At 40.1% G+C, this 72,089-nt stretch overlaps 1 protein-coding gene across 1 annotated transcript; it reads left to right on the forward strand.

Moving 5' to 3' along the window:
- The first annotated feature begins 31,673 nt into the window (after positions 1-31,673).
- Positions 31,674-50,783, forward strand: ANKEF1 (ankyrin repeat and EF-hand domain containing 1). Its single transcript, XM_080814414.1, has 9 exons — positions 31,674-32,037; positions 36,967-37,166; positions 37,919-38,068; positions 39,100-39,223; positions 43,900-44,722; positions 46,430-46,656; positions 48,074-48,237; positions 49,485-49,622; positions 50,464-50,783. The coding sequence occupies exons 1-9, from the start codon at positions 31,692-31,694 to the stop codon at positions 50,620-50,622; spliced, it is 2,331 nt and encodes a 776-aa protein (XP_080670540.1). The 5' UTR covers positions 31,674-31,691; the 3' UTR covers positions 50,623-50,783.
- Positions 50,784-72,089: the final 21,306 nt, after the last annotated feature.

Below are 72,089 nucleotides of genomic sequence, written 5' to 3' on the forward strand. Positions count from 1 at the left end.
TAATTATTCCAGAGTGCTAGAGTGGCTCAGTTTGCTCAGTTGGTTAAGCATCTGACTTTGGCTCAGGTCACGATCCTGGGGTTCTGGGATCTAGCCCTGCATGGGGCTTCTTGCTCAGCGGGGAGGCTGCTTCTCCCTCTTCCTCTGCCCTTCCCTGCCTTTTGTACTATCTCTCTCTCTCTCTCTCAAATAAATAAATAAAATCTTTTTAAAAATTTAAGAAATAAAGAAACTAGGATACTAAAAAAGAGAGAAATGAATAAAAGCATCTCTCAAATAATCTTTTAAAAAACAAATAAAATGTTATTTATTTTATTTTTAAAGATTTTATTTATTTATTTGACAGAGAGAGAGAGAGAGATCACAAGTAGGCAGAGAAGCAGGCAGAGATAGAGGGGGAAGCAGGCTTCCCGCTAAGCAGAGAGCCCGATGCGGGGCTCGACCCCAGGACCCTGAGATCATGACCTGAGCCGAAGGCAGAGGCTTAACCTACTGAGCCACTCAGGCGCCCCTGTTATTTTAAATATAGTATATTTGGCAAGGTATTTCCTATTCCTCTTGGATGTCAAGGAAAGCTGCATTAGTTATGAGGGCAGACAAACAGATCACCTTGGGGTGGTATGATTCATTCTTTTCAAACACCAAACGCTTATCTTCCTCTCATTACATATTTAGAATCCAAATGTAGTCATATATATTCACATGTTAGATAAAATGAAGAATGAACCGGCATATTTAAAACAATGGCTCTCTTCAATCAAACCTAGCTAGAAAATCTAATTAATAATCCTAAAAGAGAACAATTATTCCCTCTGGAAAGATAACCACTTTGCCACATTAAAATTATTTTAGTTGACTAAAATTTGGAGTAGACAAAGCAAAGCTAAGTACCATTACCATTACTGCAATGCAAAATCGAACCTGCGGACCGAAGTTCATAATGTGAATACATTTCAGTTTGCTTTAAAAACATTTAAGTGTTTTATTTCCAATGCATTTACCTTGACATTTAGAAAAAAAATCTAACATTTCAAGGGCTGCTGATTCCTGCTCTGGACCTATGAAGAACTTGGGGTTTAGAAGGAGAAGATAGGACTACACATACAGTCACAATATAAAATTAGTGCTATGCTTACAGATGTGAGCCATTGCAGTTTATTTTGCCTGAGGAAAACCTGCACCAAAATGGAAGTATTTAGTTTAAACTTTAAACTGTTTTTTAGTTTGAACCAGGTTTGGAGCTTACCAAATAAAGAAGAGGGGAAATGAACAAGTATATGCCCTGCTCATGAGAAGCCACAAAAGCAAAGGCAGGAAGAAATTAACACTCACTGTGGGAAACTGGAAATAAGATACAAATCGTGTATTGTATTTCAGTGTCAAGTGACTGACAGGCCATATGGTATCTATGTCACTTGTTTAAAATGCACTGTCACATGGAGGAAACAAAACATTGTAATTCAACTAACCTGCTTCTTTTATGAATGAGGAACCTGTGCTTACTAATTTCCCATTTTTGATGTGGAGGGAACAAAGAGGTTTGCATCAGGGACCGTCCTGTTGGTATAATAAGCAAGTCCCCAAACAGGAGCACCAAATCCAATCACGCTGACACTCAGTTATGTTAAATAGAGCTCATTCAGGGATTTGCTACAAAATGTAAGCAAATATTGACAAACAAACAAATACACATAGTGCATTTTACAACTATGAGAGATACTGAGAGATGGTCACCGGGGTACCAAAAGATGATGCTGCAAAGAGAAGCCTAATGCAGGCTCACCTGGGGGCTCTAAGGGGGTCTCTGCCCAGCGCTGGGCCCACTTTCATGCAGGGGCTCTGTTAAGGGCTCTCTCTGTCTTGGCTTGGCTCTGACCCCTAGCTAGCTACCTCCTCTTTCAGCCCCTTCCTTGCGTCCAGACGAACCTTGCCCAGAATCTGTTCTCTGGGTCATTTTCCTCCAATCTCCACCACCCTGCCTCCCTAACCACCCCACCCGACTTCTTGATCTCCAACCCCTGTGCCCAACCACAGAACTCAGAAGATTAAAAACAATAGTATATAGGCATGACTCAAAAGGAGATGAAATGGAAAGTGCAAAGCTGTCTCTCCCCTATAGGTTTCTTTCTCCAAAGGATAAATGTTGTTACTAATTTTTTATGTTTCCTTCCAGGAAAACTAATGGGTAAATGCGTTATATTCTCTGACGGGGGTCCATCTTGTGAATTCTGCTTTTCAAGACAATCCTCAATGTCACTAAAATTTTCAAGTTTAAAGCAGTTTGCAAAATACTTCCTTTGGGTAGTTTTAAGTCCTTCTGTGTTTTTTATTCTCCATTTTGAAATGTTAATATTGCATTTTCTCCTTTGTTAATTAGGTTTGTTGGTACGTTACCTGTTGTATTACTCTTTAACCCCTAGTTACTTGCTTTTCAATTTCTTTATCCACCTTTTTTTTTCTGTTTTCTAGTTCTTTCTTTTTTTTTTTAAGATTTTATTTATTTATTTGACAGAGAAAGAGATCACAAGTAGGCAGAGAGGCAGGCAGAGACAGAGGGGGAAGCAGTCTCTCCGCTGAGCAGTGAGCCCGATGTAGGGCTCGAGCCCAGGACCCTGGGATCATGACCTGAGCCGAAGGCAGAAGCTTAACCCACTGAGTCACCCAGGCGCCCCTAGTTGTCTCTTTTTATACTTATTATTTTCTTTCTTAAGTTTATGTTGTTATCCTTTCTACCTTTAGGCCTTCCATAGTTCATTCTTTTGCTTTTACTCTTTCTTGTTAGTTACTTAGATACATAAAGCTATGTATTTTTCTCTGCTTTTAAGTTTCAATGTTAATTGTTTTAATCATAATAACCTTGTAAATACTCTGCGATTGCAATTTCAATTACTTCTTTGATCCCAGACAATTCATGGGAGAAAAATTTTAAAATTCTAGATAGTTGCAGTTTTTCTCTTTAATTTTGGTTATTTTTTTTAGTTTTGTTTTGTTTCTATTTCTACTTTTCTATTTCTATTTTTGTTTCTTTTTTATTTTTTATTTTTTATAAATAAAAATTTATTTTTTATTATATTTTCATTTTTCTATTTCTATTTTCTATTTCTATTTCTACTTTTGTTTCTATTTCTACTATTTCTACTTTTTGTTCTAATTCCTGGAAATTATTTTGTAAATATGATTATTTAAATAAAGTATATTCTTTGTTATTAGGATATAGCATTTAACATACTTTGATTACTGTAGCCTTAATTATTTTGTTGAGAACTTCCAATTCTTACATATCTATAGTCTGTTTTGTTTCTAGCATTTCTTACCATTTGTGGTTCATTTTTTTTATGATATTTATTGGTTAATATTTTTTGAGACTTATTACTTAGTAATTTTAACTGTGAATTAGACATTTTGTCTTTCTCTGTTTTGTCTCTTTCCAACTTCTCTTTCTTAAATTTGAACTTCTCCAATATTAATACCACACCCTCAACTTTTTATTAATTTTTTTTGGTCTGGATTTGTTCATCCCTTAAAAGTTTGCCCTTTCTGTATTCCCTTATATTATCTGTATTTTATAAAACATGTATCTTTTGCTTGATCTGTCATAATTTTTTATTTGTTTTAATATATATGTTGGCATTTTGAAAGAAAAGTTGTTTTCAGACTTAATTCTGTCTTCATGACATCTTTTCTGATTTCACTACTGTGACCTCAACTGAACCAGCCTTTAAATCTGCAAACTAATATCCATTTTACTAAGCTTTTTTATTTTGGAGGGGAGGGGGAATTTGGACTCTTCACTTTTTGAAATTATTTAGTTACTTCTTTGCCAGTGGCATGATCAGGCTTCTTGTAGCCTAAGATACAGGACAAAATGATATCAGACAGGAGTTTCTGTGAAAATAGGCTTAAGCCAAAGAATTCTCCTGAAAAGTACAAAGCCAATGTGAGCTTGAGCAAGTCTAGCACGAAAATAGTTTCTGCTGAAAAAAAAATAAAAATGAAAACAAAAGCAAAAACATTTAGATCTTTTAAGAAGCTACATTCTTAATAAGTTAGAGCATCCCCAAAACAGTGCCTAAAGAATAATGAGTAGGTATTTACTGCTCAAAGGTTTATAAGCCATTAGGGTGGGTCTTCTGGTCTCACGGGACTCTCTTACATATCTGTGGTCGGGTGGGGGTGAGACAGGTGGGCTCTCTCCCATGTTTGGGGGTCGCTGGCTATCGACTGGTCTAGTGTGGCCTCCGCCAGGACAAATGGGCTCTGCTGTATGTGCAAGCTCATCTTCTAGCAGCCTGGCAGGGGACTTTTCCCAAGGTGCTGGAATACTCCCAAGAAAGAGCATGTACTTGGGAGGTCCCTGACACCCAGACCAGGACTGGCTCCTTCTCACTTCTGACACGTTCGGTTAGCCGAACCACATCCAAAGGCCAGACCAGATTCAAGAGGTGGGAAAACAGACCTAGCCACTTTCTAATGGCGATTGTAAAGTCACAGGGCAAAGAGGACAAAGGATGGAAGAATTGAAACACAGTAGCCAGAGATAGGTTACTTCTTGGAATTAAAAGCCTTTTGCATTCATCTCTTCTATTTCATGCACCTGAGGCTTTCTTAGAGGCTTAAGCATTCTTCATTAAAAGGAAGACAAAATAAAATAAAAGAAAATTAAATAAATGAAAGGAAGATTTTTCATCATGTTTTAAAAATGGAAAGAAGCCTATCATGCAGCAATTCATTTCGAGGCTCTTAAAATGTATTATTTTACGTCCTGATGTCAGCATTTCCACTTTGAAGTTGTGCAATTTTCTTAACTCTGGGAATATCAGAAACGTTTGCCGAGCAACTTACGAACTTTGCAAGCATCTGTATTTTTCAGAATAAAGAAATTGGAGAAAATTAATATTTATTCATATATTGGTGTTTATAAACACTAATATAACTTAAGCAAGATGAATTTTACGTAGCTACTGATGGGTTTTATTATAGTCATGTCCATTTTCAGGAGTTGTTTTTTGTTCCTGAATGATTAACTTACATAACTGAGATTTGAAAGCATATAAATTATCCCCTGATTCCACAAAAGTTATGCTGTTTTTTTAATAATACTTTATTTTTTTATAAACATATAATGTATTATTAGCCCCAGGGGTACAGGTCTGTGAATCGCCTGGTTTACATATTTCACAGCACTCACCATAGCACATACCCTCCCCAATGTCCATAACCCCACCACCCTCTCCCTACCCCCCTCCCCCTGGCAACCCTCAGTTTGTTTTGTGAGATTGAGAGTCTCATGGTTTGTCTCCCTCCCAATCCCATCTATTTCATTTATTCTTTTCTTACCCCCCAAACCCCCCACGTTGCATCTCCACTCCTCATATCAGGGAGATCATATGATAGCTGTCTTTCTCCAATTGACTTATGTCGCTAAGCATAATACCCTCTAGTTCCATCCACGTTGTCGCAAATGGCAAGATTTCATTTCTTTTGATGGCTGCATAGTATTCCATTGTATACATATACCACATCTTCTTTATTCATTCATCTGTTGATGGACATCTAGGTTCTTTCCATAGTTTGGCTATTGTGGACACTGCTGCTATGAACATTCAGGTGCACATGCCCCTTCAGATCACTACGTTTGTATTTTTAGTGTAAATACCCAGTAGTGCGATTGCTGGGTCATAGGGTAGCTCTATTTTCAACTTTTTGAGGAACCTCCATGCTGTTTTCCAGAGTGGCTGCACCAGCTTGCATTCCCACCAACAGTGTAGGAGGGTTCGCCTTTCTCTGCATCCTTGCCAGCATCTGTCATTTCCTGACTTGTTAATTTTAGCCATTGTGACTGGTGTGAGGTGGTATCTCATTGTGGTTTTGATTTGTATTTCCCTGATGCCGAGTGATGTGGAGCACCTTTTCATGAGTCTGTTGGCCACCTGGATGTCTTCTTTGCAGAAATGTCTGTTCATGTCTTCTGCCCATTTCTTGATTGGATTATTTGTTCTTTGGGTGTTGAGTTTGATAAGCTCTTTATGGATTTTGGATACTAGCCCTTTATCTGATATGTCATTTGCAAATATCTTTTCCCATTCTGTCAGCTGTCTTTTGGTTTTGTTGACTATTTTCTTTGCTGTGCAAAAGCTTTTGATCTTGATGAAGTCCCAATAGTTCATTTTTGCCCTTGCTTCCCTTGCCTTTGGCGATGTTCCTAGGAAGAAGTTGCTGCAGCTGAGGTCGAAGAGGTGCTGCCTGTGTTCTCCTCAAGGATTTTGATGGATTCTTTTCTCACATTGAGGTCCTTCATCCATTTGGAGTCTATTTTTGTGTGTGGTGTAAGGAAATAAATGGCCCAGTTTCATTTTTCTGCATGTGGCTGTCCAATTTTCCCAACACTATTTGTTGAAGAGGCTGTCTTTTTTCCATTGGATATTCTTTCCTGCTTTGTTGAAGATTAGTTGACCATAGAGTTGAGGGTCTATTTCTGGGTTCTCTATTCTGTTCCATTGATCTATGTGTCTGTTTTTGTGCCGGAACCATACTGTCTTGATGATGACAGCTTTGTAATAGAGCTTGAAGTCTGGAATTGTGATGCCACCAACTTTGGCTTTCTTTTTCAATATTCCTCTGGCTGTTTGAGGTCTTTTCTGGTTCCATATAAATTTTAGGGTTATTTGTTCCATTTCTTTGAAAAAAATGGATGGGATTTTGATAGGGATTGCATTAAATGTATAGATTGCTTTAGGTAGCATAGACATTTTCACAATATGTGTTCATCCAACCCATGAGCATGGAACATCACACAAGTTATATTTATATTATTTTTCTCATTCATACTATAAGCAGTTAAATAAACCTGGTTGGGAGACACATAACCTTTCGGAATAAAGAACCTTTCCAGACATATTTGTCTAAATTGGACAGGCTGTTTCAGGTACATGAATCTTCTTCTAAAAGAAATCTGTGATTTGCTCCTTTTGAACTTGTCAAGAACCAACAATGACTTGAAATCATAGTGTTTCATAGAGATATTAGAGATATCAAACTAGAGATCAAAACTAGAGATGAAAAGAAAATATCCAGAATGTATGCATCAAACATTTTCTTGTTGAACAAACCATTCACATGAAAAAAAAAAAACAAAAACAAAACCATTCACATGTAAAGTGAAATGGGGAATTCTGACTATTCTTAAATACTTTAAGAATGCTATTTGATTAGGTTTTAATAAGGCTTGAGTTATATATTAGGATAATTATCATTTTTTATAAAGATTTTTTATTTATTTGGGAGAGGGAGAAGAAGAGGGCATGAGCAGGAGGCAGAGGGAGAAGCAAAAAAAATTTTAAAAAAAGGTGAAAATATTCTAGAACTCTTTCAATCTCTAAAAGACCCTACTTTACAATAAAAATTATTTGAATCATGACTCTGGTTCAGCATTCTCATTGCCTCTTTCCCTTCAGTTCTCTGTACCTTCTTAAAAATCAAAGCGCTTAGAAAAATAAGCTAATGCATAGAACTCTCCAATGTGTCCCTCAAAGGAGTGCCATAAAACAATTTAAGATAGTATTTTTTTTACTTAAAATTTATGCCCCCTGAGTCATGGAAAACACACAATTATATCCCTTCTCTCAATATATGTATTTTTTTTACCTTTCATATGCCATTAAGATGAAATGAGAATATGGGATAGAATTCCACACCCTACTTTGTTCCCAGTTTGGAAGGTGCCTTATATAAACATCCCCTTCCAAATTCACCCCTTATGTCTTTTCACAAGCCTAATTACAGGAGAATTTTTTTTTTAATTTGAGTTCTTTTATTCTCAAAGGGAGATTGAAACTCTGGAGGAGTTATAACTATAAAGATGTGGAGTATGTTTTTTAAAAAATGAATTTCACTGGTTCTCTTTACACTTTTTAAAATTTGAAAATATTTGGGGGTACCTGGGTGGCTCAGTTGGTTAAGCATCTGACTTCGGCTCAGGTCATGATCTTAGGGTCCTCGGATCAAACCCCATGTCAGGGTCCCCACTCTGCTTGTCCTTTTCTCCTTCCCCTACTCATGTTGGCTCTCTCTCTCTCTCAAATAAATAAATAAAATAGTATCTTTCAAATTTTAAAATATTTGGGGATAAAAAAGCTTACCATACCATATTCTCACATTAAAAACAAAATTCTAGGGGCACCTGGGTGGCTCAGTGGGTTAAAGCCTCTGCCTTCAGCTCAGGTCATGATCCCAGAGTCCTGGGATCGAGCCCCGCATCGGGCTCTCTGCTCAGCAGGGATCCTGCTTCCCCCTCTCTCTCTGCCTGCCTCTCTGCCTACTTATAATCTCTGTCTATCAAATAAATAAATAAAATCTTAAAAAAAAAGTAATAAAAAACCACAAACAAACAAAAAAACAACAAAATTCTATGAAAGGAAAAAGTCAAAAGTTTATTCTCAAATCTCCTGCCCTTGCAATAGCCATTGTTAAGAGCTTGATATTTATTCTTCCCAACTTTCTCTTATGCTTATTCTGACATGTATTATGTACTTACAAAATGGGATCAGGCTACCCATATCAAACTTGGTTTTTCCGTTTAAAAATATGTATCTTCCCATCATTATGTGTATACCTACTTATGATTGCTGAATATTAGCAACCTTTTTAATATTGGCAAATGTTTTGCTAGCTTGATAAGTGGAGAATGATGTCATTTTACTTGCATTTTGAAAAATCAACATCACTCATCATCCAGGGAAACACAAATCAAAACCACAATGAGACACTACCTCATACCTGTCAGAATGGCTAAAATGAACAACACAAGAAACAGGTGTTGGCGAGGATGTGGAGAAAGGGAAACACTCTCGTGCTGTTGGTGGGAATGCAAGCTGGTACAGCCACTCTGGAGAATAATGTGGAGGTTCCTCAAAAAGTGAAAAATAGAATTACCCTACAACCCAGCAATTGCACTATTGGGTATTTAAACAAAGGATACAGATTTGAAGGGATACATGCACCCTGATGTTTATAGCAGCATTATCAACAATAGCCATACTATGGAAAGAGTCCACACACAATGGACTATTACTTGGCCATCAAAAAGCATGAAATCTTGCTATTTGCAACAATGTGGATAGAGCTAGAGTGTATGCTGTTAAGCAAAATGAGTCAGTCAGAGAAAGACAAATATCATATGACTTTACTCATATGTGGAATTTAAGAAACAAAACAGATGAACATATGGGAGGGGGGAAAAAGACAAACAGAGAGAGATAAAGAGAGAGAGAAACCACAAGAGAATCTTGAGAACAAACTGAAGGTTGATGAGGGGAGTTGGTTGGGGGATGGGCTAGATGGGGGATGGAGATTAAGGAGGGCACTTGTTAGGACAAGCACTAGGTGTTGTATGTAAGTAATGAATCACTGAATTCTATTCCTGAAACAAATATTACACTGTATGTTAACTAACTAGAATTTAAAAACAAATGTGAAGAAACAAAATAAAGTAATAAAAACTGAGTATCTGGGGAAAAAAGTTACCTGTGAGTTTAGTGTTGCTTATTTTACCACATATCTTAGTCTAGTAATGGAAAACATATTAATTTAGAAATCAGATATTTCTCAGAAACCCTATCGCTGAGAATGGCTAAGAAGTATTTCTTGAGCAACTCTTGAATTTTTTTCTATTTTTAATTTCTTTGGATTGCACACAGATTCTGAGATTTATAAGCCTATCTTCTCCATCTAACAGTGCATAATTTTGGGGGGGGCTAAGAGGAAGACATTCAAAATAAAAATATTTCTAAGTTATACATTTATTTTGATTTAAAAAAATCAAACAGTAGATAAACTGCAAAATAAAAAATCTTTTATCCTCCCGCATACCACTTCCCAGCAGCAGCCACTGTGAACAGCTTGGTGTTTATTCTTATGAACATTTTCTATGCATAGACCTATATCTATGGCTCATCTAATCTGTGTCTGTAATCTCCATATGTATCTGAATCTAATTATATATGTCTTAGACACTAGCTTATCTCTTCCTCTTTAATAGCTACATAATATTTCACTGTATTAACTTGCTACAATTTATTAAATAATTTCTTAGTGTTGATAGACATTTAGGTAATTCCAGCTTTCATGTTTATATAAATGGTTCGGGACACATTCCTGTACGTATTTCTTTGCAAACATATGGGAATATCTCTGTAGAGTAAATCTACTTTGTGGAACATTTTGGTCAGAATGTAGGCCCACTGAAAAGTTGATAAATGTGTCCTCCTCCACAAAGTTTATGTCAATTCAGATCCTTGCCAGTTGTACATCAGGTTGGTTTCCCTTCCTAAATCCTGGAATAATGATGTCATTCATTACTCAATCTGATAGGTAGGAAAAGATCCTATCTTAAAAAAAAAAAAAGTTTAAAAAATGCTAAATATGGTTGAGCATCATTAAATATACTATTGGGCATTTATCATTTGAAAAATGTTCTTCTACTCTCCAAGAGCTATACCAAATATGTGACCATTAAAGTGGTTTTAAGTTTCTAAAACCTAAAACATTTCCCTGGGAATCAGTACACAAATGATTAGCACCATGGAAAATGGGCCATAGTAATGAAAGATCCTTTAACCTGTATGCTGGTTTGTTTTAGAAGGAGCAAAAATAAGGGGACCTGGGTGATTCAGCCCGTTAACCCTCTGACTCTTGGTTTCAGCTCAGGTCATCATCTCAGGGTGGTGGGATGGAACCCCCACATCAGGCTCTGCGCTCAGCAGGGAGTCTGCTTCTCTCTCTCTCTCTCTCTCTTCCTTTCCCTTTGCCCCTCCCCCAGCTCACACTTTCTTACTCTAAATTAAATATATATTTTTCTAAAAAGGAGTAAAGGTATTTTTACTAGAAGTTAATATTTCAAAATACATTGATACATTTTAGAACCCAAGTACCATGATTGTCAGGTGTCTTGAGAGTATCTCATGTGTCATATATAGTTGCAATTAAGACCAAAGTTAGTTCTTAAAACTTGTTCTAGAAAACAGATCAGGGATTTTCCAATTTTAAAGTGCTCATAAATCATCGGACATCTTGTTCAAATTCAGATTTTGAGTCAGTAGTTGTGGGGTGGGGACAGGATTCTGCATTTCTAAAAACCCATGGGTGATGCTGCTGCTACTGGTCTAAAGGCCATGCTCTGAGTCCAGAAGGTTCTAGACTTCAACTAGTTTTGCTCCTCATTTTGTAGACCCAAAAAATTACAGTTAATATACCCTGGTACTTGCTTTTTTTAGCTTCAAGAAACACACAGAATTTACTTGTTTTAAGCTAACAGACATCCTATTTGTGTGACATAAATAATATGTGAACAGACTTATGAATAATACAACATCTGTAGCTCTTAGAAAATAAAACATAGTTAATTAGAGATCACATGAATTATGTAATCATTATTTTAATGTTTTGTTCTTTCTAGGTCATTCAAACTGCCATCCACACATGAATAACAAAGAAAGTCTCATAAACAAGCACAAATACCCAAGAGGCATGAAGAGTTTTAATACTTCAAAGATGCGGGTCTTATGATAGTACAGATGCAGAGAAGATAGATTTTAGAACTCTAAAAACTCAAGTACTGAAACTTGTCAAAATGCCTTTGGAGCTTGAAATACCTAGAGCCACCAAAACGTTCAAGAGTGAAATTGAAAAATGTTTCTTCAGCATGCCTAAGCCAACCAAATGTGAGCATATTTGCCTTCATGGCCAAATGGCTAATTGCTTTTGTGGGTCTCAGCCTGGGCCAAGTGGGACATCCTTCATGACCAGACTGAAGACCAGTGTCAAGTCCACGCTTCCTTCTACTTTGCCCAGGTGGGATTTCTCTCTCCACCATGACCCCCTATCAGCACTGTACTTGTCACACTAGTGCAAAACATTCTCTGCTTTACGTGCTTTGGTTATTTGTTGTTTTTCCGGTTTCATCCTTAGATTATCCTTAAACTGTAACAGCTGTCTCTTAGCTGTTCTGTATGGTCAACAGTGTCAATCCAAGTGCTGTGAATATTAAGAAACACGTTTCTTTTTTTTTTAAGATTTTATATATTTATTTGACAGAGATCACAAGTAGGCAGAAAGGCAGGCAGAAAGAGAGGAAGAGAAGCAGGCTCCCCGCTGAGCAGAGAGCCCAGTGCAGGGCTCGATCCCAGGACCCTGGGATTATGAGCCCAGCCGAAGGCAGAGGCTTTAACCCACTGAGCCACCCAGGCGCCCCGAAACACGTTTCTGAATCAATTCCCTCATGAAATCTACAGCTATAGGAATAAATGCTGTATATTGCAAAGAAAGGTGAAGATGAATGGAGGAGGATCATCAGCTGAAGAAAGGGCTTATCAGAAGTCCCCAAAAATTCAGTAGGAAGGAGCAGAAGTTAGAGTCTTAAAAATACGTTCATGTCTTACTAACAGTCAATTCCTTAAGAATAGTTAGTAAGCAGCAGAATTCTAGATTTTAGAACTCTAGTTCCTACCTTTGCTACCCTAGAAGTGAACACAAAACTGTGACAGTGTCAGAAAAACAGCTGGGCTGGAAATGTGTCTGAGGAGTCACTGGGAAAGGAGACAGGGGACGCTTGGCATCCTACAATGTGGACCTAACCAGCACTGGATTCTCCAGGAAGCTGAGCTGGACACGAGTGTGTATCCAGGAAGTTTACTTAGGGAAGTTTCATCCCAAGGAACAGGATTGGGATCAGGCTCAACAGTACCATGGGCAATTGGGTCTCCATCCTCCAGGGGGCGCTCTGAGAAGGTGCGGAGAACGCACTCAAAGCTGTCCACCAGTTGGTCACGTTATGGGGGCAGGAGGGCACTGTTCGTGACCTTGCAATTCCAGGATTGCACCTGCTTCAGAATAGCTGAATGATTTCCCGAAGGTTTCTTAAGACATGGCAAAGGAGAAGGTGCAGAGCAGAAAGCAAGAGATAGGAACTGTCACTGATGCAAGGTGCAGGCTGGTGACATCTTCACCAAGCTGGTGGTTGCAAAAAGGTGCGCAAAGAGGATGTGATCGAGGGCACAAGAGGGGGCTGTTTCCAGCTCTCAGAAGCACATGAGTTTCATGCAAATCTGTCTGCGCTGGCAATCATGAGCAAAGGATCACACCCATCCTTTCTGAACAAAAATTAGAGAGGGGAGCATGAAAACCAAGGATTAGCTAGAGAGAGAAACTAATTGGGGAATGGAAGAAGCCAGGGCATCTGGGACAGTGCCCTTACCTAGAACCAGAGTCCACCTTCTCTATGCTTCAAACACAGACCAACACCTAGGTGGGAGTTTTTCTTTCTCCTGATTTACAATTTCCATACTTGGTTGCTACTTGTCTCAGCTGGCAACTCTGATACAGCTGTGCCATCTGCCAGCTTTTTTAACCTGCTCATTAGGTTACTTTATTGCTTCTGGTGCTCTGAGTTTTAGGGAACGCTGTCAGCTTTTTCTGCTCATACCCTGTCTTAGTTTGAGTTGCTCCAAAAGCTGACCCTGAGGAAAGAATGTGGGAACAAGTAGTCTCTTCCTGGGGTACGAGTGACCCCAGGAAGTGCTGTGAGTGGGGAGGAAGGCAGCCAGTAAGGCTGTGTGCCTGAGCAGGCTATTGGCATCCAGTTTTTCTGGGAATTTGCTGCACTGAGGGACAGGGAAGCTGGGGTGTCTATGCATGGGCTCCAATTCCTCACGAGCCCACTGAAGTTCCCAGCTGCCCTGCACACGGGCAGAGCAAGCTTCCCTAGTCCTAAGAAAGCCTCCGGGCAGAGAAACTGGGCAGAGACGTGTGGATAATTGGGGGGAGGGAACGGGTGTATACGACAGCTGCAAGGAATCCAGAAGATGGCAGAACAGATCTAGCTTGCAGCATCCGTAGTGTCTACTATACACTAAGATGATGTTGCAAAGGGCCAAATATCCAAACATGGAGAAAACCAAGAGCAACACCCCCCCCCCCCGGCGGCATCTAGATGGAAAGAATAGTTCATTAGTACAGGATCTGAATGAATGAAAATTAGCTTTGAAATTGACATTATTTATCAGACTTTGCAGACAAGAACTTCAGAACGGCATTGAAAAGAGACTCAATCTCACGAAACAAACTGAGGGTTGCTGGGGGATGGGAGGGTTAGGGAGAGGGTGGCTGGGTGATGGACATTGGGGAGGGTATGTGCTATGGTGAGTGCTGTGAAATGAGTAAGCCTGATGATTCACAGACCTGTACCCCTGGGGCTAATAATACATCATATGTTAATTTAAAAAAAGAGAGAGAGAGAGAGAGAAAAAGAAAAAGGAAAAGAAAAAGAAAAATCCCCTTTGTTATTACTGAAAAACGAATTGGGAAAGAAACCAACATATTTTTGCTTAGGCAGAAAAACAAAGGACCTCACCCCTGTTAAATACCCACTGCTTGGCTCTGTTTCTACGTGAACACATGAAAACCTGGTGTGTGGGGGGGAGGGGTGGGGGGTTGATTCTCTTATAGTAGTCATTGCTCTGGAACACCACCAACATGGAGCCTCTCAAAGATCAGATGGAGTTTCACTTTTTTTTTCTCCACCCCATGCTTTCTGTTGAAAAAGCTCGATGACAATGTATGCAATTTGCCAAGGGTTCAGTGGATTTCACTGCGGACGGAAGACTGCACAGAGCACAAAAGAGAGGCTACAAAGGAAGTACTTTCAGTGGCTTCGTAGATTAAAAATTCTTCCTGATTCTTCTTCATTCTCTTTACACCCCTCTGCCATAGCCTTAGAGTGAGCTGAGACAGCTGTTTCTTCTGTCCTGGGCTTGGCCACATAGCAGACATGACATAAACCTGAATGTTGAGCTTGTCTTCTTGCCATTGTGATTCCCCATGAGAAGAACATGCCCCCATTAACTGCCACTCCTCCTTCAGCCTCAGAGCCAACTGGCCCCCCAGTCCCAGCTGGGAGCTTCCATCATGAAACACAACAGCTGTAGTAAAGCTGCCCAGCCAAGACTATTCTAGATGAAACAGAAGCAGTCAACCTACAGTCTCAAGCATGCCGATGGATGCTTACCGTTGTAAACCTCTGAATTTGGGGGTGAATTTATCATGCAGCATTATGGCGGCTTTATAAAAGTTCTCAATAAATACCAAAGGTTTCATTATACAATTCCCATTTGTTTTTATTTATATATACAGAGTGTTTATTATACCAAAGTATTTATTATCCACAGAGAAGAGAGACTGAGGGAGAAGAGTGGAGAATGAAGATGGTTTTTTACTTGTATTTCATCAATTTCAATAGTCTTTTTTTAATAACTATGTACTACTTGGTATAATTTATGAAGGAAAATAAATCTGACAAAATCTGTTTCCATAAATGAAGAAGAAACAAAATATTATCTTATTGTAATATATCTGGTCAACATTTAATTACTAAATTATCATTTATGTAATGAATTCAAATCTTGCTACTCAAAGTGGGATCCTGGGACCCGCAGCAATGGCATTACCTGGGAGCTAGTTAGAAAGCCAGAATCTTGGGGCATCTGGGTGGCTCAGTTGGTTGAGTGTCTGCCTTTGGCTCAGGTCGTGATCCCAGGGTCCTGCTTTTCCCAAGCCCCACATCGCATCAAGCTCCCGGGGAGCTTGTTTTTTTCTCCCCCTCCGCTGCTCCCCCTACTTCTGCTCTCCTTGTCAAATAAATAAAACCTTTAAAAAAAGAAAAGAAAAAGAAGAGAAATCTAGAATCTTAGGCCTCACCTAGACCAGCAAAATCTGTAACAAGATCCCCAAGTGATTCTTGTGTACAGGCAAATTTGAGAACCAGTGTTCTAAAAAATGAAACATTTTCATTATTGCTTTAATCACTGAAAGAGAAGTGGTTTAACAAGTAAAATATCTTATTTAAATTTATTTCCTATTATGTGAAAAGTATTCGGAGGTATTTTCCAATAGCAAAGATAATTTGTGAAGATAATCCTTTCACAACAGTAAAAAAAAAAACAACAAAAGTTGAAATGTTAAATGCAAAACTTGTTTTTTTTTTTAAAGTAACTAGGGAAAGCAGGACAACAGAATGAAAACAAAACAAAAAAATGGGTCTTTATGTATTTCAAGAGGAACAGGGTGAATTTGGAAATCGCGCTTTTTCTTTCCACATTAAAAATCAATGCTTTGGGGGGCCTGGGTGGCTCAGTGGGTTAAAGCCTCTGCCTTCGGCCCAGGTCATGATCCCAGGGTTCTGGGATCGAGCCCCACATCGGGCTCTCTGCTCAGTGGGGAGCCTGCTTCCTCCTCTCTCTCTCTCTCTCTCTCTCTCTGACTGCCTCTCTGCCTACTTGTGACCTGTCAAAAAAAAAAAAAAAAAATCAATGCTTCCCCTTTCTGAGTCGAGAGTCAGCCAAACCCAGGCCGTCTGGATTCTGCATTCCCAGGTGAACTTGCACAGCGTAGCATGGGGACAACGGAAGATAGCCACCTGGTTAATTCTCCAGTCCCAGACACCCCAGAGGGGCTTCAAGTACCTGATTTCATCTGCAAGTCAAATCCATCTCCTTCACAACCTCTCACATCAATCCTACCCTAATTTCTGCCTTGCCCAGAGGAATTTCCCGGGACCTGGTGTGGCTCCGCCTCTAATTATTCATAAATTATTTGCATGCACATTTCCTCATTATATGTCATTAGGGTCATTAACAAAAGGAGATGGTTCCTATTGCCTGGGCAAGCACAAGTAACACATCGATTATGCCTATTGATTGGACCCTACTTCTAGTTCTTCTGTTATGCTCGTACCTTTTTTTTTTTTTTTAATATTCATTTATTTTAGAGAGAGAGAAAATGTGCACACTCAAGCGGTAGGGGGAAGGGGGAAGAGAATCCAAAGCAGACTCCCTGCTGACCCTGACTTGAAGCTAGATCTCATGACCCAGACAGAGATCATGGCTGGAGTGGAAATCAAGAGTTAGTTGCCTGACTGAGCCACAAAGGGGCCCCTGTTATGCTATTACTTTTAAGATAAAAAAATGTAATTTATCCCTCAGTCCTGCCTCTTGTTTGTGGTGCTCCCTGAAGTATCCAGGTGATCTGTCTAATTTCTCTTGGATTTATTACCTTAACTCCTCTCATTTCCACTAGATAATGCTGCTGAGCTTTTTTCCATGGACTTCTTGGCCACTTGTAGATCTTCTTTGGATGAGAAAATTCAAATCCTTTGGCCATTTTTAAATTGGTTCACTTGTCTTTTGTTGTTGAGTTGGAGTTCTTTATATATTGCGGGTTCTATAATATTATCAGACATATTATTTGCAAATATTTTCTCCTATTGCATGGGCTGCTGTTTCACTTTCTTGATAGTGTTCTTTGGTGCATGAATTCTTATTGTATTAAAACAAATTTGGGATTCCTGGGTGGCTTAGCCGGTTAAATCAAGTCAAGATCCCAGGGTCCTGGACAAGGTAGTGGGCAATAGGACTGAAAGTATGCAAAACTGATCAGACTGTCTCTAGAGTATTTCTTATCTCAAGTGTAGTTAACAAACTCTCAGTACATGGTTATAACTAGATGACCCATGTACTCATACACATCTGAGCTTATGAATAGCATGAAATGAATTCAAAATAAAATCTTCTTATAGTACAAGACATGGCAGTCATTAAACTAAGATGATGCAAATGTCATGAAGTATGAAAACATGGTACTTGAGTTCTATTTATTCAAAAGTCTTCACTGAGCTGAGCATGTTCTTTTAGTAAATTCAATTACTAATTTGAATATGTATTATATTCTAATTATTGCAGCCATGAAAAGAAGCAGTGAATAAGGATGCATTTAATAAAAATATCTAATCAGTTTGAGTTAGTCAATCATTTAAGGTTTTTTTTTTATGAAGATCTAATTTCTAGAACATTTGTGCCTGTATTTTCTATAGGTATATCCCTATACTCTGGTCTGTTGAGTACACAAATTATTTTAGAATTATACTGGTTATCTCAACTGCTTTTCTAGAGAAGTGTTAAATGAAAGAGAAAGGTTTTGGGTTTTTCCGTAATTGTTATGCAAGTACAATGAAGAGTAACTTCCTGATATCACTGATTTGTTTTGTTTAATTAACATAACAATGCAGATTTACTTTGCCCATATATGGCATAGTAAAAGAACTTTGAGAAGGAATAACTATCAATTAATATAGGTCCTATAGTAATTATGTATTTCAAACCAGCTTTAATTTCTGGATAGATATTCAGATCATATGTATATTACGTAGAAGAGACAGACATCAAAATATTTTTTTAATGAACCTATCAAATATCGATGAGCATTTCATTGGGTACCAAGAGGATGCTGTGTCATGACGTCTTTGTCTGTAAGAAGACGCTCATCTCAAGATGGCTTAAAAATATGACAATTTTTATCTCACATAGTATGAAGTCAGAGAGAGAGCTGGTCCAAGTTAATTCAAGTTAATTAAAGCTGACACTTTCTTGGAATTCGCTCTCCTAGTCTTAGCTGGTTGGCTATTATCCTCAGGCTTGTCCCCTCATGTTCTAATGGTTGCAGTTCCTCCTAATAAGAAAGCCTGAGTACAAGGTGTAAACCAGCTTGTCCTCGTCAAACCATTTACACAGGGTTAACCTGTCCTTAACCAATCATATCATCCATTGCAAAGCCCTCATTCTCACTTGGTGATGGGAAAATTAAATGCTTTCTTATTTAATAATCTAATCTAATCTAGAGTTTTCTGTCTAATCCTGTTATAACAGTCATAATTAATTAGGGAGTGACATCCATGTACTATCAGACTTAGCATGTTGTCCCTCACCGGTGTGTTTTGGTGGGAGGGAGTTGGGAGGGGGAGGGGAGGAAAGGGAGCAAAGAGAATCTGCTTGGATGAGTGATGGTGACCTTCCGTGGACACAGCTGGGCTCTGCTGTTTTCTACTGCTGGGCTCATCAGCTGGTCCTGCCCAGGGGCTCAACAGATAGGGGTGTCTGACTTTTGTACTTTTAAGTAGGCTCCATACCCAGAATAGAGCCCATGTGGGGCTTGAATTCAGGACTCTGAGATCAAAACCAGAGCTGATATCAAGAGTCAGGCACTTAACCGACTGAGCCACCCTGGGTGTCTCAGGGTGATTACTGACATGCTGGTTTCAACAGAGCGGTGGACATGCTTTTCTAGACCTCCATTTAACCTTATCCTGGCTGCATTTTTCTTTCGAACTCCTAAAGCATGCAGACTCCTGTTTCGGGGTGTGTCCCATTGTTCCTTGGTGATACCATCAGGGGTAGCCCACAGCTCCCGCTCCTCAGCTAAGCTCAGCAAGCTCTTGTTTGGGAAGGTGGAAACTTGTGGGGTCAAATTTGCTGCCCTCCAAGAGTTTAGGAGAGTGAAGAGCGGGGTGGGCGACTGTTTACTCTGAGATCCCAGCCTGTCCTATTGGTTCGGACCCTTCATGAAACATCTTGCCTTCTGTAATCTCCAGGTGAGAAGCAGGTACCATCTCTAGGGTCCGGCATACATACACACTTCAAAAGATTGACATTTAGGCCTCTGTCTACTCTGCCTGATCCACTTGGATTAGGACGTGTTCAGGTGCCAAATGAACTTCCCTAAACTCTGCCTCCTCCAGAATATTTCTCTCTCCCGTATCTGCTGTTTATACCTCCTGTGTCATGGTTAGGAACAGGATAGGAACAAATCAGTCATCTTGTGGCAGTCCCCACTCATCCTAGCCACAAGTCATCTAAGCTGGGGGACGAGCTTGAGAGAGAAAAAAGCCCGATGTCTCCCACGTATATCGTAAGTAACTTTACGCACATACATTTTATTACTGACTTATCTTCGGCCACAGAGTGCCAGATTCCCTTAGTTGACAGGTACTTGCCTTCCACATACTCTAAATCAGAATCTGCATTTTAACAAGATCCCCAGGTAACGCTTATGCATTTTAAAGTTTTAGAAACCCTGTCTTACCAGTTCTGGGGCTTTCTGGGTCCAGAGAAACTAAAAGCAATAATTAAGCAATCGATAAAAAAATACTTATTCTGAACTGAAGATTTAAGTTCGTATATTGAAAGAGGCTCCTGACTTCTATGCAGAATTGATAAGAAAAGATAGCAGCCTAAACACATCCTGATTATATTCCAGAATTTAAATAACAAAGGGAAATATAAAAAAAAAAACTTGAAGAAAAAATAACAACTGATATACAAAGCAAAAAGGAAATACTATCTGGTGACAGGTATCATCCACTAGGCAGGAGTAGAATAATTACCCAGTAGAGGAAAATGAGAGCAGCTAGAAGGTAGGAGGATAACATTACAGAGTGCTGAGGGAAAAGGCCTTTCTCTGGAAATTCAATACACGACTAAGGTGCCATTTACCTGTCAAGGTAAAATAAAAATATTTGCAAAGATATGCAATGGTTCAGAAAAATCTAGCATTTATGTACCCAGCTTGTGGAAAATTCTGGAGGCACAACTCTAACTGAAAACAAATGACCCAGACAGAAATGTCAAGAGGGAGAGATGAAAAGGAGAGAGTGATCAGGAGAAAATCTTTCAACATAACTTGCTGGGTCAAATAATAATACTAGCCAAGTTCCTTACCTGCTCTATCTTGCTCATTCCTCATCACGCTTCTGGAAAGTGGATACATTAGTTATCTTTTGTTATTTAACAAACTACCCTCGCATTTAGCAGTTTAACACAACAAACAGTCATCATTTCACATTTTCTGCAGGTCAAGAATCTGTCTCAAGAGCTTTCTTGCGGATGCAGTCAGAATGTCAGCCAGGGCTGTAGGCATCTGCAGGTTTGACTGTAGCTGAAGGGTCTGCTTCCTAGAGGACTTCACTCACATGACTGTGCTGGAGACTCCATGGGCCTCTCCACTGGGCTCCCTGAGTGTCCTTGGGACACGACAGCTGACTTCCCCCTGAGCGAACATTGTGTTTGAAAGAGAGAGATTCAGAAGTCACAGTGTCTTTTATGATCTCATCTCTGATGTTACACACTGTCATTTCCACTTTATTCTAGTCACTAGAAGCAAGAGACGAAATCCATCACCCATTAGAGCCGGGGAGAGCAGAATTAGGCTCCACTTCTTTGAGGGGAAGGTCAAAGAACGTGTGGACCTTTTAACCGACCACAATGGTATTATTTTCTATACTGAGGCACAAACAAGTTATTTAACTTGCTCAAATTTACAGGGTTAGTAGACAGAGGAGCTGAGACACAAAGCCCAGGGATTCTGACTCAGGTGCCCAAGGTCATAACTGCACTGTGAAACTGCTTTTCAATGAAAAAGTTTAAATTTCCTGGAAATATGTCGTATGCATTGATATGGAAGATGGATACTGCCAGAGATAACATAATAAATACCTGAAATTAAAAGTACTAATTTAGGGGCACCTGGGTGGCTCAGTGGGTTAAAGCCTCTGCCTTCGGCTCAGGTCATGATCTCAGGGTCCTGGGATCGAGCCCCACATCGGACTCTCTGCTCCGCAGGGAGCCTGCTTCCTCCTCTCTCTCTGCCTGCCTCTTTGCCTACTTGTGATCTCTGTCTGTCAAATAAATAAATAAAATCTTAAAAAAAAAAAAGTACTAATTTATTTTGGCCAAACTCAACAATTGGTATCAACTCTTGAGAGAGATGTGGAGAAATGTGACATCCCAAACATCTAAGAGTATATGAGTATTTGGGGAAAGGACAGTGGGGAAAGCATTGAGAGAACAGAGCTTCTGGAAGTAAGTGGAGAAGAGTTATCTTATTTTTATAAAATAAATAGTAGAATATTAGTGCCTGAAAATGCAAGGTGATTATTAATGGGATGGAAAAATTCACCAGATTTCCCAAGTTAACAAAGAGGAATTTGAGAAACCAGAAAAATGAGGGGAAAAAAGAGGTGACAACAGAGAAAATGAAATAATAAACAATAGGATTAAGAGACTAAAATCAAGTATATCCCTTGTTACACTAAATGTCAATATATTCCATGCTCTCATCAAAAGATGGAGATAGATTGGACATAATAATAGAAAAAGCTAGTTATTTAGTATTTACAGAAACATACCTGTAAATTGATAATGAAAGTTTAAAAATAAGACATTGGATGGAAGACACACAAAAAGATTATTAGACCACAAGGAATGAAAGGTTATGGACACTCCCTAAGAAAAGGAGAGACATTACATAACAGTAAAAAAGCATAAGCAATAACCAGATATGTCATAAATCAGTGTGCATGAACAGTATGGCACTGAAAATGACTAGAAATGGAAGAAGAACTTGATAAAAGTATACTGACTGTGAGACATTTAATATAGTGTTAGAATTAGATTGATACAGTACAGTTAAGCAAGTACTTGGGAAATCTGAATAATACAGCAATGGCCTACAAATATTATTAGCGTTTAGGGACAAGATAATTTTTGAGGTGTTTATTTCAGATTTACAAACATTTTTCTCCTTGATCTTCGAAGGCCTTACTCCAGGACAGAGAAAAGCACAGATCCTGATGTGAATACATTTATCCATTTATCCAGACTTGTCTATGCCAGCTCAACATTCATTCCTTCAAGAGGTGTTCCATAATTGCTAAGATATAAATGAAGTGTGTAAGTCCTTAATGAAAGTAGTAAGCAGTGCTCTATGTTGTCAATGAATTTATTTTCCATTGCAAAGCTTTTTGACATGTTTTTATTTCCCTTTTGGAAAGAAACAACTAAATATGTTAGGAATCCATCATTTACTTGTACAATACATGAGGCTTTAAATCAGTGTGCAGTGCAACATAGCCAACAGCCTCCCCCATAATTCTCTGGCACCCTGAAAGATTGATTTTTAGAGGGAAAAAAAACATAAACACACGGGCAATATCAAAGATGAATTTTGTAAGTATTTTTGGAAAGGTGGCAATAATAAACTCTACAAACTCTGCCCCAATCTTATGAAAAGATCCATAACAACTTAACAGATTTTCTTTCCAGTCTCCCCCCACTGGAATGTCACACCAGTTACTAACTCATATTTCAATTACTTCCACATTTAAATTAATATTGTATTGCTAAGGAACAGCTAGTCTGTGGCCAGCCTTTCAGGCCGGTAAATATGAATTTAAGGGCTCTGGTAGCTAATGCAATTTATTATTCGATTTTAATGACAACTTTTATAAAGATGTGGGAAGTAATTCAATAGAATCACTTTATTTACCAAGCATTTTGCAGAATGCCTGGGACTGCATAAGAAGTACTAAATGTATAATCCCTTTGCGTAGTTGTAACTTAAAGATAAAATTTTATTGAATACCAGATAAAGACGGAAGCACAAATTTGATCACTGGTAGGGAACATCGCCCATGATTCAGTCTGTCTCTTAGTCTGTACTGGTAAGAACTACACAAACTTTTCTGCCACTTTTCGATTAGCTTTATTTCAAGCAGTAGGACTATTAGCACCCTTTCTTCCCATTCTTCCTTTGTGTTGCCCAAGTTTGGATGACTTAACTGCCAAATGGCTAAGAGCAAAAATATAAACAAAGTTCAAGTTAAGAACTTTAGTGTTTTGGGGCGGCTGGGTGGCTCAGAGGGTTAAGCTTCTGCCTTTGGTTCAGGTCATGATCTCAGGGTCCTGGTATCGAGCCCCGCATCGGGCTCCCCCCTCTCTCTCTGCCTGCCTCTCTGCCTACTTGTGATCTCTCTCTCTGTCAAATAAAGAAATAACATCTTAAAAAAAAAAAAAAAGAACTTCAGTGTTTTGAAGACTTTTGGTGAAAGAGGGGAAAGGTTGTGTCTATTTACTAATCTGTGGGGTTGCCAACCTTTCCCCCATGTTCTGCCCGCCCCCTCACTGACAGGAAGCTACTGTGTAAGTAAGTCAGCATACCTAGTTTCCTTAGACTGCAAAGTTTGAAATCAAATAGGATTATCACAGAAAAGCTACTTTCCAGCTACTTGCTCCTAAAAACAAAGAGCATTTTTCTGAAACTCAGAGAGTATCCTTTCAGGGGGAAAAAAAATGTCCCAGGAACCAAGTGAGGACAGTGAGTCAGACTGGTTATCTCCGAGATTTCATTCAACTCTCAGATGTCTACTCCACGGTTACTCAATATTTGCCACAAGAGTTGTACTAAATTCAAGTGCAATTCACATTGATCCTGTTAAAATATCGAAGAGAGTTATGGGGTATGTAGGTGAGGGTGAATAGTGCAACTTGCCCGTAAAGTCACACTCAAGTATTTCCCCCCAAAATCGAACTCTTAGACTAACAGTCATTAATCATAGCACGTCAAGTGAAATCATGAAATACCAATTTATACTCACTAGATTGGCAAAAAGTTTAGTGTGACAAAACCAAGTGTTGGCTAAGACACACTGCTGATGGGGCATCTAAATCGCTATATATACTTGGAAAACAAGTCGACATTATCTTAATGTTATAAATAACCTATGATCCAGAAACTTCACTCCTAGGCATACACCCTAGAAAAACTCCTGAACGCGTGCATCTATCTATAGACAGGTACAAACATGATCATAGCAGCATTCCCTATAATACCAATTACTGAAGATATCTCTACTGTCCATCAGTAGTAGAGTTGATTCAAAAGGGGTATGGAATGGTAATATAATGGAACAGTATATAGCTCTTAAGAGAGCTATTATTAAACATATAGAAGGTATATTTCAAAAACAAGACATCGGAAGGAAAAAATGTCAAAACACTACACACCGTTCTACTCCATTTTTTATAAATTCTCAAAATATGCGATACTAAATACACATTTTTTTTAGGGATGCATTCCTATGAAGCAACACATTTTTAAAAGGCAAGGGGGATGCTAAATGCAAAATTCAGAATAGTGGTTACCTATGGGGACAGGAGGGGGAGGATGGAGTTCCGGGAAGAAGTATACAGGGAGTCTGGCAGTAGAAGCAAACTTTTTTTTTTTTTTAAGATTTTATTTATTCACCAGAGAGAGAGAGACAGCGCACACACAAACAGGCAGAGGCGGAGAGAGAAGCAGGCTCCCTGCTGAGCAAGGAGCCCAATGTGGGACTTGATCCCAGAATCCTGGGATCATGACCTGAGCCGAGGACAGCGGCTTAACCAACTGAGCCACCCAGGCGTCCCAGAAGCAAACTTCTTTAGCCATGGTGTGCTTTGTGCCTTCATCCTTTCCACATGTTAAATAGTATATTCTCTTGTGTTCCTGAAATAGTCCTTAATCATATTTTCAGAGTCTCTGGGTAAAAAATAGAATAGATTGGGATGGGAGAACTATTGTCTTTAATCAGAAGCCATTGCATACTATTCTGAAAAGCATACATGTTTTGCACTCACACAAACAAAAGATTTCAGAATCTGCCTGCAAAAAAGTGTTGGGGGTTGGGATGTTAGGGCACCCTTGTAGGTCCTGAAATAAAATGATCTCCTTGATAGATTTGCTGCCATTTGTGTATAAATATTTTTAAGCCTATATGCATCCTAGAGTATGCAAAGAAAAATTCTAGGAAGATTTACAAGAATCTACAGCAGTTGTCTCTAACAAGTAGATTTTTTCATTCTATTGTACAGTGTATTTTTTATTTAACTTTGCTTTTTCTTTTTTAAGATTTTATTTATTTGACAGGCAGAGATCAGAAGTAGGCAGAGGAGCAGGCAGAGAGGAGGAAGCAGGCTCCCTGCAGAGCAGAGAGCCCGCTGCGGGGCTCGATCCCATGATGCTGGGATCATGACCTGAGCCGAAGGCAGAGTCTTTAACCCACTGAGCCACCCAGGCGCCCCTACTTAACTTTACTTTTAAAATCATTTTATTCTATATTCTAACCGATTGGTTGGTTGGTTGGTTGTACTATAGGAGCTTTACGTCTCGAATTAGCATTTTAAAGTAAGGGCAGGGCGCGGGAGAAGAGGAAGAAAGAAGGCAGGACTGTGCGGAAGCCGGCGTGGGGCGCAAGACTTCCTCCACCCGCTGTGCTGGGAGTGCAGAGCCTTCCTCTAGCATCCGGGCCGAGCCGGCCACCTGGCGTGGACCTCGCCACCTGGCGGGGCCGCGCAGCTGGCGGACCGCCCCGCCGCGCCCCCGAGCCGTTGCCCTGGCAGCGGGGCGGTGCGTGGCTGAAGCTCACAATCGGCCCTGTCTTGGCTGCTCCCACCCCGCCCCCTGCGCTCACCTGACCCCGGGCTTGCCCGCGGCGGACCAGGGGCCCATGGACACACGCACCCCCTCCCTGCTGCCCCGCGCGCCGCGTCGCCTGCTCTGCCCACGAAGACACCATTCACGGCTGGGAGCCCAAGCCGCGCTCCGGGAGCCCAAGGTCGCGGCCGGGGCCCCAGCCAGGTGGCAGAGAACAAGGGCTGGGGCCGCAGAGCGCCCCCGCAGGCCGAGGCCCGTCGGTGCCTGGTCATCCCCTGCTTCTGCTCACCCCTAGGATTAAGAGGTGAGTTTGGCACCTTGCTTCCTGCCACCTGGCCTTTCCCTTGAAATTACTTCTTAACCGCCCCACTCCCCTCCGGATTTTTTTGAGACTTAAAACTGAAAGGGACAGGGGTGTCTGGGTGCCTCGGTGGGTTTTAGCATCTGCCTTGGGCTCGGGCCCTGATCTCAGGGTCTTGGGATCGAGACCTGCATGGGGCTCCCTGCTCAGGGGGAAGTTTGCTTGTCCCTCTCCCTCTGCCTTTCACCCCCGGTGGTACTCTCTCTCTCTCTCTGCCCTCTCTCTCTCAAATAAATGAGTAAAATCTTAAAAAAAAAAAAAAAAAAAAAGGCTGAAAGGGACAGTAAAACACACACACACACACACACACACACACACACACACACAACAAAAGTACACCATGGTTTATGGGGGAGTTGAAACCCAGGGAAATTTGATTATAAATCAAATAGCAAGGCTGCATTGAGGGAATTTGCTAAATATTTTACTAGGATTGCCTCATTTTTTCTTCACACTGGTCATCCCTATTTCACAGATAAAGAGGCTGAGGCACAAACCAGGTAGATAATATGTCCAGGTTTATGTAACCAGTTTGTCTAAATGATACAGAGTAGTATCACAAAACAACGATAGATTTCCCCGCCTGCAATCCTATACTCTTTCCACTGTTCCAAGCATGTCTCCTGCCATTCCTCTTTCTAGCAAATCACCCTGGTGTCACAGACTCCTTGGAGAAGTTGATAAGTTCTATGGATCATCCCTGTACCAGGACCCACACGCAGACACACACACACTGCAGATTGTCATATAATTTCAGAGGGTTCAGACCCAAACATGGACCTTGGGTCAAGAAATCCTGTTCTATTCCCCATCTTTTGAGACTGTCCATATAGATGATGAGATGGGGGTACACCAAGGTGGCTCCAGGGCCATACAGAGGTAATGTATACATGTTGGGGCATGTGTATATATGATGACCCCCCCCCCCAAAGATCAGGGATGCTACACAAGTTTTTGCAGAACCCAGAACTAGAGCATATTATGCTAAGTGAAATAAGCTTTTCAGAGAAAGACAAATACCCTATGACTTCACTCATGTAAGGAATTTAAGAAACAAAACAGGTGAATGTAAGGGAAGGGAAGGAAAAATAAAATAAGATTAAAACAGAGAGGGAGGCAAACCATAAGAGACTCTTACCTATAGGGAACAAACTGAGGGTTGCTGGGTGGGTGGGGAGATGGGGTAACTGGCTGATGGGCATTAAGGAGAGCACTTGTTGTAATGAGCATTGGGTGTTATATGCAAGTGATGAATCTCTAAATTCTACCACTGAACCTAATTAAAAAAAAAATAATGAAACTGAAGAACCCAGTACTAGAGGGCAGGACTTTTGTTGTTTCCTCCAGAGGGGGCGAGGCTCTTGGTCAATCTTGGCAGCAGGTCGTGAAGGACCGCACAGTGTGTGGCTCTCCCCACCCCCAGCCCTTCAGGGCTTCAGCTGGAAGGGTGCAAGCTGTAGAACCCGCCCATGGACTCTAGAATTCACCCATGTAGCTCGATGGGCGGACACCTCATGCTGCTAAGTCTTTGTCAGGGGTGGGTACCTCAGAGACAGCCCTGAAGTCATTGATGAGGATGTCCCTGTTCGCACAAATGAGGGGACGGAGATTCGGGAGAGTCAACGAGCTATTTGGAAGCACCCAATCCTATTCCGTGTACCTTGTACCTCCATAGGCAGTATGACACGGCCCCTAACTAGACTATGGCTGGCCATAGCAGGAGAAACCATAAACAGCTGCTAAAGTAAACATGACAGCGACACGCAGCAGAGGCCAAGTGGGTGACTTGTGGGGCAACTCAGGACCGAGTGGGAACCTAGTTACACACATGGCTCTAAGCAGCTGCGTTATCTGGTTTCCTAGTCCACCACATGTTATAAACAGATTAGAGGGGAAGAGAGGGGCCACAGCAAACAGGACATTAAAGCCACAGCCATGTGATGACTGATGTCTCAGTGGCAAAGGAGGAAGCACAACGAAAAAACAACAGCCAGAAGAGTGGGAGGAAAAGGACGTGGCAGCAGCATGAATTTGACAGTGGTGGTCACTCTCCACCCTTGACATGCTCTCTTCCTTGAGCTCTCTTCCTCTTCCTCTTCCTCTCTTCTCTCTCTCGAATTGTGTACCCGATTGCCTTGTGGATGCTGACTCAGCATGCCCAAAGCATAACTGTCTACACTCTCTGACCAATCTGGACCACACCTTGAGCTCCCCATCTCAGACACAGGTAGCCAGTGGCTCAAGCCAGGAATCTGAGCATTTTCTTGGGTTTCTTCCACGACTCAATCTTAAAACTTTCAGTCATCCTTTATCAAGCAACCACTGCTTGAATGCCTCACGCGAGTTAAGTTCTGGGTGATGGAGAAATAAAGGTCATTACAATATAAAACTTCTGTTCCATGAAGGCTCTAGACTAGTGGGGAAGTCACATGACACATAAATTGGATATATCTGTACCTATAGATCTATAGAAATGTAATATACAGAGATGTTTCATTATGAGGAAAAGAAAGGGATGAAGTGACATGGTGGCAGCAGTCTGAATGGTGAGAAGGACCAACTGACCAATTCTGAGCCAAGGAAACCCCAGGCAGAGGGAACAAGAAGTTGCAGAGGCAGATGTGTGCTTTTGTTCCATATATAGAAAGGGGGCCAGTGTGGCTGGAGATCTCCTTATCAAGGGAGGCTGGAGTGAAGTAAGATCAGAAGGGCAGAGGAAATGTTCTTCAAAGATCATCATGAGGTATTTGGATTTATTCTGATGATGATGAAAAGCAATTGAACTGCTTTTAAAAGATAATTTGGAGAGAACTTTCTGACATGAATATCATGTCCTATATCCTAACAGGAGTTTGGGTTACATAGATGTGTGCGTTTGTCAAAACCCATGGAATGGTACACTTAAGACTTGTACATTTCATTACATATTCAAAAGACAAAGAGAAAAAAAAAAGCTGTAAGCAAATACTGAAATCCAGATGTTATATGCTGGAATTCCAGCATATAATATCTGCAATTTACTTTGAAAAAAAAGATCCATCAAAAAAGATGGATGAGTGGATAGACAGAGGGATGGATAGATGTGTGATAAAGCGAGTAAGGCATTCATGGTAGGATTTCAGTGGTAGATAGATATATGAGTGTTCAAGTTTTCTTTATGTTCAGAAATAGTTATGCTAAAATGCTGGGGGTGGAAGCTTGTCTGATCTACATTTTAGAAAGGTTTTTCTGGGGACTGAATAAAGAAGGGGCTCTGGAGGGCTGCTGAAGAAGCAGTGAGACAACCTAGAGTCTGGGGCAAGGATTTGACCAAGGAGGACCACTGGAAGCTGGTGTTGGGGTTATATTCTGGAGGTAGAAATATGGGGTTTGCTGATGGATTTAAAGAGTAGGGGATCTGCGGGGAAAGAAGGAATGAAGAATAATTTCTGGTATCTTCCTCCGAGTAGACTCATGGATGGTGATGGCATCATTGGAAGTGGGGAGAATTGGAGAAGGTCAGGGTTACATTTTACATGCCTAGTAGAGGTCCACGTGAGAATGAAGAGTCAACAGGTAGAGATCTCACTTTGGACTCTGGGGAGAGCCAGAGATGGCTGTATAAAGTTGAGAATGAACAATCAGAAGCCTCAAATTGGGATGAAGTTCATGAGATGGGATGAGACCATCAGGGCATTGTGTGGGAATATAGAAGGGTCCCGAGGGCCAAGCCCTGGGCACCCCAACCCCTAGGCTTCTGACAGAAGAGGGGAGCCAGCAAAGGGGGGGGATGAAGAGTGGGTGGTGATGTAGGAGGGGAGCAGGCAATGGAGATGGGTTTGCCTAGACAGACACAGCTAAAGAGGAGCAGGTGGGGCTCGCTCCTTACCAGTGCTCCCCAGGGATGGTAGGTGAGGGAGCAGGGTTGTGGAGAAAAGGTGACACAGTTTCAGATTTTGCAGTAAGATGGAATCGTTTCCATTGCAAACAACAGAAGCTCGGCTAACTAGCTTATGCTAAGTTAAGAGTCGTGGGGAGGGCATATTTACTCCTGCAACCCCGAGCTCATGTTGCCCTAACATGTCGTGTGGACTCACTTAAGTGGTAGGTGAATTCTGGCACAACTGAGTCCCAAGTTGTGGGACTTGAGACATTCATGGTACCCTGGGAGAGTGTTCACTCACACCGGCTAAGCCTCCGTCTCAGACCCATTCCTATCACAGGGGATAGAAGAGGCAGCCCCATCCAGAATTTGGGGGTGGGAGCTTGCTTGACCTCATCTGAGATATACTTTTAAATTTTTTTCTGAGGACTGACCAGAGAAGAGGAGTTAGGGGCCCACTGTGGAAGCAGGAAATCAAATTAGAAGTCTGGGCAATGATTTGTCATCAGATAGCAGAAATGGATGATCTGGAATGGATCCCCAGTATGACAGTGGGGTTCTTTTTCCAGAAAAATTGAGGAAAGGAAAGCAATCTGGGTATACCCAGCACCACCTATGACTCAATTCAAAAGATTGTTTTTCCATAAACAGTAAAGGAGAGATAAAATTACATATCAGAATGCTCATCACAATTTAACAGTGGGATTATTTATGAAAATTACCGTCGCCTCTCAGCCATTTACCTATCTCATTCCCATGTGAGGTCACACGAATCATCCATCACATTTGGTATCTCACCAAGCCCAGTAGATTCCTGCTTGTAATGAGCACCTCAAGATTCTACACATTCTTTGTAACATTTGTTAACTGCTAAAACCTGTATGGTTTCTAGGTTAGGAAGGCATGCTGGTATGGTGCCATAGAGTGGGGAGCTCAAATTCTTACCTTGGCACTTTTGTTAACCTTACCTCCTTCATGGATAAAATAGGGAGGCTGTGTCGAGCAAAGAGGGGTAAGTGAAACAAATTAGATTGACAAGAAAGCTGCATTAGCAAGGCTGTTATTAATTATGATGGAAGATTTGTTTTGAAATATTTTAGCTTTGTGCTAGCTGAATATTCTCTGTATTTATGTGTAATTTATACTTTTTGTGACATCAATTGCAATAAATTGTGGTAATAACATTTCGTGAGAAACAGCATCTCATCTTAGGGAAGACTTAAAATATTATTATTTATACCAGAATAAAGATGACCAAATTAACTTGGAGTTGTATGTTTCTGTTTTTGTGCTATAGTTTTTGTTTGGTCCAGTGAAGCATTTCCAAGAAGGTGGTCGAGTATGGCTTTAGCCGATAGGAGACTTGAGAACTTGCAGATCTACAAAGTTCTTCAGTGTGTTCGGAACAAAGACACGAAGCAGATAGAAAAGCTGATCAGGCTTGGATACCCTGAACTGATCAATTTCACAGACCCCCTCAATGGAAACAGCGCTTTGCACTTGGCCTCGGTTTCCAATGATGCTGATATGGTCAGCTTTCTCCTTAGCCTTGGTGCTCACCCTGATGTGCAAGACAAGATGGGTTGTACTCCGACAATGAGGGCTGCAGAGCTGGGGCATGAACTGTCCATGGAAGTATTAGCCAAGGCAAAGGCTGACATGACTATAGTTGATAATGAAGGAAAAGGTAAAAATCCCGACATCTTATCCACTAGATGTAATCCACTCTATAGCCAGAAATCCATAAAATTTACTGTTTTGCTTTCCAACTGTGGAAGTGAATTACTCCTAAGTTTAAGTGAAAAGCCATGTTCACTCCTGTACCTAAGGACACTGTGTCCCTATAATTTGAAAATGGTATTAAGGTATATCTTAGAGAAACAAGTTCTGAGAGATGTCTCCCTTAAAAAGAAGATTAAAGTTAGATTAATCTGTGTTTGGTGATTTTTTTCTAAATGGGGAGAGTTTTTAATGATATACACTGATATTAACATAGTCATAATTATCAATTATAAAATGTAAAAATCTTGTTTAGAACAAAAGGGGAGTATTTCTTATTCTTTTTTATACTTTAGAACCTCAAATAGTACTTGACTTGAATTCCAAAAGGATTTTGTCCCCTTCCAGTAACAGTCTGATGTAGAAAGGGGCTGCAGTGGGATCTAGAAAGGCTAAGGTGGATTCTAGCATAAAATCTGATTTTCTAGGGTCAGTTTAAATGTAGAAATATGACTTGAGAGTTGAGACATGGCATTTCCATGCTTTTTCAGGTGAGACAGCCCTACTTCTCCACTCTATTCTCCCCAATCTCATCTTGACACCATGTCTGGGAGCTTTTTGCCCAAATAATTCAAGGTTCCGGAAGGACTTGACACAGCCCCATGAAAATCACCAAGAAAATTACCACCAGGCTTAATATAAATTGGTAGATTTAATCAGTTGTCCCAAGGAGTTGCTTCAAGTACAAAGCCATTAACATCAGTCCCACACTGGAGAAATAAATCCCATTTTTTAGTGTTAATGTTTTCTGTGAAGAACAAAATCCATTTTTAAAATTCTCCCCAGACTTGGTTATTTGACAAGTGACTTTCTTAAAACAATAGGAGAGGACAAGGAAAGGAACGATCATTGAATTACTTAAAAGCACCACATAATGAAATGAACTTCAGATGCATTCAGGGATCAAATGTGTTTTAAAATGTTAAATCCTGAAAAAGAAAAAAAAAAAAAAAAGAAGCCTCTTAAAGTTCAATAGAATATTACTTCCCAGTGTGTGTTCCATGAACCACTGAATTGCTGGGATATTGATAAACATTACATGAAAAATTAGTTCCACTGTCAAACTTGTTAGAGAAACATTGGATACAACAAATTGAGACATGTTGATTTCATATTTGTCAGATAGACTAAAGACAGTGACATTTTCCTTTTGTCTTTGACCCTTGTTTTTTCCTTGTGGCCACTTACATGCTTGGAGTTTTGTGAAATATATTTTGGGGAAATACTGTAGTGAAGGATAGTTTACCTTCTGGAGTTTGAACCAGAAATATAAGTTTTTTTAAAAAGTGAGAAATTTTATCATAAAAATCTAAAATTATAAAATTAAATCAACAATAGCAAATGCATTTTGCAACATATTTGCATTCTGTAGCAAATGAAACAGCCATCTGGTTAATATCTAAGCTCATTCAAATTAATATTAAGCCTGTCAACGTTCTGGGAGATGAAAGTATGAGAAAACAATCTGACCAATCACATAGGAAGAATTCAAAATATAAAATAAAGCTTGGAACAAATATAAATCATGTTGTATGCATGACCTTGTTAGTCCTGCCCCACAGAGTCTTGATTCTTTCTAACCCATGGTGTGCTTATTGCACACTGCCAGCCCTGTCTTCCCACAACAATGAATGGAGCTAACCTTGCACAGCTCTCAGTATAGCTGCCACGTCCCCAACTACTTTGTTATTCCATAGAAGTCTCTGCCATTAACATCCTATTTTCCAGCAATTGATGAATCACTCACTGCACGTTGGTCCTAAAGGACAAGCCAACATTTTTATGGTTAAAATACTTACTGGATCTTGAGAAGGATGTGGGACATACTCTAGGCTAAACTGCACTTTGAACAATTTTGCAGAACATGGAAAAGGTAACTCTCTAAGCCAGGAAACTCTTCCCTATATGATGTCCTAGGGGATTAATTAGGGTCTGTCCATTCTGGAGAATAGAATGGTGTCTATTCTCTTAAAGGGTTAAGCTAGACTAGCTCCCAATAGCACCCATTCCATTGGTTCTCCCATTTATAGGAATGTATACCCAGTCCGAAATGCAGTATGCAAATTCTACAGTCTATCATCTTTGCCTTCTTTTTTTGCTTCAGTTTTATTTATTTTTTTAAAAAGATTTTTATTTATTTATTTATTTGACAGACAGAGGTCACAAGTAGGCAGAGAGGCAGGCAGAGACAGAGAGAGAGAGGGAAGCAGGCTCCCCGCTGAGCAGAGAGCCCGATGCGGGGCTCGATGCAGGGCTGGATCCCAGGACCCTGGGACCATGACCTGAGCCGAAGGCAGAGGTCTTAACCCACTGAGCCACCCAGGTGCCCCTATTTTTGCTTCAGTTTTAGAAGGTTGATTCATGTTCTTTGTGGCTTAGAGTCAGCCCGGATAGATTGTAATTGTGAGTTGCAACTGCCATCATTATAAAATATCCATTTCCTAAGTAACTTAGGGCCTTTAGTAATGAACTTGGCCTCACCTGGTATCCTCTAGGTGGCATTGTTTGTTGTTATTTTGGCCCACTTTTGCCTGCTATGAATTGTTGTGTCTTTGATTTTCTATTTTAAACCATGTCCTTGGCCATCTTTCTGTTTTTAACTGTTCTGAGTAACTCTATTTTAGATGCATCTGTTTATATGAAATATATTTAGATTTTGATTTTATATGAATGGTGGTTTTTTATTTTAATGGTAGAATGTATCCAATTTATATTTATCTAGATGGCCTAAAGGTGTGGCCCCAGAACTGACATTTATTTTATGAAATGAAGATATATTTAACATATATAAATATATAAATAAATACTTATAAAATATTTTCCTATATAAATATATAAATAAATACTTATAAAATATTTTCCTATATGGTCAATATGTTCTTTATTTTGGTGTGTGTGTGTGTGTGATATTTTCAAGGGTTAATGGTCTGCTTTTAGGTCTTTTTTTTTTTTTTTTTGGCTGTTGGAATGGTAGTTTTATTTACTGTTATTATTTACTGATTGACTTTTAAAAATTGAGGTATAATTGACATCAACATTACATCAGTTTCAGTAGTACACATAATTTGATATTTGTATATATTGCAAAATGATCACCAGAATAAGTCTAGTTAACACCCACCACCATATATAGTTACAGATTTTTATCTTTCTTCAGAAGAGAACTGTTTTTGGATATTTTAATGGCAAGTTTGATAGTTTTTCATATACATAAACCTTTGTTTATTGAATTAACACTTTACATGGTATTCATTAATATTTTTCTATGGAAGAAGAGATTATTATAATAACTTTAGCACCCTTAAACTTACCTGTCCACTGCTTTTATATATGTACAACCAGCTTGGTAGATACAAAAAACTCCCATTATCTTTCTCAAGTGATATTCTAAAGATCATTTAGTTATTTTCTAGCACTGAATGTTGCTGCAGCAAAATCTGGAGGCCATCTTGATTTTTCTCTTTAGAGAGGACTTGAATTGTTACCCAGATGCTCACAGGACATGACCTCTACCTAGCTTTACCTAGGCACACCTTATGGATTGTTCTTAATCCATTTTTCCTGAGATCTCAGTATGCTTTCTTAATCTTCAAATTCAGGTTTTCACTTCAAGAAAGTTTTCTTCTATTGTATCTCCATATTTTTTCTGTTCTACTTGGTGTTTTATTATTGAGCACCAATTACATATATGTTAACTCTTCTTTGCCTCTCAAGACCATTTCAGCTTCCATCACCTGTTACATTTTCCTTAGCTCTTTCAAGTTTTTCCTTCACATCCATGGTTTTTGTGCTGTCTTGCCTCCAGTTTCACTTTCCTTTCTTTGATAGTTTTATTTTCCTCTATCATTTCTTCCCTAATCTCAGCTGGTTAAACTTCATCTTTTCCTTCTATTTATCTTCTATTGTCCTAGAAGCCCTGCTTTTAGTCTTGGTCCATCTTTGCACTTCTGTTTTAGGAAAAAAAAAAAAAAAACAACGTTTTATTTAACTTCTTTGCTGTCATAGAAATAGGACAGTCAGTAATTCTCACATACTATCATCTTTTCTAGTGTGTACTTTTTGCCTAGCTTTTATTATCAGATTTCTTCCTTTCGGTATCTGTATTTTTCATAGGTCCCATGCTAGTTTTTTTGTTGTTGGTGGTGGTTACTGTTCCTCTTTGAATGAAGCTTCTTTTTAGAGTGATGTCATTACAGAGTCAGTTTGGAGTTCGACTATTGTGTGCTCAGATTACAACACTACCCCTAATCTGTAGTTCATTTTTGACATGGATTATGTAGAGGGTCTGTATGTCCAAGGTCCTAGGTGGGGGGATTTCACACTTTTCTTCTCTTCATTGGAACAAAACAAGTTGTCAAAAGGGCAGAGCTCCTTGTCGTCTACTTGTTCTTCTTAATGCTGTGATACTGACAGCCTGCTTCTAATAAACATGGCCGGTCTGCACATTTCATCATTCATCTGCTTTGTCACTCTGCAGTTTCAGAGGGGACACAGTAACCCATCACCAGCTCTACAACAGACACAGTCCTGCACGTGGGGTACAGACTGCAAGATGCCCAACACCCAAGCTTGACAGGGACTCACAAATCAACACTCAGATTCTTCTCTGAACCAAGTCCTATCACATTTGGTTATGACTGTTTTCTAATTCTATCAGAGGTTGACTCTTGTTTTCCTATCTTGGTGTTTCAGCTGATTTCAAGAAGGCAAAGCAAGGCTCTGCCACCTTCAACTAGCCAATTATGATTCCCAAAATTGTTACTTTTTCTTTGCTAACCAGTTCAAATATAGAGAGACTATTAATGAAGTACTCTTTGGGGATTCTATTTTTCTACAGGTATTCTGTTTTACTGCATTTTGCCTACTAAGCGGCATTATCGTTGCGCATTGATTGCCCTGGAACATGGCGCAGATGTCAACAACTCTACCTATGAAGGAAAACCAATATTTCTTAGAGCTTGCGAAGAAGCACATGATGTTAAAGACACGTGCCTGACATTTTTGGAAAAAGGAGCCAATCCAAATGCTATCAACTCAGTATGGCTATTCCTGGGATTATAAATATTCCCCCCCCCTTTTTTTTTTCATTTATAGTGTCTTACTAGTGCAATTTTTGCATTTAAATATGGTAAAATTATCCTGTCAGCTTAAAGACTGTTCATTTCTATTCGAAATGCTTTATGATGATATACCCTCATTATCTTTATATTGCCATGATTTTACGGTTTATTTCCTAATTACATTTGGAAAATTGGTATTTATTATGCATAACGGTAAAACATTAGAGAAAATAGAGAAGATATCACCAATGCCTAATAAAAATTTATCTTTTTGGGAAAGAAAATATGTAGTTGTGCTATTTCCCTTATCCATTTTGCTCCCTCTCCAAATTTGGCCAATTTTATTGAGTTTTTTAATTCTTTGAGAGACATTTCAAGACAATAATCATCAATTTGTTTCTCATTAGAAAACACTTATAACCTAATTTTAACGTATATTTTACCCTCTTTTCTCCCCCTTTGCTCTACTTTCTTTGCAAAAGAAATTGCATCTTGAGCATGATTTTTTCACAGGGACATGGTGTGACCTTGACTTTGATATTGGAACTCTCTACATTGATCCACTGCACTGACTTCATTTTTCCCATTTGCTTCGTGGAACTAATAAAGATATAGAGAACTATACCTGCCAGTGTGACTCTAAGGCCAAATGGATTGAGAACATATGTATACCAAATATGTTATTTAAGATGTCAAGTATAACCAGAATTTGATTTGCTTCTCATCCAGTCCACAGGTCGAACTGCTTTAATGGAAGCATCAAGAGAAGGAGTGACAGAACTAGTTCGAGGGATATTGGAAAGAGGAGGCGAAGTGAATGCCTTTGACAATGAGAGAAAACAAGCTGCACATTTTGCTGCCCAAGGAGGCTTTTTTGATGTAATAATCTGCCTTTTGCTTTAAAATTTTTGCCCACCATTTCTCACTTTTCCCTCAAATTTTTAAATATCATATGGGTTACACTAAGAATTTATTCCATGTTACCATCTTGATTTCCCTAAATAATTCTAAAATTATATTTTATACCAAATACTATTTTTAAAGTATTTTTCTAGTTCCTTATTCAGCTTTATCTGCTTGCCAAATTTATTCATCTAATATTATTAACAGTGATTTTCTGTATTTTTAACTATGGCAATTTAAAAGTTTTGCCAACCAAGACTACTTTATTTTATACCTCCATTACATTTTAGAATCTTCATAATACATACAGCATGACCGAATTGTGGGGAGAACAAGGTCAACATATTCTCATCTCCCTGATTTTTTTGTGTGCATTTAATGACTCACCTCAATTTTAAACTCCTCAGTATTCTGATTATCTGGATATAACAGCAAAGGGTATCTCATAGGTACAGTGATATTGCACAAATGAGATAGAAACCAATGCTCTCCTTTTTTTTTTTTTAATTCTCAATTACATCTAAAATTTCTTTACTCAATTTTCTGAGCTTTAACAATTATCTTTGTTTTGGTCGTTGAGTTTCTTCCTTGCAATGAAAATCTACACCACAATAGAAGCCACATTTGGTAAAGAATGTGCTTCCCTGATGATATTTCCCATAGGCTGATGTTTTCTAGAATTATTAGAATTCAGTAAGATGGCATGTCCCAGCTGAATATAGAATTTTCTAAACTCTAGATCAACACTATTTGATAGAATTTTTGGCAATGGTGGAAAAGTTATAATAATATAGTATAATATAGTAGCCCATGTGGTTTTTGAGTATTTTAAATATGGCTATTGAAACTAAGGAATTGGATTTTTAAAAATTGTTTTCTATTTAATTCAATTTAATTTAAAATGGCCACATGTAGCCTAAGTAACTATGGAATAACAATATTTAGGTGCCAGTCTTCATTCAATGAATGTACATTGCTATTCCTCTATTCCTCTAAATATTTTGCAGATATTGAAGCTTCTTTTTGCTTACAACGGAGACATGGGGCTGATTGCAATGAATGGGAACACACCACTTCATTATGCTGCCATGGGTGGTTTTGCAGATTGCTGTAAATATATAGCTCAGCGAGGTAAAATTACCTAGCAATTTTATGCTTAAAGTATTTATGATTTACCCATGTTGTAGATGAGCAGGGAATCTGGGCCTATCACTTGTCAGTTGCTTATCTTTTTTAACAGCCAAACCTCAGTTATATATGTAGAAAAAAAAAATGAAAATCTTTTCTTACTCTACCTTCTGTCAAATCATGAATCTGATCTTAAAGTGATGAAAATATTTTCAAGTATTTTTAGGTTATTAAAAATCTAAACAGGATTGTTCATGGGACAACTAATTATTAAAACGCTTATAGTTATTAAACTCCTTTAAAAAATGTTGACATCAATCTGAAAGACAAATGCTGAAAACTATGTCTTTTAGTCTGAAGTCTTAACTGTTTTATTAAAAAAAGTTCAGGGGTGCCTGGGTGGCTCAGAGGGTTAAAGCCTCTGCCTTCGGCTCAGGTCATGATCCCAGAGTCCTGGAATCGAGTCCCGCATTAGGCTCTCTGCTCAGCGGGGAGCCTGCTTTCTCCTCTCTCTCTGCCTGCCTCTCTGCCTACTTGTGATCTTTGTCTGTCAAATAAAGAAAATCTTTAAAAAAAAATTCAATTGTATCAAGTGTAAAGGATAACTTTTCTAAAGAACTTGAACTTGTGAAAAAAATGTTTTAGGGAGAAATATGAAATAAAATGAAAATTTTCATGGAAAACTTGAAATGTAAGTAATATTTTAGGTTTTCCTATAACTTCTATGTAACTATTAACTTAGGAATATGAAGTATGTATATATAGCTTAATGTATTCCATAAAGGGAATATTAGCTAATTAAGTTTATGGACCAAATTGGTGTTAATTACATGCTGACTGGTACATTAAAAGTTTTTAATTTACGGCACCTGGGTAGCTAAATCAGTTAGGTGTCTGCCTTCATCTCAGGTCATGATCTTGGGGTTCTGGGATCAAGCCCCATGTGGGGCTCCCTGCTCAGTGGGGAGCTTGCTTCTCCCTCTGCGTCTGCCCCTACCCCCACTTGTTGTCTCTCTCGCACGCGCACAAATAAAATCTTTATTTAAAAAAGGTTTCTAGGGGCGCCTGGGTGGCTCAGTGGGTTAAAGCCTCTGCCTTCAGCTCAGGTCATGATCCCCAGGGTCCTGGGATAGAGCCCCGCATTGGGCTCTCTGCTTGGCAGGGGAGCCTGCTTCCTCCTCTCTCTCTGCCTGCCTCTCTGCCTATTTGTGATCTTTCTCTGTCATATAAATAAATAAAATCTTAAAAAAAATAAAATAAAAAATAAAAAAAAAATTTCTAACTCTTCATCAGATCTGGAACTGCGCTATGCTGAATTTTATGGTAGTATTTTTTTTTCCAGTTTAAGAAATAAGCAAAAACTTAGTGTCTGTTCTACAACTTTAGAATAGAGCGGAGAATTTCAGAAGTCTCTGGGACCTAGAGATCCTGCATTGTGACCACTTCTGCATTGTGACCACTAATATAAAAATAAGACTAATGTGCCTGTAAAACTAAGTATAATAACTGATTCACTTCTACTTTTTATGAACTTATACAAGCTTGTACTCTTTTCCTATCCCCCCAAATAATAAACACTTAACAAATAAAGGAAAATATATCAAATTCAATATATACCAAATGCAATATATCAAATGCCCCCATTAATTGTCTCATTAGTCTTTTTCAAATCTGTCACTAGCAGCAATTTATTCTGACATTTTTAACACTGTATATTTCTAAAAACTATGGATCTGCCCAGATTAAGAACAAGCTCTCTAACACGTTGACCACTTTATTATTGGGACAAACATCACCAGACATCTACTCTGTCATTTATGTACTCTTGGGAGAAAGTCACAAAAAGCAAATTGAGAAGCATATTTGGTCAGAGCTTGCCCAATGATGCCGAGAAGTATTACCCTCCTGGCAGAGTCATGAGCCTAGACCGTGTTTCCAAAACAAGGGTCTGAAAGCATTCTTTTTTTTTTTTTTTAATTTTTTTGAATTAATTAGTCTGAAAGCATTCTAAATTCTGTAGCATATTTTGAAGTACAACCACTTCACTGGATCTCAGGCAGGGGACCCAGTTCCATAGCGGAAGCGGGAGCAGTTACACGTCCAGCTTTTGAGTCTTGGATCTAAGGCAATCAGAACAGCAACAGACAATGCATTAGCCAAGAAATGCTCATTTCTGAGTCAACTCCCTGGGTTTAGTGTCTTCTGCACTTAAATTTGAAGGCTGGATTCCTTTGATACATTAAACTCTCTTCTTCAATGTTCTTCTCCCTTGCCCCTGGTCCTGTTGCTGGAGCAATTTACAAGTCCCGTAAGCAGTGCGAGTACCTAATGCAGGGCAGCTGCTGGGATTTTGGAGCAGTTCTAGGGAAGCACCCCATGAGGCTTCTCTTTCTCTTGGACCTTTGGTGGCTGGTGCTCTGCGGCACACACCAGCTATAAGCTGATTACCCTGGACCGCAGATCATACATCACAAAGAGAATGAATGGATCTTTGCTTTTACTAATTATAAAGGAGGAGACCAAAAGTCCCAAGGCAAAAGGAGAAGAAAAAGGCCTTCAGATACTTAAGCTGGGATGTTAGAGTCTTCTCTCCCCGCTCCCCACAAAGATTTCTAACTAGGAGGAAACTAAGAAGGAGACAAGATAAAACCACTTTAAAGTCCTTTGATCCTTGTGGGTAAATATAGAAGGAGTGGCTTGGGAGATGGTAGATAAACACCCAGACACCTTGAATCAGCAAAAAAGCTAAGTAAAAACAGCATTCTCAAAATTGCTCTGGAATTATGCAATTGAGACCAGTCTCAGGTCCCCTTTTCAATAAGTCACTGCTCTTAAAACTGTTCAATATGGACATTTAGAATTCTCGTTGTTGTAATACTTTTTTCTGAGTTCTTCGACCACTAGTAAAATTATGAGTCTTAGTATGAAATTTTAAGTTCTGACAATGCCAAAGGAAGTATTAATCTTAAAAAGCACTGGTCCTGGGGCACCTGGGTGGCTCAGTGGGTTAAAGCCTCTGCCTTCAGCTCAGGTCATGATCCCAGAGTCCTGGGATCAAGCCCCGCTTCGGGCTCTCTGCTCAGCAGGGAGCCTGCTTCCCCCTCTCTCTCTGCCTGCCTCTCTGCCTACCTGTGATCTCCCTCTCTCTCAAATAAATAAATAAAATCTTTAAAAAAAAAAAAAAAAAAAAGCACTGGTCATTCATTTTCTTTTTTTTTTTTTAAGATTTTATTTATTTATTTGACAGAGAGAAATCACAAGTAGGCAGAGAGGTAGGCAGAGAGAAGGGGAAACAGGCTCCCCACTGAGCAGAGAGCCCGATGCAGGGCTTGATCCCAGGACCCTTAGATCATGACCTGAGCTGAAGGCAGAGGCCTAACCCACTGAGCCACCCAGGCGCCCCCTCATTTTCTTTTTGTTAAGGAATGAAACTCTAAAGTATTGGAGGGGCATGCCGCTGCCTATACAATTTGGTTGCTAGACATACTGATTGAGCAGCAATCTTTGTGATTATGTGATATTGGCAAAGCAAGAGAAGAGCCTTCTAGATTCAAAACAGTAGAAAGAGCTGCTTCATCATCAGATTTACTTATATATGCAATGGATTTTTAATGTCTCAAGACACTTAGAGACAGCACAGCCTTTTCTAGGGACACTAAGTAGACTCCCCAGTACACTCGGAGAAGTTTATTTATTTCAGGAATACTTAGATATTTATTCTGACATTTTTAACACTGTATATTTCTAAAAACTATGGATCTGCCCAGATTAAGACAAGCTTGTACAACTTATCTATTTGGTGTCATCATTTTAAGGAAGGGTCCAAGAACGCAAATGAATGTTCATGCCTAAGTTGCACAAGTATAATGCTGGAATCCTTTCAGGTTTGAGGAACAAATGACTTTGTCCTCTGTCAGGTTGTTCACATGACCTATCATCACAAAAAGCAGATCAATATAAATTATATTGATTGCATGGAGAATACACATAAATATAGTTTAAGATGGCATGCAGATTTGCAGTCATAATCATTCAGACCGAAGCAGGTGTTCAGCATTCTGAGTTCCTAAGGGCCTCATAAGCTGTCTGAATCCAGCTTCTTTCCAAATTCAAATGCCATCCTTATTTTTTTCCTGTTGGGCAGGAAGTCTCCTGAGCAAGTATCCCAATATGAAATTTGTTTCAAGTGTCTGTAGGGATTCATGTTTTAATCCTTTAGTGGGCAGAGAATGTAAATTGGAAACACATTTCCTTCAGAATTCACTAAAGTGAAACTCACAGAAAAAAAAATTCAGTTTAATTTTGTGATTATAAGAGCTAAATGTACTCATCACTCTATACAAATAATTTAGGGGTAAACTTCTTTTTTTTTTTTTTAAAGATTTTATTTATTTATTTGACAGACAGAGATCACAAGTAGGCAGAGAGGCAGACAGAGAGAGGGGAGGGGGAGAAGCAGGCTCCCTGCTGAGCAGAGAGCCGGATGTGAGGCTCGAGCCCAGGACCCTGGGACCATGACCCCAGCCGAAGGCAGAGGCTTTAACCCACTGAACCACCCAGCTGCCCCTAGGGATAAACTTCTGACCAGTAGTTGGAACTTCACGGTTGCACGAATGTCATTTGCAGAGCCAGGCAGATGCCTAGGCACTATTTCAGAATGATGATGCTTCATGTTTTAGGATGTGACCTGAAATGGAAGAACTTGGATCATAAAACGCCCAGGACTGTGGCCAAGGAAGGCGGCTTCAAAGCAGCAAGCAAAGAAATACGGCGGGCAGAGCGAACGGCTAGTAAACTGGCGAGGCCAGGAGCCAAAAATCCAAATCCACTCTGGGCCCTGAGACTTCACGACTGGTCGCTGGAACATGAGACGTTCCTTCGGGAAGCATTTTCGTTTGTGGACAGAGGAGACGGGACAGTCAGCAAGGAGGACTTCTTGTTGACGCTGGAGGAGAGGCAAGAATATGTGACCTCAGAACAGCTGGCTACCATAGCTCAGTATCACGAAAAAGTGCGGGGAGCTGGGGTCAACATTAATGATTTCTTTAAAGGAACCAAGTACTTGAGTAAGTCTTACGTCTTGGGATCCTATGGGCCTAAGAAGAAGAAAAAAGGGATGGCCAAAAAGCCAAAGAAAGGCAAGTTCGTCTTACCTCTCCCAATCTGCATTATTCCTGACCACGTGTTTCCCCACCGGGGCGACGGCGGGCCGCCCTATTACATGATTGAAACCTACAAGAATGTAACAGACAGCAGTCGGTTTAACCGAGACCGGCCACCGGAACATCCCATTCAGGATGACTCTGCTTGGTACATCGATGACCCACCGAAGGTATTTTCAAATATTAATTTCATCACCAAGGCAGGAGACCTGGCATCTCTGAAAAAGGCGTTTGAATCAGGAATACCTGTGGATATGAAGGATAATTATTACAAAACGCCACTGATGACTGCGTGTGCCACTGGAAACATAGATGCCGTCAAGTTTCTTCTTGACAAAGGGTATGTTTTCTTGGTTCGGCTCCCATTCAACTCCAGAATTTTAGGACAAAGAAAGTGCTTCATTCCTGACATGTAGATTACAGACAGATCGTGTATGGGGAAGTGGGTTAATGGGAACCTAGGAACATATGCACAGAAAGATGGTTTGCCAATGACAACTAGGAACGAAGTTGCTTTACCTAGAGATTTATCTATGTGGTGTGGAGTCGCTCTTTTTTTAAATTTTAAATTAACGAAATAATTTTTTTGAACTATTTTTAAAAAGATTTTATTTATTTATCTGAGAGAGAGATGATAAGCAAGGGGGAAGGGTAGAGGGAGCAGACTCCCTGCAAAGCAGGGAGCCCAGCAAAAGAGGTTTTTTTTTTAGTAGTTTTTTTTTTTGTTTGTTTTTTGTTTCTTTGTTTCAGGGGTACAGGTCTGTGAAGATTTTTTTTTATTGTGGTAGGAACAGATAACATGATGTACCCTCTTAATAGATTATAAGTGTACAGTAAAGTACAGTGTTAACTATAATCACAATATTGCACAGTAGATCTCTAGAACATATTCATTTTACCCATTGCTTTTTAATCTGTCTCCTGTGTGTGGGGATCCTAACAAATTCAAACAAGTGGGTCAGTGGTCATGATGACGAAGGCCATGTCTCTTTCCCTCCCCCAGAAGCAGCAATCTTTTCCGTGGTTCATTTATAAATATCTTTAAGATAACCGAGCATGACATTTTTAGTGAGCTTCTAAAGCAACTACTCAGGTTTAATTCCTCCTTTTACCAGAACTGAATGAACCGGCATAAGTTTCTTTTTTGTGTTTCACTTTTCTCATTTTTATAATGGAGCTCTAATAAGACTCAGCTTGCAGAATTTTTTTGAGGATTAAATGAATTAAAATATGTAAAGCACTTATTAGCAAAGCAATTCCATATTTCATAAAAGGGTATCATTATTATTACTATAATGGTCAAGGTCAAAGAAGCATTCAAATTTGTATATTATCAAGAGGGAATATAAAGCAATTAATGAGAATTTGAACTTTTGGACAGTGAAATTTTAAAAAGGACTAACATTTGGGGCGCCTGGGTGGCTCAGTTGGTTAAGCAGCTGCCTTCGGCTCAGGTCATAATTCCAGGGTCCTGGGATCGAGCCCTGCATGGGGCTCCTTGCTCAGCAGAGAGCCTGCTTCTCTCTCTCCCTCTGCCTGCCGCTCTGCTTACTTGTGCTCTCTCTCTCTGTCAAATAAATAAATAAAATCTTAAAAAAATAAAAAGGACTAACATTTAAAATAATATATTTTCATGCTTAGAATTTTAATAATAAGGTGCATTTAAAAATCTATAACATGTAGAGAAAGTAGCTACAAAATGAAATAATAGGACTTTTTAAATTTCTTATCAGCTTTAACCTTCATTAGATCCAGTTATACAATTTTCCTTAATTTTAACCTTTGCAAAAAGTGTAAACCCTGGGATCTAAGTGCCTTTTAAAACTAAACAAAATGCACATATATATGCAAAGAAATTAAGACTGTCAGATAATGCAGAACACGAGTCAAGAAAAATTATGGAACGGAGTTTAACTTTACTCAGAGCTTCCCTGGCTCACATCTGAACAACTTGGTAACACTAATATGAAATCTTGCTTTGCATTTCCAGGGTCTGGTGTTTGGAACAACCCACATTGTCAGCTTATGCATCTATCTTATTTTATAGGGCTAACGTTAATGCAACAGATAATTTCCTGTGGACTCCGCTTCATTTTGCATGCCACGCAGGCCAACAAGACATCGTCGAGCTTCTCGTTAAAGCTGGAGCGACGATAGATGCAGTCTCCATCAACAACTCCACTCCTTTGTCTAGAGCCATCGAGAGCTGTCGACTGGATACCGTAAAGTACCTCCTTGATATCGGTGCTAAATTCCAGCTGGAAAATAGAAAAGGTGTGTGTGCACGTGATCGGTGTTTAGGGTCAGAAGGGGAGAATTTATGTTAGATTCCCTTCTGATTCGCTTGTAAGACCACATTTCCCCGCGAGTCGCTACTGCAGTCACAAGCCCAAGTTGAATGTTCGGGAAGTTGGTTTTATACACAGTGCCTCTCAAATCACGGGTGTGAAAGGATCAGTTCTTTATGTTTGCAATCTGTCATGGATGGATACTTTTGTAAATACAGCAAAAAGTGATTTACTAGAAAATGAAGTGGGGAAATAAACTACAAGCATTTTTTTAAATCACTAGATGAAGTGATGAAAAGTTCTATCAAATCCATTCAAAAATTTCTAAATGCTCACTCTTTAAAATTTTTTTTTTCATGTATTTATTTGAAAGACAGAGATCACAAATAGGCAGAGAGGCAGGCAGAGAAAGGAGGAAGCAGGCTCCCTGCTGAACAGAGAGCCCTATATGGGGCTACATCCCAGGACCCTGGGATCATGACCTGAGCTGAAGGCAGAGGCTTTAACCCACTGAACCACCCAGTCTCCCTGTAAATGCTCACTCTTGATTTCTTGTTATTTCACCGTGGCCCAGGAAGCATTGCTTTGTGGGATTGTACCAGTTTTCAGACTATACTGTGGGTTATGACACTGTCATAACTACCACGTCCCTAGGAAGTGGAATAATTTTAAAAGCTGTAGAAGTTGGATTCTTTCTAAAGCTGAAAAAAATAATAATTCCTGAGTTAGAGGCTCTCTCTAGGAAATAAATGGGAGGGGCCCGTCATATGTCATAAAAATATAACCTGAAAAATAAGCATTTGAGTAAGTGTTTGACCTCATTGGTTGGAGGTGTCATTTTCTTACAGTGGAACCCATTGTTTCCTTTTGATTGGGGAGAGCACCAACTTTTCTGGCTGCTTCAGGCTTCGCCTGGGTCACTGGTAGTATTGTTCCAAGCCTGCCTGAGGATATTACAGGTGTCATAATACCCAGCCATCTGCATAGAGCACTGTGACACCAGCTTCCCCAGGCCTTTTTGAATATACCTCCTTGTATAAGGGAAAGGGGAAGATAATGTAAAATTGTCACATGAAAGGAAATGTGTGCAAGGTGGGAAGAGAGCCATCAATCAAATACTCAAACGTAAATATTCTACCAATATTTCGTATCCACTTTTTAAGAATCAGGCTCAGAAAAACTAACAAGAAAATGTGTTGCCAGTAAATGGCACTTTACATTATGAGATTTCAGAGTTGGGCCCACCTTAGAGGGTATCTGATCTGGCTCTGTGACCTTACATATAGCCACTGGCTGTAGTAATCACCCTTACTGCCACATGCTGAGGGCTGGTGCACTGAGGGTTTTCTGCATGGTTTCTTATCAGTCTGTTTATTGCAACTCTGAATTTATGTCTTGAGCAGGACATACGGCCATGGATATTGCAAAGGCGTATGCTGACTATAGAATAATTAGTTTGATTCAAGAAAAGCTGGATAACTTGCCAAAACCAGCAGAAAGTCAAAAACTGAAAGGCAAGCCCCCTCTTAAAGCGAAGACTGAAGGCCCTGAGGTTAAGAAAGAAGAGGTAAGAAAAGTGATTGACTCCCCATTAGTAACTGGAACTTAAAAACTTACTGGGAGCAGAGCAGCGTTACTATTTACATACTGTTGCACAACAGGGATAAAATAATACACAAGCCATATTTTCAGCACTATTAAGCAACACTAAAAAAAATACCTAGCAAAGAAATTCCTATTACTGAAAAGTCTGAAATGTGCTCATTGCAGATAGAATCCACGTAAAAACCAAGTTGGCTCAGCCCAATATAATTAGAATGTTGAAAAAAGAACTGGGGTTGGATACGTATATATTTGGTTCTAAGTCATACATATTTGATGAGATGGCTCAGACAGGAAAGGAGGGTAAGAGGAATGAAGGCAAACCATGATTTGCCTTCATTCTGGTCTCATAATCTTTCATTTCCCACCTTACCTCCTTCTAAGGAATTTTAATTTTAATTCAAATTAACATTTGAATTTTAATGACTACCACTGAACCCTGGGGATATCAAGCCACTTGGGACTTGGATATGCCACTTGGAATGACTCCAGAAAGTTCTAAAGGTGACAAGGTGATTGTTCCTGGTAATCTGGACTGATGTTGGCAAAAGGTTGAGGTTTTTGCCTAGGCAGGTTATGGAGAGAGCAAGGCTTTGTCATTAACAGGGAAGCCCGAGTGTATTTCTAAGCTAGAAGTTTCTTTTAGGGAAGCAAGAGGATCCCTAGAGATTCTTGGCAGACATAAAACCGGGATGAAATTCAAAAAGGAAAGGCTCTAATGTTATCAAATTGGAAAGTGTTGGAGAAACATGGGAGGAAAGAAGTGGAGAGGGTGAAAGGATTTTGACAAACATGAAAGACAATAAACAGTAGAGAGTAATAAACATGGAAGACAAGAGTAAGGGGGTGGGGGCCAGAGGTTAAGGAAGATCAGTTGGCTAAGTTTCTACTACATACAACATTATCTTTTTAGTAGGATAATTTAATTCTTCTAATTAATCAATGGCCCTAGGTCAAGGATGGATATTCTGAAGACTTGTATGCTCTGTCTCTGATACTACTAATTAAGTAGAGTTAAACAAGGCAAACTAATTATCTTTCCCTGTCCAAAGTTATAATAATAATCCATTTCATTTCAAATTATAATTTGCATGGTAACATTTTTATTTTTTCTTGACTTCAGAGTAAGACATAGAACAGCAAATAATATTAGCAAGTATATATAGGTTTTTGCAATTAATAGGGTTGGTTTTTCTTTTGTCTCATTTCCAGGAACCACTTTTATCTGTTTATACCATACCAACCGTATCAGAGGAAAAGAAAATGCATAAGGATAATGTGGTTTATCTCAATTCTTTGATTACCAGTGGTTATACCAAGAAAGTGGATATCACATTTATTCCACGGAGGGTAAGTACTTTGGGAAGAACTTCATAACGTGGTATAAACTCATAATATCATTTTCCAAATACTTTTTATGCAGAGCACCCAAATAAATCCAAAGATTATCATTCATCGTTATAATTTGAAGGTGTCTTTTTGCCAGGTCCTACTGCTTTGACTCAGTAAGTCCAACTTGTTCAGCTTCCAATATCTAGTTTCCTCTGTTACTATTTTAATGTTGACATTTTAATTTTCCTTGAAAAACTATCTTTTGGTCAACACCATTCCCCATAGCCATTTGGTCACCAATGCTATAGGTACATTTTCCTGGTGCCTCTCAGACTCTAACCTTCCTCTTTGTACTCTAACTACCACTTCAGTTGGGAGTTTCATATAAGCAACACTGGATTTATTCAGTAGCTGCCTAAAACATCCACAATTAGAGAGGTGGAGGCATTTTTTAAGTACAAGAGGGGTCTTGCCAATGCCCATCAAAGCATGCTGAGTAAAAGACCACCAGCCTCCTCTTCTTTCTACTATGAAAATCATTTTCTCAGGACTTCCCTATTAGACATAAAGGTAGCAAACCCCAATGATCTTTTAACTCCCATAACTTCCCTGTTTTGACATGAACAACAGAGGATCATCAGAGGTCACTGAAAAGCATTCCAGCTGCCCAAATAGTCACCATCAGAAATAACAATGCCCATGTAACCATTGATGTCATGTAAGAGGAAAACATAAGTTAAAATAGATTTAGAAGTAGATTTGATAGTTTCAAATGGACTATACTGGGCTTTGTCTGTATACTGCCATGTTTGCTGGCTTTCCTACTCATGATGGCTCTGAATATGGTGGTTTATTTCAGATCTGGAGTCCTGAAGCCACAACAGCAGAGCTGATCAGAAAAAGGGAGCTGCGGCGAGAAAGGTTCACTTACGAGGTAGACTTTGAGGATTTCATGATGCCCTTTCAGAAGCACATCACAGAAAAAGCTAAAGCCTTGGAAGCTGCCCTCAAGATCTAAATCACAACAATTACTTCTTGGGGTCAATGTTTTGAGGCCCAGGGATTCTACTACAGAGAAAGGTGGTATTTCCATCAAAGTCAAAGCAATCTTCAAATTAAGAATTTGTAAACAAATCTTTGTTTTTGATCTAACAACGATAAATATTCTGAACTATCTAGAAAGTGTGTATTTTATTTTGCAATGAATAACATATTCTTGGTAAACCCCCTAATATCTTCTTTAAGGATGAGTAGAATAAGTGGCATTTTGGTTATAAACATAACATTATTGTCAAAAAATTTACAGGATGTACATCATTATGCTTGCTAAAGATATAATGCTGGTGGAAATTGATGAAAAGAATTTAATAGTAGGAAAGAGAAGTAGTTTTAATCTGTTGAGGAAGGAGTTGGTTTCTTATACCCATCATATATATTAGATACCGGTATGTATCTGATACCTTGGGTCAGATAAACTCTAGTATCTCTGGCAGATGCTGCCAGCTCTCCACCCCTTTCTCCTCTGCTTTGGGATTGAAGCAGGCCTGACTTGCAGATGTTGGAAGGCTGCCTCCGACACTTAGACTCGTATGGTAGAACCCAAGTACGTGACAAAGAGAGCCTCCTGGAAGCAGCTCTCAACCAGAGACTGGACAGATAAGGTGTATTAATACCCCAGCTCCCTCACCGCTCTGGTTGAACTGTTTGGAAGTGTGCGTTCCTACTGATTGCTAAAGCTCCCCCAAGAGGTTAAGATCACATTGTCCATAGTGGTAATTTGATAACACACCCTTCACTGGCCACCTTCCCTTCTCTGTCCTCCCACATTTCTTCCAAGCCTGCAGATCTTTATCAATATCACCTCCAAAATACATATACCTAAACACTTATCTCAAAGTTGCTTCTGGAAGAACCTAGACTAAGATAACAGCTACAGCACTAGTTATGATTTTGAGCACCCCCCTAGCAAAAATTTTAAAAGCGCATTCCCTTATCTTCTGTTTATTATAAAATAAACATTCCCCCAGCGAGGACGATGTGCCCCCAGGGTCTTGTGCAATTAAGAAACAGTCCATGTGGTATTCATACACTAGCTGAAACTTGGAGAAAAATTTACAGATGCCAAAAAAATGTATATATGATAAAGAATGACCAGGTATCATATGTGACTTTTTCTTATGGCAAGTGTATTGGTGGTGTTGGAGTGGGGAGGAGATGGGGGATATTTAAAAGACCCACCATGAAACCTTACAATTGCCCATTGGGATTTAGGGCAGGAGCCTGATAATTGGAAAAGAGATATGTCAGGATTCTACCAGAGAAATAGAACCAGTAATATGGATAGATAGGTGGTAGAGGATGATATAGATAGATAGATAGATAGATAGATAGATAGATAGATAGATGATAGATAAATAGAAAGAAATAGATGAGAGAGAGAGAGAGAGAAGGGGATTTACTGCAAGAAGCTGATTTACATGACTGTGGGACTGGCAGAGCAGGCCATCAGGAAGGCCAGGCTGGAAACTCTTAGATGAGAGCTGTCGCTGCCATTCCCGAGAGGAATCTCTTCTTCCTCAGGGAAACTTCAGTTCTGCTCTTAAGGCCTTTCAACTGAGAGGATCAGGCCCACCCAGATTATAGAGGATAATCTCCTTTGTGTAAAGTCAACCAGTTGTAGATGTTAATTCCATCTACAGAGCTCCTTCACTACAACACCTACACTTAGTGTTTGACTGAGTAACTGGGTACTGTAACCTAGCCAAACTGAGACATAAAACTGAACATTGCTGGAGGTGTACTACTGAGCAAAAAGCGAGGGGAGGCCTCACCCACACCAGGAAATGCAGTGAGTGCTGGGCAGGAGCTCCAAAAATAGGCACAAAAGCCCCATTGACAGAAAGAGTTCACTTTAGGATTGCCTTAGCAAAAGGCACTGACACCAAATTACAACTCTGACAGCCATATATGACAAAAACCCCTTGCTCTACCCCTCCCCCACTTTCCACCTGTGAAGAGCCTTTAATGGAGCTGGTGACTGGGGAGGAGCCTGGATGAGTGAGCCAGTAGCTAACCAGGCCCACTTCCGCCTGAGGCAAGCTCGAGCTGGAGTTTTTTCCAAGTTGTATATTATGGAGCCCGGAGAACTAAATTTTGTTTGTTGTATGAGTTTTGTGTGTATATGTTTATTTTAAATCATTTTGAAGTTTTGAGCTAATGTCCAATGTACAGAAAAGTTGCAAGAATTTTACAAAGAATTCCTGAATATTCTTCGCCTAGATTACCTACATGTTAACCATATGGCTTCTTTCTTTCTTTCTCTCTCCACATACGTGGGTGCATGTGTGTGTGTAATTTTTTTCTGAACTATTGGAGTGTCAGTGGAAGACCTGATGTCCCTTACCTTAAATACTTCAGTACATAGCTCTAAAAAACAAAGACATTCTTTTACAGAACCATGTTACTGCTATCAAAATTAGGAAATTAATATTTGAATTAACTAGTCTACAGATGTGGTTCAGATTTTGCTATTTGTCCCAATAATATCCTTATAGCAAAAGAAAAGCCCAGGTTGTGGGCTGCATTAGTTGCCTCTCTCTCTCATCTCTTTTTTTAACTTGAAACAGTTCCTCAATCTTTGTGTGTGTGTGTGGTTTTTTTTTTTTTTTTATAACATTGATATATTAGAAGAATGAATGCTAGTTACCTTGTAAAGTGTCCTGCAATTTTGAAGTCTTCAGTTTCCTCAAGATAGATAGCTTCAAGTGATACATTTTAGGCAGGAATACCACCAATGTGATATTGTGCCCTTCTCAGTACATCATATTGGGAGGCATGTGATGTTGATATGTGATGTAAACTTTGCGAACTTTAATCTCTTGGTTAAAGTTGTCTCCATCTGGTAAAGTAGTATTTCTCTACTGTAAAGCTATTATTTTTCCCTTTGCACTTACTACCTTACGAATAGAAACTATGAAACTCTATAAATTTCCTGTTACTCCTATAATTTTCACCTACTAACTTTAACATCCATGATTTTTTTGTCTGAAATGGTTATTACAGTGACGGCTGTCATAAGATAATGATTTTCTAATTTCATCATTCTTTCTGCATTTCTTAGTTGGCTTTCTACTTCAGGACAGAACTATCTTTTCTTCCCCATTAACTTATGTATTTAAATAAGTATGGACTTATGCATTCCTTTTTACCTTAATGAGTTATAATTCCTTACTAAGATGACTTTGATGTTCAAATTGTCCCTGATTTGGCCAGTGAAAGCCCCCTTCAAGGTGGTTCCTGAGAATAAGATATGTTGTTTCCTCAAATAATTACAGGACATTTTATTTCTTGAATATGGTGGGGAATGCTTTACCCATGGTTTTATTCAGGAAGAAGGAAAGCCCTAGCCTATCAGAGGGTCTAACTTTCTGCTGTCACCCTAGTGAATATAATGCTTGCATCTACAGTATTGTTCTGTGTCACCTTCAGCCATTTGCAAATGTACACTGAGAGAAAGTATTAATGTCAAGTCCTATTAATTCTCTTTCCCCATATATGTTTGTAATCATTTGAAGGACTCATCAACATGTTTGAATGGGAATTGTGTGAGGGAACAGTCAAACAACTGAGTTTATTTCTAGTTTAACACTAAACCAAAACAGACCAAAGCCAGAGTTCTCTGTTGGCCCTAGAAAGCCATCAGTACTAATCAAGGAGTGGTCCATGGACCAGCAGCATCACCTGAAGGCTTGGTGCCACCCCCAAAAACTACATTACAGAACACTACATAAGCTTAAAAAATATTTCATAGAGGAAATTTTACTGACACAAAAAAGCAGCATGTCAAAGACATAAAGAAAAAAAAAAACCAGCAGAGGGGCACCTGGGTGGCTCAGTTGGTAGGCGTCTGACTTTGGCTTAGGTCATGACCTCGGGGTCCTGGGATGGAACCCCATGTTGGGCTCTGTACTCAGCAGGGAGTCTGCTTGTCCCTCTTCCTCTTCTTTTGATCCTGCCACCACTCGTGCTCTGTCTCCCAAATAAATAAATAAATAATATCTTAAAAAGTAAAACAGTATAAGTAGTATGTAATTTCAGACCTGTAAATATGCAATACTCAAATAGTAGTTTTTCTGGGTTTTAGAATTCTGAATTGACTTTCATTGTTTTAACTTATATTTACTATCCTTCTTTTTAACAATAAGCATGTATTACTTTTCAATAAACAACAAAATTATTTCTTTGAGGAAAACAAGTTCATCCGGAAGTCTAGAATGCCAAAGTGATTTTATTAGTATTTGTCTGTTTTATTCCTTTATGTATATTGACTTTGTTATGATTCTCTCAGAGGGAGGCACTGAGCCAGGAATTCAGGAGCAGGTGATTTGTTGAGAAAATATTCTCGGGGAGACCCCTGGGGAGTGCAGGGGGTGCAGGGGGTGGGGGGGAGCAGGACAGAGAAGTGAAGGAAACCAAATAAGGGTGAGTTTTCTGGTGAAGCCCAAGCTTTGTTTTAACTCATGGAGAGCCATAGAGAACAGGAGAAAAGTACTGGGCTTTTGGATTCCTGCATCTGTTAATAACTACAGCCTAGGGAACGCACTGGTAAGGCTATTCCAGTGCTCAAGGCAATTCAATGAATTGAATTGTGGATGGAAAACATGCAGAAGCACTCGGTGGGTGCATTATGGGAAAAGGGACACCAACGGTGCTGCAGAAATGGAGATGTAGAAGGAAACCCTCTCAAATAAAAAAAGGAAACACTCTCTTCCATGCATGTCCTTATCTTTAAATTGACCCTGTGTAAAAATGGTTAAGAATGTGACTTTTGATACAAACATAGTGCTCCGAAAGGTCACCTGCACCCCAATGCTTATAGCAGCAATGTCCACAGGAGCCAAACTATAGAAAGAGCCCAGATGTCCATCGACAGATGGATGGATAAAGAAGATGTGGCATATATATATATATACAATGGAATACTACCCAACAATCAAAAAAAGAAATCTTGCCATTTGCAACGATGTGTATAGAACTAGAGGGTGTTATGCTAAGTGAAATAAGTCAGAGAAAGACATCATATGATCTCGTTGATAGGTGGAATTTAGGAAACAAAACAGAGGCTCATAGGGGAAGAAAGGGAAAAATGAAACAAGACAAAACCAGAGAGGGAGACAAACCATAAGAGACTCTTAATCCCAGGAAACAAACTGAGGGTTGCTGAAGGGGAAGGGGGTGGGGGATGAGGTAACTGGGTGATGGGTATTAAGGAGGGCATGTGATGCAGTGAGCACTGGGTGTCATATAAGACTGATGAACCACAGACCCGTACCTCTGAAACCAATAATACATTATGAGTTAATTAAAAAAAAAAAATGAGGCTTTTGTAGTCAGCAGACCTGGATTTGAATCCTCACTCTGCCATTTACTAGCTGCCTGTCCATGGATCAAGCTACAAATGGTCTTTGAATCTCAATGTCATCCTCTGTGAAGTAGAATAATAATCCGACCCTCAGTCTACTGTCATGAGAATCAAATAGAATTACATCTGTTAGGTTTCTAGTTTTGTGTTTATGCAGTCAGTGCTTGGTAAGTGACTTTTTTTTTTTAATTTTTTAAAAGATTTTATTTATTTGACAGAGAGAAAGGGATCACAAGTAGGCAGAGAGGCAGGCAGAGAGAGAGAGAGAGAGGGAGAAGCAGGCTCCCCACTCAGCAGAGAGCCCAATTCAGGGCTCAATTCCAGGACCCTGAGATCATGACCTGAGCCGAAGGCAGAGGCTTAACTCACTGAGCCACCCAGGCGCCCCAAGCGACTTGCTTTTAACCCTCCTTCAGTCTCTAGGGGCAAGGTAAACCAAAAGAAGGTGCAGGGATGGAGATCCAGACCTAGACAATCAGAAGGGTAAAGGTTTGTTGAAGCAGAATCACTTTCAGACTGTCAGTTGAAGTGATTTAAACACAGAGACATTTTCTTTATCTAGTTTCTGGTAATCAGAGAAAGATGAACATTACCCCTTTCACTATGAAAATAGTCACTTAATTCCAGCCATATTAATTATAGTGCCCAAATGTTAACTTTTTTTGTTTCAAGAGCCTAACCCAACTTCTTCTAGAATTAAAATAGGTTAATAAAACAGAGTTGTAGTTGAGCTCCTTAGAAATAGAGCTTGAGATGGAAACTCTTATGTAACTGCTTTATTGCAGGAATGCTCCCAGAAGAGACTTTTCAGGACATGATGAATACCAATAAATAGGGGGAGGACCTAAGGAAGAGAAAGTTAGATTCAGCCTGACTCCAGGGGTTGGTTGTGCTCTGCATAATCAACATTGACCAGCCACCAGTGGGGACAGAAACCTCACAGATGCAAGGTGGCTCCCATTAGCCAATGGCAATACTCCAGAGAAGGAGGGAGCTCTGAGCCACCAGCCATGGCCACGGAGCAATGCACGTGCCAACTGGTAAGGGGAATTTGGTAGCATCTGCTATAAATGATATGTTTATGGTCACAAAGTTCAGGTGTAATGTTTCTGACGGTGATTTCTTGGGGCTCATTTTGTATAACAAATTCTCTTTTAAAAAGACATGTAATTTTTACAAACTTCCAGACTTGTCTAAATCATTCTTTTTTTTTTTTTTAAGATTTTATTCATTTATTTGACGGAGAGAGACAGTGAGAAAGGGAACACAAGCAGGGGGAATGGGAGAGGGAGAAGCAGGCTTCCCACTGAGCAGGGAGCCCAATGTGGGGCTCCATCCCGGGACTCTGGGATCATGACCTGAGCCGAAGGCTGTCACTTAACTGACTGAGCCACCCAGGCACCCCTGTCTAAATCATTCTTAAGGATACAGAATGAGCAAGAACAGCAATGAGAGCCAACTCAGTGGCTACATAAAAAGGAGAAAGTCATTTCTGTTTCTTTAAGCTTGAGTTGAGCATTATCAATCACTGAAAATTATAACCGTGAGAAACAGACAGATGCATTCAAGCCCCATGCTCAGGAGAAGGTCATGTCTAATTGGTACAAATGAATCACACACACACACACACACACCCGGTGTGGTTGATTTAACGATTTTTATTGAATTCACAATGTAGCAAATTCCCTATGTAGCCATGAAGGTGCCCAAGAGAACCACTGAGCCTGCAGTTTGTTTCTGAGGAGGTGCTATGACAGGAGAGGAAGGGAAGAATTTAGATACCTTGTGCCCACAGCTATAACTTTGTAGTAAATAGTCGTCTGCACTGCTATTATTTTCTAAATATTTGTACAGTGGGTTTATTTTTTCCTGGATTTGTGTTTCTTTAACAATGGATCCTGGAGGGAATTTATAAATGAGGGCAGATGAAGCATTTGTGCACATCAGATAAGCTCATGTTAACATTCTTAGGTCCTTAGGCAATTGTTACTACATCATGAATTTTATCTGGGCGATAAAGAAGAACGGAATATTCTGTTAATATTCTGGAACTCACTGGAGATTTTTTTTTTAAAGATTTTATTTATTTATTTGATAGACAGAGATTACAAGTAGGCAGAGAGGCAGGCAGAGAGAGAGGAGGAAGCAGGTTCCCCCCTGAGCAGAGAGCCCGATGCGAGGCTTGATCCCAGGACCCTGAGACCATGACCTGAGCCGAAGGCAGAGGCTTCAACCTACTGAGCCACCCAGGCATCCCCCCCCCTTTTTTTTTTATCCCAGATAAATAGTTGAGTATTATGTGATGCATATGTGTGTGTATTTTATTCAGGATTAATAATGATGGTCTTTTCCTTTTACCTTCAGTAAAAAAGACTTTGAAGAACTAATACATAAAAGATGATTTGATTTCCATAGCTTTAGTGACTTTTTTATAAGATGGTTTGAAATATCCATGTATTTCCTTAAACCTGGGAGGTTATTATGTTCTTTGTTGTTGGGACAAGCAGGCTCCAATGTGATGCTCCTCTCTTAAAGAAGTTGGAAATAAGAGAAATAAATATTCTCTCCCCAAAAATTATATAATGAAATTAAGACAGGAAGAATAAAATGAACAAGAGACAAAGTATTCCTGATAAGTCTGAATGGATCCCAAGCTAAAGCAACATATAGGTCAGCTAGAGAAAGAAGAGTGTCAGCCAGAAGGAGGATTGGTCAGTAATAGAATTATTGTGAAACGACAGCAGCCAGGCTGACTATGTTTCTCCAGATTCTGCCCTACCGAGGGATCTTTGTTCTCTGTAACATGTGCATTTTTGTTGTTGAACTGGACCTTTCAAGACTGGTTCCACTAGAATTTTGAATCAGCCAACAACACTTTTTCTGCACAAAATTTGGTCTGATTCATTCATTCAGCATCTGTTTGTTGAGCACTGATAAGAACAATCCGGGAACTGTTTCTTACTTTGCTCATGTGGTGTATCATGGAAAGGAACCCAGGTTTCTGCTTCCCTGGCTTCTAGCTGGATTTAGGCAAGGGTAGACACTGGTAAAAAGATGGGAGAAGAAGGGAAGGAGAGGAGAAGCCAGGCTAGTTCTATGGTTCTCTCCTTGCCTTAGGCAGCTACTGTGTAATAGCTGTGTCCATCTCCCCATGGCATCAGCTCTCCCCTGACCACCCACCATGGTTCCAGCATCCACCAGGTGAACCTGGCCCCTGGACTCCAGCAGCACCACCCCTTCCATCTGTCCCTCCAGCTTGGGGATGGTGCCAGCTTGTTAACATCTGGGCTGACTCACTCAGCCTCTTCTACCAGCTGCATCACCAAATCCTTGCATTAACCTCCCTTCTGTAAGAACTCAGAGTGTTTTCTGTTTCCCTGGTTGGACCCTGCCTCGCCATGTATCAGGCATGATGGCATGTCAGGAGAAAATAAAATGCAAAAAATAGGCTTGGTCCCTAAAAATCAGGCTTCCAGCTTGGTAGCAGAGACCTATTTTAATAGAATAACCACAAAATCCATCTGTGACTATCACACGAGTTTGGATAATTAATGATTATCATTAAGACAAGATTCCATAGGGTATACTCATGTATATTTTTCTTTTTTAAACTGCAGTTAAGGGGCGCCTGGGTGGCTCAGTGGGTTGGGGCCTCTGTCTTTGGCTTGGGTCGTGTTCCTGGCATTCTGGGATCGAGCCCCGCATCAGGGTCTCTGCTTGGCGGGGAGCCTTCTCCCCCTGCCCCCCGCCCCGTGCCTACTTGTGATCTCTGTCAAATAAATAAAATCTTAAAAAATAAATAAAATAAATAAAATTTAAACTGCAGTTAACATGAAACTAACATGTAATGTTAGTTTCAGATATACAATATAGTGATTCAATAGTTCTCTGTGTTACACAGTGCTCATTGTGCTAGGTATACCCTTAATCCTGGTCACCTCTTTCACCCATCCCCCCCCACCATAACCATCAGTTTGTTCTCTATAGTTAAGAGTCTGTTTCTTGGTTTGCTTCTCTTTTTCCCCCTTTGCTCATTTGTTTTGTTTCTTAAATTTCACATGAGTGAAATCATATGGTGTTTGTCTTTATCTTATTTTCCTTAGCATAATACTCTCTAGATCCCTCCATGCCATTGCAAAAGGCAAGGTTTCATTCTTTTTTTAGGGCTCATATTCCTATTGTGGCTATAGATCACACCTTTATCTATTCATCAATCAATGGGCACTTGGGCTGTTTCCATAATTTGGCTATTGTAGATAATGTTGCTATAAACATCGGGGTACATGTATCCCCTTGAATTTGTATTTTTTTTAATTGTTTGAGAAAATACCTAGTAGTGTGATCGCTGCATCCTAAGGTAGTTTTATTTTATATATATATTTATTTATTTATTTATCTGATAGCGAGATAGAGATCACAAGTAGAGCAGCAGGCAGAGGTGGGGGGGAAGCAGTCTCCCCGCCGAGCAGAGAGCCCGACGCAGGGCTCAATCCCAGGACCCTGAGATCTTGACCTGAGCAGAAGGCAGAGGCTTAACCCACTGATCCACCCAGGTGCCCCGGTAGTTTTATTTTTAACTTTTTGAGGAACCTCTATACTATTTCCCAGAGTGGCTGCAGCAGTTTGCATTCCCACCAACAGAGGGTTCCCCTTTCTCCACATCCTCACCAATGCTTACTACATAAGGTTTTAATCTAGTTAGAGAGTACACTACAGCAAGACAGAGCATAAGGAATCAGAGTTGGCTTTAAGGTTCCAGGCATACCACTCTTCTACCCCCAGGGCCTTTCTTAGTTATTAGGATAGGTAGGACACACTTCATCTCCAGCTTCTACACTATTAAGATAACTGGGGGCCCAGGGACTCCTGGGTGGCTCAGTAAGTTAAGCATCTGCCTTTGGCTCAGGTCATGATCTCGGGGTCCAGGTATCAAGCCCCAAGCCCCACATTGGGCTCCCTACTCAGTGGAGAATCTGCTTCTCCCTCTGCCTCCCCCCATCATCCTGCTCATGGGCACTCTCTCTAATAAATAAATAAAATCTTTAAAAAAAAAGATAATTAACTATGGGCCCAGACACCCATTTATTGAGGTAGCCTCACACCGCTGCAAGGTACCCTGTCCTGAGGCCACATGTAAAGTCACAGAGTCCCTACAAAATCAGGGGACTTCACACTGATGAATGCCATTTTAGCCGTGATCTAAAGGAGGAGTAAGCAATTCAGTTGGTCCTGATGGAAGGGAAGAGTCTGACGGAAGGAACAGCATTTTGCAGGGCAGATTGGCTCCAAGAAATGAAACGAAGGCAGTATAATGAGAACAGAAACAGAAGCTGGGCAGAGGAAGAGGCCCAAACCAGATCCATGGAGAACCCAACAGGGGTTTTTACTGAACTGACTGGGAGAGAGTACCTCTCTTCATTTGGGATTCTAACGGATCGTGCGCCTGGAGCTGTGGGTTGGCATCTGTGCTATGTCGTGGGGACGTTCTGGCTGAGACCAGAGCTCACACGAGTTTAAGCAGAGCTGAAGGAGCCAGGGAGCTGGAGAGTGAGTGCCCACAAGGTCAGGAAAGAGACACACTTTCTCAAGGGTTCGGAGCAGTCTCGCTCAGTCCACGCCTGCAGATTCTAACCTTCATGGGCCATCATATTCTCTTTTGATCAAATTGGTTTGTGTTGAGAGCCCTCATACAAAAAGAACTGTCCTTCAAAAGATATCGAAAAGTACCAGAAACTGGTGTTACTAAAGTGAAGGAATTTTTAGGGTGAGGGAAGAATCAGCAGAATTAAATAGAAATCAATTACTTCCCCAAGTCCATCTGGTTGCCTTGTAAATCTCTGAAGGGATATTCCTGCCGCATTGAAAATGCAAGGTAACCTACACTTAAGTTATTTTAAAATGAGTCATGGTAAGCAACTAAAAGTCATGCATGTACCTCCTTAGTGCCCAGTTCCCTGCAGAGAGGTTCCTTCTGACGCTAATTCATCCCTGATGGTTACACTCCTGAGTTCCCGCCCCTGTTTCTTCCACTTCCCTTGTTTCTTTCTGTGGGACTATATCAGCTCGCCCTTTTGCCCTTCATAGCTTTTTGTCTGGAGCTGGTCTTCTAAAGGGCTGCTTCTCATCAGTGCCCTCCTCCTTACTCCACCGCCCTCCTATCGGGGTCTCAGTTCCACCCCAGGCCCCAGCATGCATAAAAAGTATTATGGGGCGCTTGGGTGGCTCAGTGGGTTAAAGCCTCTGCCTTCGGCTCAGGTCATGATCTCGGGGTCCTGGGATCGAGCCCCACATCAGGCTTTCTGCTCGGCAGGGAGCCTGCTTCCTCCTCTCTGCCTGCCTCTCCGCCTACTTGTGATCTCTGTCAAATAAATGAATAGAATCTTCAAAAAAAAAAAAAAAGTGTTATTATCCTCCTGAAGAAGTGAAGGAGTTGCATATAAGCAGGGAGTAAGTGGTCTCAAAAACTCTACACATGATTTGGCAAGAGCATTTCTTTTTTTGGAAAGCAGGGTGGGAGGCGGAACTGTTAGGCTAAGAACACTGCCTAGACCACAGGTCGGCAGATAGATGTGTGCTGTAGCATTGATGTTGCCCTTGGGGTGCCAATTTCGAAATGTGCCCTGTGCTTTATGATGCAAATGTGAGCACCTCGCCTCCAGCTTTTCTTCATTGGATATGTGTGAGTAGGAATGCACAGAAAAAAACCAAGAACAGATGATATTCTCTAAGCCATTTGGGGAGAAGAGTCTGACCAAAAAATTGTTAAGATGTACTCATTGATTCGAACACAGTGATTGGTTTAGGGCTTTTCTAGATCTCCTTTCTACTTATGGAAATCATCTTGGTTAGAATGTTCTTTTTTTTTTTTCTATGTCAATTTCAAAATCAATAAGTCCAAAAAGGTTCATCTTTTTTAGGCTTTGGGAGGAAAAAGATCAGCACAGGAGAGAACAATTTTCATTATTATCTAAACATTGGTTGTGTCAGGTTTTCCCATCTCTATTTTCTGATCGTCAGCTTTAGAATTGTTGGCAAAGCTTAAAGGAAGAGAGACATACATTGATATCGGGGGAGTTCAAGCAAAATCCTCACATAAAGACTACAAGTCATTCATTCATTCATTGCTTTCAGTAAATATTAAGAATCCCCTACTTTCCCGGGACATCCTAGGCACTTGGTGTGGAACCTGAACAAAGCTCATTCACTGCTCCCTGGGTCCCTGCTGCCATGGTTGGGGGAGATAATAAGTAAATAAGTACTAAATAAGTAAATAAATAAATATAAATTGTGATGAATGTTACTGGGTGAAGCTTTAGGTTGGGAGACAGAGCTTCTCTGAGAAAGTATCTAATTCCCGACCTAAAGAATGAGCAGAAGCTACCAAATTGGGAGGAGAGAGGGAGGCGATCTGTACACAAAGTAACCACTTCCAAGGCTCTGAAGTGAGAGGGAGTTGGGCGGAGAAGGAGCGTGCTGCAAGGAAGACCAGAATGGCCGGAACAAAGACAGCGGTGGTGTGGGAACTGCGGACGAGGTTGAGAGGGAGGCTAGACCCAGATGCTGAGGACTTGCAGGGAAGGGTGAGGTGTGTAAGACTTTCTAAGTTCAATATAATGGCATTTAAAGGATGCAAGCTGACAGATGACATGATCCAATTCTCTTTATTAAAAGGTCATTGTGGAAAAAAAAACAGATGATTGTAGCTGCTTTATAGCAAAGGCTGAAATGAGGCCAAAGTTAGAAGTGATCAGTTAGGGTCTTTTAATATTCTTAGTGAGAAATGGTTATAGCATGGCTTGGAGTATTGGCAGTTGTGCTTGCCAGTCTCCAAATCAGCCCCTGCGATCCTCTCCTCCTGGGTTTCACATGCTGGTGTGGTTCCCTAGAACAACCATCAGGGCTGTTCTGGGTAAGCAAGAAGACCATACCAAAATGATGGTGTGTGACTACAGAAAGTCAGTCCAAAGAGACATTGCAGCCTCCTGTTTGCTCTCTCAAGGATCACTCCCTTTGGAGGCAGCCAGCCACCATGTCCTGAGAACACTCAAGCAGCCCTATGGATAATTCCATGTGGGGGGAGGAACTGAAGCCTCCTATCAACTGCTAGCACGAACCTCCCCAACCATGTGGGGGCGCTACCATTGGAAGCAGATCTTCCAGGGCTGGTCAAGCTTTCAGAAGACTACAGCCCGGGCCATCATCTCATGTTGGAATCACGAGAGTCCCCCCTAGCCAGAATCATCCAGCTAAGCCACTCCCATATCCTTGACCCCAAAAACTGCATGTGATAGAAAACATTCATTGTTTTAAGGCACTAAGTTTTAGGGCAACGTATGATGCAATAAGAAATGCCTAATGCAGTTAATGCAGGCATAGAGAAGATTGCGGCTTTGAAGTGGGTTTGGAGGTAGACAAGATGCGATGTGACCAAAGGCTGGGTCTGTGGGTGAGGTTTGAAGAGGGACAGCATTGAGATCACCTTCCAGATTTCTGGCTTGTGTAACTGGAGAGATTGCATTGCACAGTGAGAGCAAAGAAGACATCAAAAGAGCACACATCTGAGGTCAAGGATCTGGTTTGGGATATGTTATGTTTAGTTAAAGATGTCTATAAAACATCCTAGGGAATAAACAAACTCCAAAAAGAAATCTGGGTTACTGAGTCACCGAGACACCCGTGTTCATTCACTCCTTAAACATTTATTAAATACCTGTTTTGCAAACCATAAGAGACTCTTAATCTCAGGAAACAAACTGAGGGTTGCTGGGGGTGGGGGGTAGGGATGGGGTGGCTGGGTTATGGACATTGGGGAGGGTATGTGCTATGGTGAGTGCTTTGAATTGTGTAAGATTGATGAATCACAGACCTGTACACCTGGGGCAAATAATACATTGTATGTTAATTTAAAAAATTGTTTTGCAGCTAGCATTTGGGCTAGGTGTTAGAGATATAAAGAACAAGATAGCAGCCAAGGAAATTGCAGATTTGAAAAAAACAAATAAATGCACTTCAGTGTTTATATAAAAAAAAAAGAAATCTGACATAATCTGACATAAATTTGGGAGCTTTTGGCTTTATGATGGTGATTAGAGGCATAGGAATAAATTACAACAACTAGACCCAGGGGATGATCTTGCCTTAAGAGCTGAAATCGGAAGATTTCCATAACGTAGAAATCTAGAAGAGATGAGAATGAAAAAGAAAAATAGAGGAATTTGAAGAAAAGAGGAAAACAAGAGAGTGTGGAGTCATGGAAGCCACGCTCACTGCTTCCCAAGAATGGGGAGGAGCCAATATCAAAAGTCGCTGTGAAGTTTAGTACAATATTGACTAACAGGGGCTTGCCATTCCTGACCTTGGGTGCATTTTGGAATCAACTAGAGAACATCAAAAGGCAGCAAAAAAGAACCCCACAGGTACCTGTCCTCAACCCATAAAGACTGCCTTATTTGGGCCTAGGTAGGGACAAGGTATCTGGATTAAAAAAAAAAATATATATATATATATATATATATTTATATATTTATTTATTTATTTGACAGAGATCACAAGTAGGCAGAGAGGCAGACAGGGTGGAGGGGAAGCAGGCTCCTGCTGAGCAGGGAGCCTGATGTGGGGCTCAATCCCAGGACCCTGGGATCATGACCTGAGCCGAAGGCAGAAGCTTTAACCCACTGAGCCACCCAGACACCCCTGGTATCTGGAGTTTTTAAAAGCTTTGCAAGAAAAAAAAAAAAAAAAAAAAAAAGCTTTGCAAGGACCACCTTAAGTACAAAGTTGAGAATAGATCTAACAGATTTGGTGATATGGCTGGACTCATGGGTCTTGGCAAAATTGTTGGCCAGACACCAGATCGACAGGTGCAGGAATCAAATCTATTACAGTTTATCTTTCTTTGTTCTTTCTCCCATGGTCCTCATCTAGTAACCCTGTCTTGGGATACTTATTAACTCTTTCTTAGGTCAGTCGTTCTTAACATAGGCTACTATTAAAACCATGGGAGGAGCTTTGTAAAACATTCATGGCCCTGTCCAGGAGCAGTCAAATCAGATCCCGAGGGTGGGAAAGGGGCAAGGGGATTTTTTTGAAAACACCCTGGGGTATTAGGATGCAGCCTGGATGGAGACCACCTCCCAGGGATTCTGTAGAAGCAAGGAAAATGTGTTGTTTGCTTGGTGCTGCTCTATCTAGGGAAGCAGAGGTTCTTTAGTACCTAGGAGCAGGGGCTGAAGGTCACAAGATGTCAGATGTTAAAAGGAAAATGACAGGGGTGCCTGGGTGGTTCAGTGGGTTAAAGCCTCTGCCTTTGGCTCAGGTCATGGTCCCAGGGTTCCAGGATTGAGCCCCACATAGGGCTCTCTACCTGCCTCCCCCTCTCTCTGCCTGCTTCTCTGCCTACTTGTGATCTCTGTCTGTCAAATGAATAAATAAAATCTTAAAAAAAAAAAAAAAGGGAAATGACAGAAAGAGCTTCCATTGGCTGAACACTTCCTCAATAGAAAGGCAAGATTTGTAGACTTCTCAATACTTTACTGATAAATAATATACTCCATTATAACTCCTACTTACAAGAAGTGAAATACTACAGAGGAGAGGGGCTGAAATTGGAGGGCGAGTAGGACACGTGCCCCCTAGGAGGATAGACTTGTTTTTCCGACAACGCATTGCACAGCTCCGGGAGGGTCCAGGACCGTGGAATATTTTGTGGACAATTGCCACTTCCAGTCGGCGAACGGGAGAAGAATTAGGCACAAACAAGTCAGCTGCAAGAGATTGGGAGCAGGGGACAACAGTCGAAAAGACGGCTGCACCAAGCAACTCCACAGTCTCACTTTTATTAGATAGAAACAATAGCCAACAGAGGAACCGATGAAGGTCAATCATTAATCACATGTCTTACGGACACACAAGAAGGAGGATAAAGTTTATAGTTAATCAAGCACATTCAAAGGACTCATCTAACTAACAACAGGTGCTTCTGGGAAGAGAAAGGAGCGATAACCGAAAAGGGAAGCAGGAGGTATTTCGTTCCGCCCTGAGCGAGCCGGGTATCCCCAGCTGCCCAGCTTCACGGTCGTATATCGTCCTTCTCCCCAAAGACCTGTTGCCAGTATATGTTTTTCTTAAGGCCATATCTAAATGTGCTTGGTAACTGGTAAAATCCTCCAGGGGTTATAGTTGAAGTAACACATTATTCCAAGGGGCAGTTGCAGACAATGCCCCTGGAGTTACAGCGTACAACAGGCCTGTCTCTAAGTCACTTAATGAGAAATGCACATTCCTGAAGCAGGTTGGAAGGATAGTGTTGACTCTCCGGAGGGTTATTTGGCTTTATCTTGCTAACAACATCGTCCAAGTCATCGCAAGTCATGTTGGTCCTTATAGTCACGAAACTACCCAAGAACTCCGCAGGCCAGAACATTTTTGTAAGGAACTCAGCTGGGGTCACAAGGTCACTACTTTTGGTCTCCAGCTTTTGAGGTGGGCAGTTGGAAGTACAGCTAAGGGATTTCAGAGTTCACGAAAGTGAAACCAAGACAGACCTGCTCATCTCTGTTCAGTTTCTAATATTCCTGTGTTTTTCTAGATGCCACAGAATCGGTAGGCTCAGAATTTTCTATAAAATTCAAGCTTAAGTCTTTAATAGCATCTTTGCTCTCACTTACCAGCTATGTGACTTGGCAAACTGACCTCTCTCAGATTGTTTCCTCATGTGTAAGATAGGGACCCTCGCTCACTGTAGCAGTGGTTAGTACTATTTGCCAAGTATTTCCAGTCGGTCCCCACATGCTGTAGGACTGCACTTCCTTTCCTGCCCCCTTCTGTGGGGTGGTTCTGGGCAACTAGTTGTGAACAATGAGTTGTGAACAGAAGGGATGTTTGTCATTTCCAGGCTGGAGCTTTGAATGGAAGGTTTGACGGTCACTTCCCTCTGCTGCTGGCTCTTCTGTCAGCCCAGGAGATACGGAGCTAGGTCCAGAGCTGCCTGTCAAGGGACAGGACAAGGAGAGGTTCTGTCATGGTAGGTCATAAGCAGCTGGGATTACAGGTTGTCAACTACTCTAATAGACTTTCTTCATAGATTTGTGTTGAGGATGCAGTGGGACAATATATACTAGGCAATTTCTCTATTTATTATCTATGACACTATAAAGTGCTAAGTACATGTATGTTTCCATCATTCAGTCATTGCTGGCCTTCTGCATCTAAGTATTAGCATTTGCATTGCTCTCAGGTTAGGAGTTCGAGGCCTAGGATTGGAGGACACTAGAAATCTCTATGCTGACATTTAATTATTCATGAAAATTATTGATCATCAAGTATTTTCAGTTCATGGTAATTGATAATATACAAGGTATTGGTAATATATAAGATATTGTATTGGTAATATACAAGATAATAGACAAGATATTGGTAATATCATCAATATTTTCAGTTCATGGTGATTGATAATATACAAGAACCTTAAGAACAACTCATAATGACTAAAAACTAATACCTAATCTCCTTTTTTTTTTTTAAAGATCTTATTTTTTTATTTGACAGACAGAGATCACAGGTAGGCAGAGAAGCAGGCAGAGAGAGGGGGAAGCAGGCTCCCCGCTGAGCAGAGAGCCCGATGTGGGGCTCGATCCCAGGACCCTGAGATCATGATCTGAGCCGAAGGCAGAGGCTTTAACCCCCTGAGCCATCCAGGCGCCCCCTTAATCTCCTTTTCAATAAATAACAACAAGCAACTGATTTTTACTCAGCTCTCACCAAATGCAATTGAGAAAAGTCTTCACTGTTTGATAAATATTGAAGGAGTGTTTAGTTTTAACTCATAATAAATGCAAAGCATATGGGTTTAAAGAAGAAAATCAAAAGAAATTCTAAAATAATATTGGTTCCTACCTTTCTCTTTGCGTTTTTTCAAATATTCATGCTCTACTTATAAATATGCGCCTGTATAAATTATGACTAAAGCTGTTTTTACTGCCTCACAGTAAATCTTCTACCGAATATATGGAGCCTTAATCTCCGGTGTATTATGTACCAAAGGATAATCGATTTGGCAACAGAAATAGTTACATTCCATTAAGAACCAACTCTGTAATTCACAACTGGACTTAGGTTCTCCTCCTAGCCCAATGATACACTTAACTTCCAAAAGGTCTGAAACAAATTTTTAGTTTTATAATTTGCAGGGTCATATTTTTTCCATTTTAAGTGATAGATTCTTATATTTATGTGGCTTTCCATGAACTCAGAATAGGAGCTAAATGGCTTGACAATAAGTATGATTTGAGTAAATTCAGTAATCTCTTGTTAGGAGGTGGTTTGATTATTTGACTATTCCAATGATTAGTCATGTTATTTAATTTTTAAATACTTAAATGCCATTTTTCTTGTAAAAGGAACACATAATCATACAGGAAAAAAAAATGGCAAATTAGAAGGAATAAGAAACAGTGTCACCTATTATTCCAACTCTAGAGAAAACCACTGCTCACCCCTTGAGGACTTTATTTCAGTCCTTTTGCTCTGCACACATTTGCCATAGAGGTAAATGCAAATACAAAATAATATATAATATTTCTTAACATTTGTTCCTGATTACAAATGTAATACATATGGCTCCTTGCAGAGAATTTTGAGAATATGAAAACTAAGGCAAAAACATAACCCAGGGGAAAACCACCAGAGATCACCACTACTACTATTTCAGGGCTTCCATTAAAAGCCATCATTACTTAGCTACGTCAGAGTTCACTCAAAAGGTGTATTCCGGAGAACAGTCTTCAGCAGCAGGATTAGATTTTTCAGAGTGCTGGAATATTTATTCACTTCTGAGTTGGAGCACCTGCATTCATCACACATTTGCAATACAGGGCAACTACACTACATTACATCCTGATGTTTGAGATAAAGATCCAGCCTGTTCTCACAGCTTCAGGTTTGGGGAGGATGTAGAGTAGAAAATAATTACAATACAGAGTGATTAGTGCTAGCAATTGAGAGAAGCTCAAGATGCAAGGGAACACAAAGCTATCCTGCTGGGGAAGAAAGTGTAAGGCAAAACCAGCTCTCTGGAAGCTCTGCAGTAGGGCTTTGTTTCCAGGGGTGGGTGTAGCCAAAGACTGGGAGGCTGGGAGGGCGGGAACCAGCAGGGAGCACAGGCTACCCAAGAAAAAAGGTAATCTTGGAAGACAGAAAGATCAAGACAAGAGGTGCGGTGGGAGAAGTTAGCATAGGCTTTGCATTTTCCTTGTAAGGAGTCTGAGTTTTATGCAGATGGCAAAGGCAATTAAGCAACAGTGACCTAATCAGGTGTGCAGGAAAGAGAGAGCACTCTAGTGGGAGGGGTTGAGAGACCCGGCAAGGTGGAGCCTGAGAGAGACCACAAAATATGGCACCATTCAGACTTGAACTGGAGAGGGCCTGTGTGAAGGCACATGTGACAATGACTACTGGGTACATCAAGAAGGCCTAGGAAGTCCCTTACTCCTTCACATGCCACTCGGGGACCAACCTTAGATATTGACTATGATTGAAGTCAGAACACAGAGACCTGTGCTAGATCACGTATGGAGAGCAAATGACTCAGGTTGGTTACTTCAAAGACCCTTCTAGGGAAATGTGACCCCTGCAGAACTAGAAACATACTCCTTTGGGCCATGATGATTTTATCTGAGGTACAGGTTGAAAGAAGAGTGACTCTGTTCAACACAGTTATGGAATCATAGTCATTCATAGTATACCCATGAGACAGTGACCCAAATGGGTACACACCTGCTGGATAAATAAATACTTTGCTTAGGGGATGAGAAATTTACAGATGTCAGGGGACATTGAGGTTCAATATAAATTGTTTTCTTTTCCCGCATGGGCTGGCTACATGGTATTTTTTGCAGAGTTCCCTTAATTAAGATGACCAACCCAGAAAGCTATCACATTTTTTAGCACAGCACTTACAACTGTCCATAATTAGGCCCCCGGATAGTTTTTTTCTTTAACAATTAGAACTTTCTGAAAGTTGTTTGAATTGCTTTGCGAGGGGATATTGAGTTTGCTATCACTGGAAGTATTCTTTTTTTTTTTTTTTTTAAAGGGCTGAAACTGGAAAAGAAGTTTTAGGTGAATTAAAATACCGGTTTAAAAAAAAAAAACAAAACGGTTTACACTTTGAGGGGAGGATTTTCTTTCTGTTGTAGGTTATGTAAAGATATGCTTATGTATTACTTTTTTCCCTTCCTGTTATCCAGCATCACAAAGTCAATGAAATTGGTATGAGATTTCAGATAGAAGATGATCAGAAACCCAGATACCTAGAATTCCTTTAACACATATATTTGAAGTCTGCATACAGCTTAGCTAGGTTGGATCTTCTTATAAAGCAATGACTTAAATGTTTTATTCATTCAGCCTTAATTGAGAGCTAACTTTGGGTTGCTAGCTATGGAAAAAATAGGTCACAGGAAAGGGCTATTGAAAATAGAATCAAATGCCTATTCCCACTGTAAAGCTTTTTTAATGAAAGAAAAGTTGATGAAAACAATCCATAATTATATGTAAAAACGAAGTTTTCCATCGGAGAAACAAACACTGTGAAGACTCTCTGAGAGGCAGAAAAACATCACGTGCAGAGAACGTGACAAGACCAAATACAAATGGGATAGCATAATTCTTCCAAAAGACAGAAACATCAGAGAAAGCCCAAGGAAAGGCGATACCATCTGTGGTAGAATATGATGGAAGGGGACATGCCATTATTTGATGACAAGTGATGATGTTTCTCCTGGAAGACTTCAGGAAATCTTTTAAGAAATGAGGTCTGAGCTGGCTTCATAATTCTTTAAAGTTCTTAGTATTCCCTCTAACACCACTGACTGAACTTGATCAGGATGAAGCCACGAGTCCCTTGGGAGGGTGTTACACTGGAAGGAAGTAATGCGTGACTCAGGCAATTTGACAGTGACTCCCCTTGCAAGAAAGAAATCTGTGATGCAAGGTCTTTGGGGAAGACATCCCTTCTCATACTCATTTAAGTCCCTTTCACTGCACCACAATTACTTATAGAATGT

This window comes from Martes martes (assembly GCF_963455335.1).
Source record: "Martes martes genome assembly, chromosome: 9".
NCBI classification, from domain to species: domain Eukaryota; kingdom Metazoa; phylum Chordata; class Mammalia; order Carnivora; family Mustelidae; genus Martes; species Martes martes.

What these genes read in the sequence shown, in the direction of transcription:
- ANKEF1 (XM_080814414.1), top strand. Translation starts at nt 31,692, where the DNA reads ATGGCTTTAGCCGATAGGAGACTTGAGAACTTGCAGATCTACAAAGTT. An exon ending in AAGTTTCTTCTTGACAAAGG is followed by an intron (nt 44,723 to 46,429) that starts GTATGTTTTCTT and finishes CTTATTTTATAG; the next exon opens with GGCTAACGTTAATGCAACAG. An exon ending in CTGAGGTTAAGAAAGAAGAG is followed by an intron (nt 48,238 to 49,484) that starts GTAAGAAAAGTG and finishes TCTCATTTCCAG; the next exon opens with GAACCACTTTTATCTGTTTA.